Source organism: Lemur catta, chromosome 19, assembly GCF_020740605.2.
Source record: "Lemur catta isolate mLemCat1 chromosome 19, mLemCat1.pri, whole genome shotgun sequence".
Lineage (NCBI taxonomy): Eukaryota > Metazoa > Chordata > Mammalia > Primates > Lemuridae > Lemur > Lemur catta.
Genome location: NC_059146.1, coordinates 31,631,211 through 31,682,919, shown reverse-complemented (window position 1 = coordinate 31,682,919; position 51,709 = coordinate 31,631,211). Strand labels below are relative to the sequence as shown.

General features: G+C 38.3%; 2 protein-coding genes across 7 annotated transcripts; one reads left to right on the top strand and one right to left on the bottom strand.

Moving 5' to 3' along the window:
- Positions 1-7,481: 7,481 nt before the first annotated feature.
- Positions 7,482-23,999, bottom strand: ZNF567 (zinc finger protein 567). Of its 3 annotated transcripts, none has more exons than XM_045532228.1 (5): positions 23,362-23,999; positions 20,754-20,828; positions 14,102-14,228; positions 13,749-13,835; positions 7,482-9,846 (listed from the first exon to the last, which is right to left on the bottom strand). In XM_045532228.1, exons 2-5 carry the CDS (start codon positions 20,760-20,762, stop codon positions 8,126-8,128), a joined length of 1,944 nt encoding a protein of 647 aa, XP_045388184.1. In that variant the 5' UTR covers positions 20,763-20,828; positions 23,362-23,999; the 3' UTR covers positions 7,482-8,125. The 3 variants fall into 3 exon arrangements, with proteins under 3 accessions (XP_045388184.1, XP_045388186.1, XP_045388185.1); XM_045532230.1 differs by lacking the exon at positions 23,362-23,999 and adding an exon at positions 23,109-23,349; XM_045532229.1 differs by lacking the exon at positions 23,362-23,999 and adding an exon at positions 22,352-23,083.
- Positions 24,000-29,494: 5,495 nt separating this feature from the next.
- ZNF461 (zinc finger protein 461) lies at positions 29,495-43,232 on the top strand. Of its 4 annotated transcripts, XM_045532224.1 has the most exons (5): positions 29,495-29,622; positions 30,754-30,843; positions 33,580-33,706; positions 34,618-34,713; positions 41,790-43,232. In XM_045532224.1, the coding sequence occupies exons 2-5, from the start codon at positions 30,835-30,837 to the stop codon at positions 43,178-43,180; spliced, it is 1,623 nt and encodes a 540-aa protein (XP_045388180.1). In that variant the 5' UTR covers positions 29,495-29,622; positions 30,754-30,834; the 3' UTR covers positions 43,181-43,232. The 4 variants fall into 4 exon arrangements, with proteins under 4 accessions (XP_045388180.1, XP_045388181.1, XP_045388182.1 ...); XM_045532225.1 differs by lacking the exon at positions 30,754-30,843; XM_045532226.1 differs by lacking the exons at positions 29,495-29,622; positions 30,754-30,843; positions 33,580-33,706 and adding an exon at positions 38,638-38,709 and having other exon boundaries at positions 34,626-34,713.
- Positions 43,233-51,709: the final 8,477 nt, after the last annotated feature.

Genomic DNA, 51,709 nt, shown 5'->3' with positions numbered 1-51,709 from the left:
CATTTACACTGTCTTAGGTATTTTAGGTAATCTAGAGATGATCCAAAATGTTGGCAGGATGTGCATAGGTTATATGTAAATGGTATGTCATTTTATATAAGGAACTTGAGTATCCGCAGGGGATCCTGGAACTAATCCCCTTGGATACTGAGGGATGATGGTGGTATGAATATCATCCGTTTTATAAAAAGCCTTGCTTTGGAATTTTGCTATTACTGATGGAAAGTTAAACTCAATTTTGTCATACAAGGCAATGATAACTTGGCATTTATTTAACTCTACTTCCCCCTCTCCCTGCCTCCAGACCAATAAAATGAAATAACTTTACTCAGGAACTGTAATTAGCAGAATAGATATGGCAGGGGACCAAATCAGTCAATCTTAAGAACAGCTCAACAGATTTTCATAGAACTGAGAAAAAGGACAGATGGAAATTATGAAAAGAAAAGTACAAAATAGATGCAGAATATCCTCTATAAGTACAATAGACATTTAAAGGGGCAAGAAAAGAACAGATGTACAAGATGGAAGGAATAGTTTAAAAATAATGGAAGGACTTAACCTCAGGGATGATTAAACATACTTTCTGCATTTCTCCTAAATAAAAACCCTGCATGTTTACAGAAAATAAACATAAATCTCTTGAAGGTAGAGAAAAGAAGAAAAACAGAGTAGGGACCATGGGACCCAAGTAGTGCATAACGTGGGGTTTCGTTTTGCCTCATATATCCCAGATGTGGGTCTGGAGAAGCTGGCAACCCTGAAATGCCAATCAGTGCAGGAAACAAACAAACAAACAAAAAACAATAAAAGCATGCTCTCTTTAGCCAAAGAATGAGGAAAGGGGCAGCCTGGTAAGACAGAACATTTAAATGAAAATTGTATTCCAGCCAAACACCACAGAAAATCTGACCCCATTCATACCCTTAGCAAAGGCTAAGCGACTGCACCCAGCCTATTTCTTAAAATATTTTTTCTGGGTTAATATCACTTTCCTCTATTGCTAGAACTCCACTGACACTAGAACTTTAGAGCATTTTGTATGTCCCAGAAGTTGCTGAAGATCTATTCAGTTTTTTCAATCTTTTTCTCACTGTTCTTCAGATTGGATAAGACACTTCTCTGTTACGTCCATTCTGCTATTGAGCCCATCTTACGCATTTGTAAAATCCCAGATCTTGTATTTTTCAATTTTAAAGTTTCCATTTCATGACTAGTCTTTAAAAATTTCCATTTGGATCTTTTTGTAGTTTCTATGTCTCTTTTAAGAAATTCTGTATTTCCATTCATTCAAAAGTGTTCATGTTTACCTCATGTAGCATAGTAATCATAGCTGCCTTAAGTCTTTCTTTGTCTGATAGTGCCAACATCTGAGTCATCTTGACTTTGGCATTTCTTAATTTTATTTTCCTTTGATAATTGATCACATTTTCCTGATTGTATATCAAATAATTTTGGATTGCATCTTGGGCATTTTCTGTCCAGCATTGGAATCAGCCATTTCTCCCAAGAAATCCTGGTTTATTTTAGCAGGAAATGGTCTATCAATACCATAATCTATGTGCTAGTGATGCATATTGCTGCTAGACTGGTCACAATAATACTCCCAATTAAAATTCAGAACTATAGGGTATTTACTTAGTTTTTATGTATTTGACATGTATCCAATTAGAATCCTTGTTCTCAATAACCTCAATTAGGATTTTTCTGATGTTTCATCATTCTAGATACAAGTTTTACATTTTCAGCAGAAATGCCATTTATAAATGACATTGCATCCTTCTCAGTGCATCACAGTAGGAGGCACATGATGTTGGTTTATCTATTCTTAGTGATGATGTCTTTAATTTTTTTTGAGACAGAGTCTTGCTCTGTTGCCGGGTTAGAGTGCAGTGGTGTCATCATAGCTCACTGCAACCTCAAACTCCTGGACTCAAGCAATCCTCCAGCCTCAGCCTCTCCAGTTGCTGGGACTATAGGCATGTGCCCCATGCTGAGCTAATTTTTCTATCTTTAGTAGAAGTAGGGTCTGGCTCTTGGCTCAGGCTGGTCTTGAACTCCTGACCTCAAGTGATCCTCCCACCTTGGCCTCCCAGACTGCTAGGATTACAGGTGTGAGCCACTGTGCCCAGCCTTTAATAATTTTGAAAGTTACTGTCAGGTTTCTCCACAGTAATAATAATAATAAAATTATTATTTTTCTTTTGTAATAATTTATGAGGTTAATCCTTTGAGACTATGTAAATATCCCCTAGTTTTAGCATCTATTGATGATTGTTGTCTCAATTGTTACCACAATGTCTACAAAAGGGGGATTTTCTAACTCCATCATTCTTTTATATTCTGCTATAAGGAAAGCAATCTCTCCAATCTCAATTACCTATTTATCTGTTACTTTATTTCATATGGATTCACAACTCCTTTGTAAAGATTAAATGGATTATAATACATTACTGTAATTTTGATACTCTTTATTTTGATGCTCAGTTTGTCCCAGAGATTTGGGCACTTGGCCAATTCAGATGCACTCCTTTATCTCTTTGATAAATCTCCATCATTTTTTAGCCCATCCTTACTTTCTGGATCAACAAGATGTTTCAGTTCCATCTTCTACTGTTTCTAACTCAGCCCTGAAATTAGCCATTTCTTCAAGGAGGCTTGGTGTTGAAAAGCAAGATCTGGGTGCTGGTGAGCTCACTGCTACTGTGATGTCGTTGCTTCTACGCCTTTACAATCGACAGAGTTTGGAAATACACACTCACATACATTTTACTTTATGTCCATATTAAAATAATGACATTATCTTGATGTGTCCAATTCTAATCCTACCTAACAACTTTCTTCTTTACCATTTCCCATTTCATATCTGTACTTCCCTTCTTTAAATCTGAGAAACCTAGCTCCTGACTTTGTCAACATATTTAATCCTACCACAAAAACAGTAATTTCAAAATTGATGCACCCATACCACTGTAACAAAGATAATATATTCTGATTTTAAAGCTGTTTTATCTTTATGCAATTCACAAAAAGATGTTAAAATATCTCAACATTTAAGATGATGTTCCACTTTACTCATAATAAGAAATGTAAAAAACCATACTGAGAAGCAATTTTACACCTATCAGGTTGACAAAAATTAAAACATTTGACAATACACTGTATTGGTGGGGCCAAGGACAAACAGCCATGGCATACATTGCTGGTGGCAATGCAAAATTATATGACTTTTGTTAGATGTTTGGTAACAAAATTATGTCTTTACCTTTCAACTCAGTAATCCCACTTCTATGTACTCACAATAATATGAAAATACATTCATACATAATTATTTACTACAGTATTATGTGTAATAGCAAAATATTTTAAAGAATCTAAATATCCACATAAAAACTATTATTCATTAACACAGTGGTGCCACTGTTAAAAAAAAGATAATCCTATAAATTGATTTGGATCTAAGAAACAACACAATAGTGAATTCCTTGGGTTTTTTTCCCATGCAAAATGCATCGGACTTGGTGCTTGAAGAAGCAAGAAACCTGGAGACACCAACAAATTCCATAAAAAAAAGTCCTAATAAAAACCTGCTTTCTAGACAACAGACCAGGAAAAGGGTAGCTTAGCAAGACATAAAACTTTTAGATAATAATTACCCTACTCCAACCACAAATCATAGAAAAAACAAAGTGATACCACACATCTATGTTAGCAAAGGCCAAGTAGGGAACCTAGACTTTTCTGACTAGACTGTAACAAGGCTCCCCAACCTTCTTACCAAGATGATTTCACGAAGACTGTGAGGGGAAACAGGACTCTCATCCCAGACGGCAGTTAGGAGGGCCTTTGGAGTCATGTGGAGAATCCAGATTTCTATCCCCCCCCCTCAGAGGGAAAGAGATATTACCCAAACAACCCTGCTGGGTTGGTGTCAGAGTAGATGTAGTTTAGAGTCAGTATCTTCACCATTGCCCTGCTCAACAAGGCCACCCCTACCTCCATGGTGTATATGGAGGGCACTAATAAAGCATCCTATCTCTCTTAGCCAGGGAAGTATAAAAAGGCAGGTACTATGGAGCCAGAACTCCCATGTACACCTAACAGTAAGGAGGACCCCCCTCCCCCAGGTGTCAGTGGAGAGTGAGTGGGAAACCTGGATTTCTACATACATATAGTACACAGCACAGCAAAATGTCACACGCACACCCCCAACCCCAATGTCAGAGTGGTGTTGGAGAAACAAAGTTTGAGTAAGATCTAGAATCTCATAACATAATAGACAAAAGTTCCACGTTCCAACTGAAAATCAATCATGTTAACAACTAGGAAAATCTCTAACTGAACGGGGGGGGGGGGGGGGGGGGAACCAGAGCATGGAGTTGACAAAGATGTTAGAATTACCTGATAAATATATGACGCAGACATCATCAAAGTGCTTGAACAATCTCAAACAGACTTGAAACAAATGAAATACAAATTCTGAACAAATAAAAAGTCCAGAAAAGAATTAGAACATACACAAAATAACTAAATGGAAAGTATAGAATTGAAAAATATAACTGAAATAAACTCAATGGATGGACAAAGAGCAGACAGAAATAGAGGAGATACAAGAAAGAATCAGTGAACTATAATACAAAACAACAGAAATTACCCATCTGAATGAGAGAACATAGACTGAAAAAAATGAAATGAAAAGAATGAGGAACCTGTTAGACTACTTTCATGTCATTGAAATCCTGGAAGGACAGGAAAAAGAAGACAGGGCTGAAAAAGTACTCAAAGAAATAAAAGCTGAAGATTTCCCAAATTTGGCAAAACACAGATTTAAGAAGGTGAGTGAATTTTCAAATAAGGTTAACTTTCTTTCCACCCCCCAAAACACAAAACCACAACACATCATACTCAAACTTCTGAAAACTAAACACAAAATAAAAACCTTGAAAGTAGCAAGAAAGAAACAACACTTTACTTTTAGAGGAACAAAACGGAAACAGATTTCTCAGGAGAAAACATGAAGGCCAGAAAAAAGTGACATACCTTTTAAGTGCTGAATGAAAGAACTCTTAATCCCAAATCCTATTTCCAGCAAAAATATTCTTCAAGAATGAAGGGAACCTAGAGTATTGATCATTAGGGAAATGCAAATCAAAATCACAATGAGATACCACTTTAGGTCCACTAGTATGACTATAATAAAAAATTTTAATGGAAAGTAAGTGATGGCAAGGATGTGGAGAAATACGAACCTTTGCGCATGACCATGGAGAATGTAAAATGGTAAAGTCACTGTGGAAAACAGAATGGAGATTCCTCAAAAAATTAAATGTAGAATTACCATATGATGCAGCCATAGCAAGTTTCCTAAGAAACTACTTCATAATTTCTTCATGCAAAGAACATGTTAAAACTATGATATTAACAAAATAGGGCCAGCTAAAAAACACACACAAACAAAACTATGAGCATAAATATGGAGAAATGTCCAACGATTACTATACAAATACTTTCCTGAGTTGTTTATATAACCTATACTGGGAGTTCCCTTAGATAAGAAAACACCCTTAATCATCTCTGGGTTCATAATTGTACTTTCAAAGTCTGGCTATTAAAAAAACTGCCCATTGGTACACCATGCCATTCTAGTTCTTCATACTCAAGACCTATAAAACATGAATATATGTGCTATATATAAAAATAAAAGGGCATATGGATACAATGTTCTACTGCAAACAAAATATGGCTATTTCATGACATACTCAGTAAATCAGGAGACAGGACAACACATAGAGAGACACCACAGATACTTTTTATTTTCATGGCAGCCACTGAAATGTCTGGGAAAGCAAAAATAAGGAAGAGTAAAAAGTCCAAGACATTATGACTCACATATTACAAAATCTTTAATGGATTAAGGCTACAACAAGCAACAAGTTAGACCAGTGGTGCTCAACCTTTTTGGCACCAGGGACCAGTTTCATGGAAGACAATTTTTCCACAGACTGAGGGTGAGGAGTCTGGGTATTCTGGATTGGGGAAGATGGTGTAAACCTCAGGTGGCGATACGTGGCCCATTTCCTAACAGGCCACAGACCTGTACTGGGTCATAGCCTGGAAGTTGGGGATCACAGAGTTAGACCCATGCTAAACACCTAGGAAAATGAGGTAGGCTTGCATCCTTGGTCATGAGTATAATTTTTTTGCTAGTATCCACTGTTAGTGTATAATAGTATTTATTCACCTAAAAGCAAATCTACTTTCAAATGAAATAATCCCTAGGTTCTCACAGTTCTGAATATAAATGTAACCTCACCTACTTGTTCAGTTACTTTATTCTGTTTATCCTGCCTGTACAGTTAAAAAAATCTTTAAGCATAAATACAAATTATTAAGGGTAAATTTAATGAAGTTCTATCTACACAAGGCATTATGTATTTGATATTATGCCCCTTTCAAATCTAAATTTTTATTTTTTTTCCATCACCTAAGTTTTTTTGCTCTGAAATTATCTGCAAGATCAGGACTGACAAGCATGTTTCTTTACTACTGATTGGAAATGGCTGTCCCTTTCTATAGGCCAGAGGGCCTGTTTAATATTTTTAATGTCAGATACTTGCACCACAAACTATCTACCTGCTTATTCAGATACAGCTTACAGTTCTAATTGTCTGAAAAATTGAATTTAAATTCCCACTGAATTTTGTTACATATAATGATTTCACATATGTACTAAGTGTTGGTTATAAGTAATCTTTCCCAAGAAGGGCCTTCAATAAAACTGTTCAAGTTGCTGCTGAGCTTACTATTTTCACAGATGCTGTGGAAGTTACTGTCTTAGTGGCTCTCCAGTTCTCAAACTTCAAAATCTCTCTAGTAATGTTTTTTATTTGGGATTTTCAGAAACCTTTATATCTGTGAGATAGATTAAGGTATAAAAGGCTTATTTTATATAAATTATTTTTCACAGTTCTCCCTACTGTACTTTCAAATTTTACTCATCTATTTCCCTTATTAACATCCCTTTCTCTTATATAAATTGCAATTCTTTGATGTTGAGTAAGATGTAAGCGATGGCTAAAATACCCCCCAAAATATGACAACTATAGGATTTCCCTCCAATACGAATTCTCTGGTTTTGTGTTTTGTAAGGGTTGAGTGACAGCTAACAATCTTTCCACATTTATTGCATTCATATATCCATGACTAACAGCCTTCTCACAATTATCAAATTATAAGTTCCCTTTTTAGTAGGAATTCCCCAGTTTGAATGACTACTAAAGACCTTTCTACATTGATTAGTTAGATCTGTTTCTGTCCAAAATGAGTCATCTCATGTTGAGAAAGGTCTGAGATGTTTGGCCACTACCTATCAAAGCTGAAAAAACTTACATACACCTTGGACTGAATAATTCCAGTCCTAGGTATAAAACCAAAAGAAATACACACATATACCCCCCAAAGACATAAACAAGAATACTTATAGCAGTATATTTATTATAGCACAAAATTATAAAAAATACAAATATTCATCAATAGGATAAAGAGCAGTATATTCTTAAAATGGAATAGTAGACAAAATGAAAATACACATACTGCCACATGCAATAATGTACAAATCTTAAAAATGTTCACGGAAATAAGACAAAAGAATTCATGATGTATAATAAAAGTTTAAAAACATGCAAAAACTACTTTATGACACTACAGACTAGGAAAGTAGTAATCTTTACGGAAGTAGCAACTAACTGCTTTGTATTACACAGAGTGCAATGAGAAATACAGTTCATAGATATGGTCTCTCTCTTATGGAGATTGATGCTTATAATTGTTTTATATTTTACCTCTGCACATGTTATGTATTTTTTAAAATAAACTATTTGAGTCAGCAGGAGCAGTTGAAAATTTTAAAAGTTAGCTTCGTATCTGATAGAGTTCAATAATAATAATAACATCCATTTTATATGCTAGTAAACATTAGAGAAGTAGTTATGTGTTTTGGTACTTTCATTTAATAACTATTATTACATTTGTGATTAAAATTACATTAACCTGTTTAAGCATGCTTTTCTTTTCAAAACTAAGGTTTACAATAACTTGGAAAGGGTTCACAAAGAAACCACACCATTTATTGTATTTCTATGTTTTCTCCCTTGTGAGTTCTTTGATGGACAATGAGGTTTCTCTTATAACTGAAGGACTTACCACACTCATTACAAACATAGGGCTTCTCTCCTGTGTGAGTTCTCTGATGTACAATGAGATTTGTCTTCTGGCGGAAACACTTCCCACATTCATTACATTTATATGGTTTCTCTCCTGTATGAGTTCTTTGATGATGAATGAGATATGACTTCCTGCTAAAGGCTTTCCCACACTGAGGACATTCATAGGATTTCTGCCCTGTATGTATTTTTTGATGTACAGTGAGGGTTGCTTTCTGGCGAAAGGACTTCCCACATTCATTACAGATATAAGGTTTCTCCCCTGTATGAATTCTCTGATGTAGATTCAGATTTGTTTTCTGACTGAATGATTTCCCACATTCATTACATTCATATGGTTTCTCTCCTGTGTGAGTTCTGTGATGATCAATGAGGTATGACTTCATTCTAAAGGCCTTCCCACAATGAGGACATTCATAAGATTTCTCCCCTGTATGTGTTCTCTGATGTGCTACGAGGGTTGTTTTCTGGCGGAAGGACTTTCCACATTCATTACAAATATATGGTTTCTCCTCATTATGGGTTTTTTCATGAAGAGCAAGGGTTGTCTTCTGGGAGAAGGATTTTCCACATTCATTACAAATATAGGGCTTTTCCCCTGTATGAGTTCTCTGATGTACAGTAAGGTTTGCCTTCTGGTGAAAGGACTTTCCACATTCTTTACAAATATACGGTTTCTCCCCGGTATGAATTCTCTGATGTAAAGAGAGTGTTGTCTTCTGGCGGAACGATTTTCCACAGTCATTACAAACATATGGTTTCTCTCCTGTGTGAGTTCTCTGATGACGAATGAGATGTGACTTCAATCTGAAAGCATTCCTACATTGTAGACATTCATATGATTTTTCCCCTGTATGTGTTCTCTGATGGTCAGTGAGGGCTGTCTTGAGGCGGAAGGACTTACCACATTCATTACAAACAAAGGGTTTCTCTCCTGTGTGGGTTCTCTGATGATCAATGAGATATGACTTCCTTCTAAATGCATTTCCACATTGATGACATTGATAGGGTTTTTCCTCTGTGTGAATTCCCTGATGCAGGATCAATACTGACTTCCTACAAAACGATTTCCCACATTCATTGCAGGTATGTTTTTTTTCAATATTGGTTGCTCTTCTCTTTTTATTATATACAGATGGGGTTTCCCCTCTGTAAGCTCTATTGTGTGTAATTAAGCCTCCTCTTTTAAGGAATGATTTCTCACAGTCATTATATACAAATGACTGTACTGAAGTTTCCATTTTCTGATACTGCATAAGCACTTCATTATGACTAAAAGCCCTGCCACTTTGATTATGGGATTTGACTCCAGGATGAGCTGTCTCTTGGTTAGTACTGAGGAGTGATTTCCCATATCCATTATACTCACTAAGTTTCTTTCTTGCAGGATTTAGATTACTGATGATTAATTCTGAAACATTTTTCAAAATCTTTCCATGGGTATCATATTCAGGAGGTAGACTTTTTGAATTAACAGGGTTTTTGCCTAGAGTAAATGTCTTTTCATATATATTATTCTTCTCATTAACCAGTTTTTTGTGGTTGATACGTACAACTGATCTAAAATACTTATTTTGGTGTTCCCTGAATTTCACCAGAAAGTCTTCAGCTTTCCAGTTTTCTTCTAGAAAAGAATATAATTAATAACAATATGTGACTCTTCACACATCTGGTATGGAAAGGAATTTTACTATAATCTACCACATGAGGCCAAAAGAAACTCAGGAAAAATTACCCTCCGCCTGGATTAAAAAAACATAGAACCTTAACAAAAACGTCTTCAGTGTGGAAAAGGATGAAAAAATAAGCAATAAACACTACTAATACCTCTTGCCCTTTGCACAAGAACTTCACAGAGGAAGTGAAACAAACCAGGAAGTCAAAGAATGATAGTTAGATAAGTAAATTCAGAGACAATGAAGTGAACCTATCAAAGGCAGTAAACTGTAAGTAGAATAGACAAGAAAAATTAGTAGGAATGTTTATTCAGGGAAAATATTAGACAAAAGATTACTTTTGGAGAATACCAATTGCCTATACTTTTATACATGCGCCCCTAGATTACTGCAGTAAAACACTTCCAGTTGTTCCACACACTAATTAAACTCTTCATGTATCAATTAATATTCTAATATTTAGAAAAACAATCCTATAGTCTATGCTCTAATCCTCCATATACCTGGGAATCATTTTCTCATTTGAGGGGAGAATTAGGAAAATACTTCCAACAGAAACTTTAAAACAGATCAGAATATAATTCAATTGCTCTATTTTGACTGCTGATAAATCAATTCTTTTGAAATTGTTCAATAACAAAACTCTAATGACCATCAACTATAACTATTCCTCTTTTCAGTTGCTGACTTACTTTTTCATGTTTAAGGAAAAGACTGGCTTGTCTTTCCCCAATGGAGTAACTTCACTCCAATTTTTCATATGGTAGGCCAGATTCCTCAATTCATTAACATTATCCTTCATTTCTCTTATAAACTTATAGCTATTTCTGACTTTAGTTACCTTGCAACCATCCACATCTAACTGAGCAATGTTAAAGCCAGGCTCAAAACTCTACTTCTGGCCGTGCGCGGTGGCTAACGCCTGTAATCCTAGCCTTCTGGGAGGCCAAGGCAGGTGGATCGCTCGAGGTCAGGAGTTCAAGACCAGCCTGAGCGAGACCCGTCTCTACTAAAAATAGAAATAAAAATTATCTGGACAACTAAAAATATATATAGAAAAAATTAGCCGGGCATGGTGGCGCATGCCTGTAGTCCCAGCTACTGGGGAGGCTGAGGCAGTAGGATTGCTGAAGCCCAGGAGTTTGAGGTTGCTGTGAGCTAGGCTGACGCCACGGCACTCACTCTAGCCCGGGCAACAAAGTGAGACTCTGTCTCAAAAAAAAAAACAAACAAACAAACAAAAAAAACTCTACTTCTTACTTGAGTCCATTATGCCCTCTACTAACACATGCAAGGGATTTCTCCTATAAAAATACCTTTACATCATCTAGATTCACTTTTTATATTCATGCAAGTTTTTAGGGTTGTCCACATAGCTGACAAATCTCACCCACAACAAGTAATTTTAGCTTCGGTCAGGCCTAGTATTTATTGCCCTATAAATACCTTACTTATTCCTAATCACAAGCCTGTGCTAATGTTCTTTTAATCAATTAGCTTGCCTTCCAGTCTTATTTCTACTCATATTTAGAGAATCTTCAAGGAAATCCTACCGTCCATGATCTCAAAAACCCTTCACATATTTCTCCCACTACTTTAAGCTCTGTTTCTTTAAAATTTGAACATAAATATGGTCTAGAAAAAACATCTTAAGAAATTTTTAACAATCTTGCACTGTGACATAAATATTTCATTAAAAAATGCAGATGTTCCATTCTAGAGCCTTATTTAAGGGAAAAATGCAGATATGATAGTAATCCTTTCTCATAGAAAGGAATATTTTATTGATTTATCTTCTTTAAACCCTTATAAGTCTACATTATCACTGTGTATCATAGTTATGTGGTATTGGGCAAAATCCAACCACTTTAAACAGAATCTATAGGGCCACAGGTGTGTACCTGTAGTCCCAGCTACTTGGGAGGCTTATGCAGGGAGATTAGTTGAATCCAGGAATTCAAGCCCTCCCCAGGCAAAAGAGCAAGACCTCATTTCTTAAAAAAAAAAAAAAAAAAAATCTACAGGGCCACAGCCTGAGCTGATAGAGGAAATTACCACTACATGCTTTCCTCCCCCACATAGCTCCATGAACAATTAAAGCAGTAACTACTTAATACCTAACATGTTAAATACACTGATAAAGATTCAAAGGGCATCTTATCTTTAGGGAAAGAATCCTTAAGCATAAACCTTGTACAATCAGGCATCAAATTATATAATTGTTTTTAAGAGTTTTGTGTGTGTTTGTGTTATAGTTAATAGGTAGCACGGAAATTCAGAAAAAACAAAGGTAGATATGATGTGAAAGTAATCAAGGAACAGTTCACGGAGAAATCTTGAGACTTAAAAGATATATAGTACATGGAAGGGAGAACACAACACGATAAAAAGTACCTATGTGATGACAAATCTTACATTTATGGAGACCATTTAGGAGACTAGGTCAAGTGCAAATTAGCAAGAATTTTTTCCAAAACAAAGTTGAAAAGACCAGATGAGGGCTTATGGTGATAGTCCCTGAAAGAAGAGGAATTCTAATTTCATGTAATAATCAATAGAAAATAAGGAACAACTGATGGTATATCTTGTTAGGAAAGTACCAATATACACTGAATTAGGACAAAAATTATAATGAAGACATGAAATAAGTTAGTTGTCATTTTGTATGATGTCAGTGAGAAATGAAAATATGAGAGGATATCAATATATTTCACAGGCTGATAAACATAACACAAGTTGTGAAAAGACCCATAAGAAATGATAACAGAGACAAAAGAATCAAGCTGACTTCACGGCAGGAAGAAAATAATTTAGAAATAGATAATGGGAAAGAATGTAAGAGCTGGGAATATTAGTGATTTTCATTTCTGACACACTGTCACAAAATAGGTGAGGTGACAGACTAGTATTCCTGAAGAACTAGAGCAAAGGTGGGTGAAATGCATTGAGTTTGTTGATATTAGAGCCATCTATATAAAACAAAGTGCTTAAGTTCTGATAATGGGTAGGATTATTGTAATTTAAAGGCAGATCACTTGCAGACAAATTAGAGAAATAAGACCGAGAGTCCAGTGAAACAACATAAATTTATTTAAAAAAGTAAAATCTGTGTGACTATTATGTGTCAGGCATTGTTCAGGCGATATAGCTATAGTGGTGAAGAAAAGAGACCAAATTGTAAATAAGCATTTAATGAATCAGAATTAAAATGAGTTACTGTTGTTTTATCCAAACCAGATATTAATTTCAGGAACAATGATCATATAAAATGAACCACAAAGGTATAATGGTAGAAATTGGTGAGTCTGGAATTACCAGTCTAGGCTGAGGCAAGTGAGTTTTAAAATTAACAGCTAGATTTGTGGTAAGAATGGGAACTTAGACTTAGCACAGAAAACAAATCTGAGGTATTATGAAGGAAGGGTTAAAAAAGAAAATGGTAAGTAATTAAGGACAGGAACATTAACTAAGAATTTTGTCTTTTTTAAAGACAGATTTAAGAATGCCTGAAAGAAAAAAAAATCTATCACAATAGCAAGGACTAACAATGCTAGAAAAAGAGATACAAATAAAAAAAAAAGATCTAGAAGAAAGAAGGTTTATAGTACATTTTGAATAAGTTAAGAGTGACAAATATCTTTGATAACATCAAGCAAACTAGGAAAGAATGTATTTGGAGAGAGTGATATTTAATAGTCTGGTTTTAAGTTTTATAGACATGAAGGTCATTTCAAAGATCAGAAGCCTTTAAAGACACTCCTAAAACATTTCAAAGGTAGACCACCCATCACCTGACCCCTTTAAATTAACTTTGCACTAGATTTCATCTGCCTGGGAGTCAGAAACTCACCTAAACAGGTAAGACCTGCAAATGATGCCCATGGCTCTTCTCCTCGCTCCAACTTGAGGATGACATCAGGTTTGGTCATGTGACACCCTGATAAAGGAAAATAAGACTTAAGTTTGTTAAGCTTTAATACCATTGAAAAACAACTAAGGTGCATGGTTCAGTATTGCAAACTGAGACACTCAATTGTGTAATAAACTTAGCACCTTGAAGTGGCCAAGTGAAGAATATAATCCTTCTTTCTGCCAATCAAAAGAAACTCATCACCTCTTACCCCTGAAATTCAAGACTATCATACTTTAGGCAATTTGAGAGGAAATACATGTATTGAAAGTTTTCAAAGGAGTTTGTCTTACCGACAGAGATGAGGTGGCAATAGTTTTCCAACATCACATCCATATATAGAGTCTTCTGAGCAGGATCCAGGTGCTGCCATTCCTCCTGAGTGAAGTCCACAGTCACATCTTTGAATGACACTGATCCCTGAAATGGATGGAACTATAATCAGGGTAGGTTGACTAGATATCCAAGACTACTTTTGACCCTGCTCCTTTGTGACATTCATATAAAAACTTGTTAAGAAAGATAATCATTTTCCCTGTTTTATGATTTACGTTGTGGGGGAAACAAATATCAAGGTAGAAATATCTGTCACTGAATTTTAAATAACATTCTGGGCGGGGTGTGGTGGCTCACACCTGTAATCCTAGCACACCGGGAGGCCGAGGCAGGAGGATCGCTTGAGGTCAGGAGTTCGAGACCAGCCTGAGCAAGAGTGAGACCCCATCTCTACTAAAAATAGAAATAAATTAGCTGGACAACTAAAAATATATATATGAATAAAATAAAAAAAAATTCCGAAAATATTTACTGTGAGATCACTTCATGCCCAAACACACATTAGTTTACTTAGGTGCCAAAACAAACAAAACACACCCCATAGGCATGTAACATATACTTGCAAGAAAGTATATGTAAACATAAATCTTCAAGAAGGTATTACAGGTAGAACATGGACAAGATACAGCTTATAACAATTTCTCAGTTTTCGCTAAGAGATAAATTGTTTCCCCTTCAAGATGAATATGTTACACAGGAAGAAAATGGCTTTAAAATACATGGTAGAATTTTCAGCATCCAGCAATAACATTTGAAATGGTCAAGAAAACACTCCCTCAGACAATAATTACAAAATCTGGACACCATATACAATAAAAAACTAATGGAAGGCACTGAAAAGTGACAAAGCAGGTAGAAATTGGACAAGAGCTTTTCCTCAGCAATTACAATGTGTAAGAATTGCTAATTTTGTGGCTTTTCTACATCAGAGAACCTGAAACCCCATACTTTTGCAGCATAAAACCACCATTTACTTCCTCAAAGGTGACAAAGGATAGAATTCAGAGCTGGCAGATGAGCTGGAAATTTGGGTAAATTCTGGAAGCAAGAGAACTACAGTAAGGATGAGACTCAAAATCTGAATATAAACTCGTATTTTAATATCCCTGGTTGATAAAATATGCATGTGTTGGAGAGGTCACAGAGAGGGCTTAGTAAAAAGCAGGCAAAAAGAAACCAGAAAAAAGTCTTGAAAAACAAAGTGCACCTAGTGAGATTCTAAGGCTTCTGCTTTTTGACTGATGGCATTCCACAAACTGTTCACAGCTCAAGCAGAAGAAAACTGAAGCCTTACTGGACTGAGATGTCAGAGCCTGGGGCTGACAAAGCAGCAAGAAGTGTAGGAGGTTAAAACTCTAGAAGCAAGAGAACTGCAGGAAGTAAATCTCAAAGTCTAAGTATAAACACTCACCAATTCCCTGAGAGCTAAAGTACATGAACAAGGGACAACTTATCTGCCCTCAGGAGGCGAGGGTAAACAGTAGCAACAAGAAGCTTAAAGAATCAAGGGGCTATATTAGCTGCTTCACAATGACTGGGGAGACAAAGTTACAATGTTACAATGTCACAATGTCTCAGGGGAGACAATGTTACAATCACAAATGTATAGGCAGCTTATAAGAGTCCAAAATCATGGTTGATGTTAATATATATATCAGTAACTGAAAGAACCAAACCCGAGGAAAAATTTGTAAATATCTAGAATATCTAAAGAATACTATCAACATCTAATAAACCCATTTGCCATTTATAGAAAACTACATTCAAAATTTCACAATACACATTCCTTTTAAGAGCAAATGAACTGTTCACAAAGACAGAACAAGTTTCAAGAGATTAAACACAAATCCATATGGAATATATTCTCTGAAAACGATGGAACTAAATTAGATATCAATAAAAATTAAGATATCTAGATGAGCCCCAAATGTTTGAAAATTAAACAATACCCTTTTAAGTAACCTATTTTGGGTCAAAGAATAATAAAAAAGGAAATTTTCATAAAATATTCTAAACCAAATAAAAATAGATCAAAATCCACAAATGCAATTAAAGCAGGTTCTGAGAGAAACTTATAACTTTAAATGCTTCTATTACAAAACAAGAAACCTATAAAATTGATAATTCAAACTTCTATTTCACAAAGCTTAAAAAAAGACCAAATTAAACTCAAAGCAAATAGAAGAAAACAATAAAGGAAAAAGCAAAAATCAACTGAGGAGGCTGGGGTGGGAGGATAGCTTGAACCCAGGCTTTCAAGTTCAGCCTGGGCAACATAGTGAGACCCTGTGTCTAAATTTAAAAAAAAAAAAATGAATAAACAGTAGGGAAAGTCAACAAAACCTGAAGCCAACTCCTTGAAAATTATCACTTAAAGTGAAAATTTCTACTTAGATGGATTCAGAAATAAAGGACAACGTAAAAACTGACCACTATTAGATAGTACATATATTAAGTGGATAACAAGGGAAGATTCTAGAGAAACTAAAGGCAAAAATTAGACAATATAAATGAAATGAACATTTCACTTGAAAAAGATAAATTACCAAAAAAAAAAAAAAGACAGAGAAAGAGAGGGAGAGAGAGAAAATATCAATTACCAAAAGAAAAAAAAAATCTGAAAACCTTAAACTAAAGATACTGATTTGCAATTTAAAAAGTTCCCACAAAGATTTTTTTTCAGGCCCAGAAGACTTCAAGGTAAAATTCTATCAAACATTTAAGAATTAATGAGAATACCATAGAAACTCTTTTTGGAAAACAGAAAACTGAGTGATACTTTCCAACTCATTTAATGAGGCGAATTTTGTACTGTAAACCTAAACCAGAAAAATACATTAAAAGAAAATTATAGACTACTACCCATGATGAATACCAATACCAAAAAATACTAACAAAATTTTAGCAAACTGAATAAGATGATATATATAAGAAGCACAACACATTATGAACAAGTGGAGCTTATCCCTGGCATGTAATAAACATTTGAAAATCAAGAATATAATGAATCATAATATCAGAATATGATCATCTCAATTAGTGTACAAAAAGTATTAGATAAAAATCAGTACGATAAAAACTCTCAACAAATTAGAAATAGAATTTTCCTCAACCTGATGACATGTAACTACAAATGACAGCTAACATCACATTTAATGGTGAAAGACTGTTTTCCCCATAAGATCAGGAGCAAGACAAGGCTATCTACTCTTACCAATTCTATTCAACACTGTATTGAAGGTCCTAGACAGTGCATAAGAATGAACAGGAAATAAAATCCTACAGGCTGGAAAGGAAGAAGGTAAATTGTATTTATAGATGACATGACCGTATCGAAGAAAGTACTAAGGAATCTACAAAATAAGGTACTAGAAATAACTGAATTTGGTTGGGTCACAGAATAAAAAGCCAAAATTCAAAAATCATTTTTATTTTCATGTACTAACAACAAACAATTGAAAGTGAAATTAAGCAATAAAATTAACAAAATATTTGAAAGATCCATACACTCAAAATTATAAAATACTGCTGAGAGAAATTTAAAAGACCCAAATAAGAGGGCAGATATACTATGTCCATAGATTGGAAGATATATTATTATTAACATATCAATTATCACCAACCAATCTATAAAGTCTTCAAAACCTAACCACAATCCAAGCAGGTGTTTTTGTAGAGACTGACATCACAAATTGATTCTATACTTGTATGGCAGTGTAAAATGCTGAGCATATCTAAAACAAGTTCGAAAAAGACAAAGTTGTAAGATTCACATTATTTGATTTCCGGACGTACTATAAGTCTACATTAATCAAGACTATATGATACTGGTGAAAAGAGAGAAATATACAGACCAATTGAACAGACTACAGAAATACACCTACACATATATGATCAATTGTCAACAAAGGCTCCAGGATAATTCAATGGAGAAAGGACATCTTTTCACAAATGACTCTGGAAAAACTGGATATTTATTTAAAAAAAAAAAAAAAAAAAAGGACCTTCAACTCTTACCCTACAGCACACAATAAAATCAAAATGAATGTTATATTTACAGGAAATCTAAAACCACAACACTTATATAGTAAACAAAAAATAAAATACAACCATGGGGTATGTAAAGATTTCTGAGGTAGAACACAAAAAGCATGAATTATAAAATTTTAAAAACTTGATAAATTGAATTTCATAAAATTAAAAACTTCAGCTCTGAAAGATATCATTAAGAAAATAAAAAATCAGGCCAGGTGTGGTGGCCCACGTGGGACGATCATTAGAGGCCAGGAGTTCAAGACCAGCCTGGACAACATAGACAGCCCACATCTCTACAAAAAAATTAAAAAACTAGCTGGGCACGATGTCATGCACCTGAAATCCTAGCTACTTGGAAGACTAAGGTGGAAGGATCACTTATGCCCAGGATTTCGAGGTTCTAGTGAGCTATGGTCATGCTAGCCTGGGCAAAAGAGCGAGAACCTATTGGAGGAAAAAAAAAAAAGCAACCATACCAAGTGTTGGTGAGGATATGGAGCTACTAGAACTCTCATACATTCATGGTGGGAATATAAAATGATACAACAGCTTTGCATAAGAGTTTGGCAGTTTCTAATAAAGTTAAACATATACTTTTTATACAACTCACAAATTCCAAATCTAGGTATTTACCCAAAAGAAATGAAAATGTAAGTCCACAAAAAGATTTCTACACAAATGTTCACAGGATCTTCATTCATAATAGTCAAAAATGGGGAAAAAAAAGCAAATGTTTTTCAAAAGGTGATGGATAACAAATTGTGGTATATTCATAACCTAGAACACTACTACCACTCAGCAATGCAAGCAATGTACTGACATAAAGAACCATGAATGAATTTCGAAAACATTATGTTGAGTTAAATAAACCAACCCCCCCAAAAGTACATAGTCTATAATTCCATTTATATGAAATTCTAGAAGAGGCAAAACTGTTATGTATATTTTACCATAATAAAAAGTTAAACAACAAAGCACAAGAAACACAAAGGTGTAAATAACCACTGGCTGAGCACTTGAAGAACTGGAAAAGAAGTAAAGGTGTTAAATGAGAAGACAAGTGAGCAATATGAAAGTGACACCCAAATAAGGATGGCTTCAGTGGAGATGAACTGTGGTATGAAAATCAGGATTTGCCTCTAAATGGTTCTTCAGTGAAAGAGAGACATTTAACTCACATTAGCTGTGTGAACAGGTAGGTAGGGAATGGGACCATAGCCAGATTGGAAAAAACAAAAAAGAACAGGATGAGCAGGAGATAATGAAGTAAATCTTGGACATGTGCATGAAGGATCTGTGGAACATGTAGGTGGTGATATCTAGTTGGAGGCTGGCTGTATAGTTTTGACTCTCAAGACACAGGTTTAGAATTTAAATTATTTGAGCATCATTAGAGTAATAGTGGTAAAAGACAAATAGGGAACAGGAGACTGAATAGTGAACAGGAGACTGTCAAGAGAAGAGAACCAATATAGAATCTGGAGAAAACCAGTGTTAAAGATACATATTCTGAGTGAAACAGGAAAGAGTAGTGTCTTTTTTTTTTTTTTGAGACAAGAGTCTCAACTCTGTTGCCCGGGCTAGAGTGCCTTGGCATCAGCGTAGCTCACAGCAACCTCAAACTCCTGGGCTCAAGCAATTCTTCTGTCTCAGCCTCCTGAGTAGCTGGGACTACAGGCATGCGCCACCATGCCTGGCTAATTTTTTCTATATATATATTTTAGATGTCAAGCTAATTTCTTTCTATTTTTTTTAGTAGAGACAGGGTCTCGCTCTTGCTCAGGCTGGTCTCGAACTCCTGAGCTCAAAGGATCTGCCCGCGTTGGGTTCTCAGAGTGCTAGGATTACAGGTGTAAGCCACCGTGCCCGGCCAAGAGTAGTGTCTTTGAAACCAAGAGCAGAATATTTAAGAGTTATACTCCTAGTTCAGGATGGTGGTGTATACAGATACATTTACTTCTGCATCCAAATATAAAATTAGAGGAAATGTAAAAATAGGAATGAATCTATAATACTATCAATATGCTGAGAAAGATATTCGTTGAAGGCTGCAGATTTTTAAGAATTGTTAGCAGCCATGAGCAAAATTGAAGGAATAGACAGGAGAAACACAGGACTCTCAGTACAAGCTGCCAATCACATCTCCATACTCAAAGCCTGGAGACAAGACTTCTTGCCACTTACTGATAGCAATCTACCAATTTCACCTCCATCCTGACTCCGGTGTGTGGATGTGATAAAGCCTTACATCTTTTTTATCTGCATAAGACAGGTTTATTTCATAATATATTCTCATTTAATTCAAGGAAATGCATTTTTTGTCCCAGCATACTTTCTGGGAGAAGACTGAGAAAGGAGATGGTGAATGATATAACCACTTAATGTGTGAACACTGGTTAAAACTAGGACTATCTGTGGAAGACAGAGGCTTATCTGACCAATACAGGAAGAGACGGGGACCAGTTTCCTGAAGGGGAAAACAAGCAGGAGGATTTAGGACAAAAAAGGCAAATACTCAAATAGTCTTAGGAAAAAAAGAGACTTTCAGAAAGAAGAGAGGAACCATTACCTCACCTGAGCCATGGTTTTGAGATGTGCAAGAAAGGACCAGTCTTTCCTTTGTGCTCCTCTTTAGAAAAGGTGCAGTTCCTAAGAAGGCAAAACCAAGTTAAAAAAAAAACAAAACAACAAAATATCAGATCACACATGCCTCACATCTCTCTTATGACTTATAACTCAATTAAAACTACCTCCATTTCCCCTGTATTGGCCCTTGTCCACTCTGCACCTCTTGTGTAAACACAGAGGGGAGAACAGGCTAGAGAAATCCTGTTTTATCCCTGAGGCCAAAGACATGGACTCTTGGGACTGCAGGATGGATTTTGCACAAGCTTCTCTCCCCTCAGGCACTACCTTTTCTATCCCAAACAGCCTACTATTATTATTTCCAAGCTACTCTCCATCAAGCCTGTACCACTTATACCATCAACAGCAATATATGAGAATACCCCACACCCTGAGGAAGACTATTGTTACAAACTTTTTTATGCTTGCCTAATAGGTGTAAATTGTGATTCTAGTTTTTAGTTTTCTTATTATGAAACAAGAATTTAAATTTAAATTTAAGCATACTTGTTAAGTATATTTCCTATTTTCTTTTATAAGAACCACCTGTTGATTTTAGAATATATGTTTGAGGTATTTTATTAAACAGAAGTTCTTCAAAAAGTAGGTGAAAAAACGCTAAGTCTTTAAGTTATGTTAAGTATATTTCCTATTTTCTTTTATAAGAACCACCTGTTGATTTTAGAATATATGTTTGAGGTATTTTATTATATCTCAGCTGGAGATCCTGGATCTCTAGGGCCGTGGAAGAAGAATGTCTGTAGTTTGAGGCCTCTGAGAGCAGTGAGGCCTCCATATTCTTAACTATTTTCTACAACTTTGCATTTGTCTATCTTCCTAAGTTTAAAAAATATTTTTAGTTTCTTGACTATGAATGAATGATGGTCTTTTATGATTTATTTCATTTTTCTATTACTATATTTTTATCTTCTGAATTGGCAGTAGACTTTTTTAAAGGAAGAAAATTAATCCTTTATCTGTGGTATGAGTTACAAATAATTTTTTATAGTTTCTCATTTGACTCTATTTTTTCCATGCAAAAATAAAATTTAAAAAATTCTTTGGCCATCTAGTTTAGGACCACAGGTATTCAATAATCTCTATTCCCCTTGATTATTTTGCTCTCTCGGATTGCTGGTCTCCTAAGAATTTTAGAGAGTTCAAAAATTTTTTATTGAAATGTTAAAATAATTGTGTGAAACATTAGGAAGTGTTGACATTTTATCATGTTGTGCCTTCCTATCCTTTTGTTCAAGTCTTAATTTTTAAATGTGGTTTTTAAAAATGCATCATGCAATTAATAAAGTCTCTTCCTTTGTATCTCTTATTTTTGATGACCACTGTAAAAATTTTTCCATAGTTTTCTGACACACACACCTGCTTTTAAAATAAGTTTGAAGTTTGATTTCTACAGTGAACATTTTATTTAGATACATGATTATTCTAAGATGAGACTGATCTTCTGTTTAAATGTTCAACAGATTTTTTTTATTATCTAAAGAATGTCTGAAGAAACTATTAATCCCAGCAAAGGAAAAAAAACTCACCCAAATAGAAATTTTGCGTGAAAGTTATAGAAGAAAGTTTTGTGTGTGTGTTCCCAGTGGTGTTCCTTATTTCAACATATTAGTTATTAGTCAATATGAAGTTTTCCAATATAAGATCCTACCAACTGAAAATTATCTTACTTCCTCTTCTCTATTTTAAAAATCTCTACTAATTTTACTTGTCTAATTGCTACAGAGTCAAATTCTACAGGCCTACAAAATGGCCAATATTCAGAGACTCTAAACAACACACACCTAACTAGTCAGCACCCAGTTTCTCAAGCACTCCACCTCAGTCACGCAATGAGGCGCATTCACAGTCATCATGGATTGTGCACACAAAATACTTCAAAAATTACACATACTCATAGTTGTATCACCCACTACACAGTTATAATCCCATAGGTTCCCACGTCATGCACAATCTCATAGTGCTCATACATACTTCTACAAAAAGTAACAAAATTTCACTCACATTCCCTTCACTATCTCCTCTCCAAAGTCGGATATAGTCTCAAACACAAACCGACTCGCACCTAATTTAAAACTTGTCTAGACACGCAGAGACCTTATCACTTTCAAAAACAATCGGTTCCACAACCTCACACGGTATAACACACGCCCCCCCTCAACACACAAGGACAAGCACAAAAAGCCACACAAACTGAGCGCCTGTTCTGTGCCAGGCCGCGCTCCAGGCTCTGGGATTTCCTCGCGGGGTAAAAACAGACAAAATTCCTGCCCTTGGTGAGCTCACACCGCCTCCGAGTCCGGGTTCCCTTTCCGGCGCTCCCCTGCCTGCGCTCCTGGTTCTTTCCTCTGCCTAGGTTCTTGCTTCTCTCCCCGCCTTCTCTGGGGCCCAGACTTTCACTTTCCTCTCCCAGCCTCCTCGAGGTTCCCTTTTCCCTCCTTGCTTTCCCCAGTCCAGGTTCCTGCCTCCCTCCTCGGCCTTCCCAACGGGTCCCACCATCACCCTCTTCCTCCGCGCCGGGAGGACCCACCAGCCTCACCTTTGGTCACTGGCCAGCACTCTGCGCCTGCGTACTCCCGCGCGGACTGTACCTCCCAGGTGTCTCCGCGGCGCATTTCTCTGGACCACCGGCTACGCGCGCCTTCTCCACATCCGGGCGTTTCCGGCCTTGAACTACATTTCCCATAGGCCATCGGGCTGCTTTAGTAATTTGATCTCCAGTTCCTCTTCCAAGTTCTCTCTCTCATAGTTCCCCTGGCTACGAGTGGTGAGCCGAGTCTTGGTGCGTGGGGCGCACACAGTGAGAAATCCAGAGCTCCCAAGGAGTGAACAGGGCGTGCGGAGCCTGTAGCTCAGGCCTGTAAATGCGCGCGTACTTGCGTGTGAACGTTTGTGGTCATGACGAGGCGGGGGTGTGTACGAGGTGATAAGGGGGTGACAGGTGCGTGATTGTGCTCGTATGTACCAGATGCAAGACCTTTTGGGTGACCGTGGTCGGTTGTGATGTGGGCTGTGCGACACTGTGGGTTTTGAGACCATCCATTATATGACAGTGCTGCTCTAATCTAGTGTGTTGGAAGAGGCTTTTAATTCTGTGATATTTACTGTGTGACAGGTACAGCTTCATCTGCCGTTCTGGATTTAATGTTGGGACTGAGAGGTCTGTTGGAAGGAGATCTCCCTGAAAGTTTATCTGTGCCTGTGAAGACTACGATCAATGCCTATGTTAGCCAGAGTCACCTTGCAATGAAGCATGGCCTAAGTTGTCTTCTTCAGGGCACTTCTTCGCAAGTGCTCAGGCTGGTGTTTAACATAGAGGGAGTATCTATGGAGTGAGTGCCCACCTATGTGCCAGTTTTTAGGTTCTATTGTCTCTTGGGCTCTGTATCCCTGAGTTCCCAGCTACTTCCTTTTTCCCCCCCTTTGTAGCCATATGGACCCCAGCTGCAGAGAAATGAATATCAAAAGAGGAATCAGATATTTGAATGATAGAATATCGTTTGCAAACAGAAAAGCACAGACCTGTTTTTGGAATGAGGCTTTTGGAGTAGAAGTGTCCCTTAGGCAGAGTCTTAGGAAGACATAATTAGGAGAAACTAGGAGTAGGATTCCTTCCTCAGAGGATCTCCCTTGGGAACTCTCTGAAGTCAAGTTCCATGTTTCAGAACCATGTCATTCCAGAGTTATCTCCCCAGGAAACTGCTGTGAATTTAGAGAAAATTTCCAGACCTGGATATCCATTACCCTGGCCTTTCCCTTGGATACTAAGAAGGGTTAGCAGTACTCCCACTTCCTTTTACTTCCATCTCAGTATGTGTGTGCTACATAATGAGAACTTGTGCGGCGGGAAGAATTTCTTCCAATCTAGCCACAGTCTGGAGTCCAAGAAAGGTCTGGTGTCTCATAATTAATTCCTTAACCCTCCCCTATTCCCTTCCCTCTTCTCATGAAGTTCTCTAAGAGCCCTGAGGAAAGTGAAACATTACTGATCATATGTGAAAAGCAAGGTAAAGGTCAGTTTTTTTTCCTTTTTTTGTTCTCCCCCTGAAATGTTAGTCAATGGTTAGGTTACTATTAGACAGGGCCTTGTGATATACTTTGACCAATAGAATGTGGTGGAAGTGACATTGTGAGACTTCTGAGAAAAGGCTTCAGGAGGTCTTGCAGCTTTTGCTCTTGCCCTTTTCCTGCCCTGATACCACCATTTCTCGAAGGCTAAGAGCAGCTTACTTGAAGATAAAAGTTCACTTGGAGAGAGACCTCCAGCTGAAAGTCAGCAAAAACTGCTAGATATTTCAGCAAGACCATTTTGGACCACCCAGCCCCCATCAAGCCAATAGCTGACTGTTGTCACATGAATAAGATCAGCAGGAGAGCCACTCAGAAAGCCAAGCCCAAATTGCCAACCGCCAAAATAATGATCTTATTGTTTTTTGTTTTAACCCATAAAATTTTAATTTTTTTTTAGAGATGGGGTCTTGTTATGTTGCCCAGGCTGGCCTTGAACCCTGGGGTCAAGCAGTCCTCCTGCCTTAGCCTCCCAAGCAGCTGGGACTACAGGCACATGCCACCATGCCCAGCCATAAGCTTTTGGAATGGTTACATAGCAATAGATAAACAGGTGTTTAACTTTCCAGATTTTTAAAAGTCACCATATTGATGTAATTGTTATTATTCAACCTGTTTTGTAAAGCGATTTATCTACTGATAATATATCTTGAAAATATTCCATATTCTTTTTTTTTTTTTTTTTGAGACAGAGTCTCACTCTGTTGCCCAGGCTAGAGTGCCATGGCATCAGCCCAGCTCACAGCAACCTCAAACTCCTGGGCTCAAGTGATCCTCCTGCCTCAGCCTCCCAAGTAGCTGGGACTACAGGCATGCGCCACCATGCCCAGCTAATTTTTTCTATATATATTTTTAGTTGGCCAGAAAATTTATTTCTATTTTTAGTAGAGACGGGGTCTCGCTCTTGCTCAGGCTGGTCTCAAACTCCTGACCTCGAGTGATCCACCCGCCTCGGCCTCCCAGAGTGCTAGGATTACAGGCGTGAGCCACTACGCCTGGCCTCCATATTCTTAACTATTTTCTACAACTCTGCATTTGTCTATCTTAGTATTATAATACATGGATATTTGGTAATTTATTTCACCAGTAACTTTCCTGTGCAACTCCTTCTCCTTGCTCTCTAGCTCCCATGTCTTACCCAACACACATTCCCTTCCAGGATCTTATGGGCACATGGGTTCCGTCATTTCAGGGATATATAGACTCAGGAATGTGGCATTGACTTCTGCTGGATGGAGTACAGACGACGCACCCCACTCAGAGAAATCTGTTTAGGAGTGTGATATAGGACCTCTATATATTTATTTAACTAACCAACTGGGGCTCTCTTTTTACATCTCTTTTCCCATTTCCAATTCAAATTCTGCATTCTGGGAATATCTGACTTTCTTCACTGTGATTCATCAGGGAATTTTTAGGGGGCTTAGCTAATTTTCTGAAGGATTAGAAAATCCTGTGTTATTTCTAAAGTATCACCATGATCCTTCAGAATACTTTCTCAATTTTCCTTTTTTTTTTCCTGCTTGATGATCAAGGGAATGGTCTCAATTTTTGTATAGCCACATCAGACCTAAATTCCATTTTTTCTCCTATGTGCAGGGTTTATTATTAATTACTTAATTAATTTACTTGCAAACCATATGTGATTTCCTTATCAGAGCAATAGTTGTTGGAGAGGTTGCTTAACAGAGATCTGAGCCCAGGTAAGTGAGAGCAACTGACTAGAGGATTCCATTGTGTATAAAATCTTAGGATTCTAGATTTAGGACCTTTAAGATGGTATTTGAATTACCACTCTGAAATGTCTGTGAAGAAAGTTTGGGTCACTTCAGCCAGAATTCAAACTACTTCAATACAATACTCCATGTATCGTATTCCTTTTATCATACCCATATCTCCTTTTATTATTTTTCTGCTCTCAAAGATGAGTTTTTTTCTCACTGTAAAAATTAGTAGATTCTTATTCAGAAGATTGGAGAATGCAGAAAAACCTTAAAGTAAAGCTCTTTGAATATTTCAAATCATTTCACCTGTTTTTCTGCGACTAAGCACATGGATATGGCTGTATAGGATTTTTTTCTTTCAAAACAGTGTCATACTATAATACTGTTTTGAAATCCACCTTCTTCATTTAACAAAATATACTGAACAACTTTCCATGTGTCAAATTTTGAACTATGTTATAATTTTTTAATGGTTACATTGTTTTGTTTGGATACATTAAGTTCATTCCAGCTCCCATTACACACTGTATACATACAGATAGAATGTCAGACATCAGCAATAGAAAGAAAAATATCTAGAGGTATGCCTTTAAATGTTAACATTGATGATTTCCAGGATATGATAGTGATTTTTAATTATATAAATTTAAATTTAAGCATACTTGTTAAGTATATTTCCTATTTTCTTTTATAAGAACCACCTGTTGATTTTAGAATATATGTTTGAGGTATTTTATTAAACAGAAGTTCTTCAAAAAGTAGGTGAAAAAACGCTAAGTCTTTAAGTTAGATTTACAGCTCAGCATTTTCTAAGTACTATGCAATGAATGATTTATCTTATGTTCTCTTCCAATAAATTATTAGTTTTGACCCAAGCATGACTGTGGGTATTCTGGCTAGGGAAGAAGGGATAAGAGGCCCAAACCTTACCTTGGAATTGCTGCTTCATATTAAGTGTCTTCTTTTTCTTCTTCCTTTCTTAGGATAGTGTATTAGGCAGGGTTCTCCAGAGAAACAGAATGGTGGGAGGGTGTGTGTGTGTGTGTGTGTGTGTGTGTACCTACATCTATGTAAATATATATACATATGTATACATATATCTATATCTGTCTATCTATCTATCTATCTATCTAGAGAGAGAGAGAGAATTGGCTTATGCAATTGTTGAGGCTTGATATCCAAAATCTGCAGAGCAGACCAGCAGGCTGAAGACCCAGAGAGCTGCAGTTTGAGCCTAGAGGCAGTCTGCTGACACAATTCCTTCTTGCTCAGGGGAGGTTAGTCTTTGTTCTGTTAAGGACTTCAGCTGATTGGATGAGACCCACCTACATTACAGAGGGTAATCTGCTTTATTCAGAGTACACTGATTTAAGTGGTAATCTCATCCAAAAAACACCTCTACAGAAACATCCAGAATGTTTGACCAAATATCTGGGCATTGTGGCCCAGCCAAGTGGACACATAAAATTAACCATCACAAGTCCACCCTTGTCAACTTGATACCCATAAGCATCTCCTAAAACCATGCTTAATATCTGAATAAACACAGCAACAAGGTCATATTTCTGCTTAACATGATACAACTATCCTGTGTGCAACCAAAAATATATTAACCCCTTCCCCAGAAGAGGATGCAAAGTCTAGATGATGTTTACCCTTCTTGATATATCCTATAACTTAATAATTATGATGTGAAGTTAACAATATTTAAATACTATGATATAAAGTCAGTACACCTTATGCTACATGATAAAGAAATAAGAAAGGGAAGAAAACAAAGCTTTGCTACACACACACAACACAAAATAAGGAAGAAATACCCATGACAATTACAGTCCTTTCTGTAACTGGTCACCTGGTTATAGCTGGCATTTATAACTACATTTTCCACTACTCATTTTAAACTTTTTAAAACTTCCTATTAATGATAAAAGCCATTACCCATTTTATATTTCCTTTGCCCTCAGCAAGCACCTCAGCTGGTTGGGATTCTTTACCTGGTGGGGTAACCCAAATCTTCATGTTTGAAGGATCTGGATGGTAGTTGTGGCAGAAGCATTTCATGTAAGGAAGACAAATCCATATCCAGAGTGTATATTCCAGTAAGAAAAAAATGCTGCCGCTTCCATGATGGAAGCAGTCAAATGTAATCAATCTGCCGCCAGGGAGTGGTGCCATATGGGGGAACGAGTGTTGGTCTCCACCACTGACAAGATTCAACAATAGCTGTAGCCAGGTTGGTCTTGGTAAATAGAAATCTGTGTTGCTGAGCCTGTTACAAAGTCCCTGTGTGTGTGCCGTCGCTCTCCGTAAACATGCGTAATCACACAGTTTCAAACGGCCACATCACACATCACTTCACAATCACTGCACGAGTGGCCAAATTCACCGCATGAACCCACGCGGGCATATGGCCCAGCCACTCCCTCAAACTTTCTCAAAACCGTTTCATACGCAAACCTCCTTACAAATGACACCGTCACAGTCGGTTTCACATACACCCTCTTCCTCTTGGCGGGAGTCACCTTTGGACAAGTGCAGTTCCACAACAAAACACACCTCCCACCGCAACCTCACAGCTGGAGGCCAGATCCCTCCGCACCAGCCAACAACAATTCTCTTAAGTCACCGCACGCGACCACCCCTTTGATGGGATAGGGACAGCCACTGTGCTAGTCCCAAAATCCGTCCTCATAGAAATCAAGAAACGAACTCAGGCAAGTTGTTGCCGTCACGCCAGTCCTGAGTGAAACTGCGCAAGTGCAGGCCGGAGCCTGACGGAAGATTTAACCAGGCGGAACTCACAGCCTTTCCCTCCCCCCTCGGACTACATTTCCCAGAGGACACCGCGGTCCAAAGCTACTTCCGGTGGAGCAGCGGTGGAATGGTTTGGCGGTAGGGGCAGGTGAGGGCGTCCCGGGACCTGTTGAGAAGGCAGGGATGGGCGTATGGCTCGCCTGTAATCCGAATCAGAACTTGGACCAGAGACTTTCCTGAGGATGCTGAAGGTGAGGTATCCTGGATCTCTAGGGCCGTGGAAGAGGAATGTCTGTAGTTTGAGGCCTCTGAGAGCAGTGAGCGCGGGAGGGAGACTAGAGTTTATCTTTGGGCTCAGTGTGTGTGACTGCGACTGGGTACGTGCTTGTGCTTTTGTGACAGTGTGATTATGAGCGTGACCATTTGTGCGAATGGAGTTTGTATGTGACTATGACCATGATTGTGGGTGGCTATTTGTGTAAGAGTCACTTATATGAAAGAAAAGCACATTTACACAAACAGTTATACTCAGGCTCACACGATCAGGCATTAGGGATACTCTCGAAGTAGTCAGCTGTAGATTTACGCACCAACACAAAGCCAAAATCACACTGTCCCACCCCACATTTATCATCGTCACACAGCCTCAGAAAAAGCCATATGTATATATGGTATGCTTACATACTTCAGTGTTTTGATTTTTTTTTCAAAGATTAGGCCAGGATATGCATTGTTTTGTAATTCCTTATTAAAAGATAATTAGGTCTTTTTGTCTGTATTCAAGGACAAACTTAGGAAGATTCCCCAGGACGCTTGCAAGTGAGATTCTTCTTTAATTCTTACAGTACTGCACTTCAAACTAAAGACTCAAGAATTTATTTTGGTCTGAAAATTTTTGTTCTATTTATTCTCTTCCATCTGTGTTGTTTTAGCCTCTATTTTTGAAATTCCTGTTACACATATATTGGATCTTTGGGGGTCTGTTTTCTATTTCCCTTATCTTTTCTTCGCATAATGTCCATTTCCTTTCCTTTTTCCTCTTAATTCAGTGAGAATTTGCTCAGGGCCAGTTAATGAGCAGCTCGATCAGGTCCGTTTCATCATAGTGTTGGAACATTGGGCTGGCCTAACTAAATCCCTTCTCCTGAAGATCCTGAGCCCTGTTTTTCTTGAGTCCATTCTGCTATAGCTGGGTTCCCTCATGGTTTTGAGTAAAGCTGTGATTTGTCCAAATCCCTTCTAATCATTTATATATGTGTGTATGGGGATTGGGAGTAGGAGACATTAAGGAGAAAGAAAAATGTCACTCTAAATGAACATTTTTGGAGCTCAGAGGCAATCACCACCTCTCTTTTCTTTTACCCTCCTTCTCCCTCACCCAGCAACATCTTCTTTGGACTGAGTTTCTCCTACAGAGGAACCAAGAAGAGGATTAATTAATAAGTTCAATTCTAAAATAAGCCATGGCCCATGTAAGTTGGTATTTTCTTGTTCCTAATCGATGTAGTTCCTTTTTTTTTTCTATAGGGCATATGAATATTTACATTCTTTACCTTGACATTATTATCTGCCTGAGAATTATAAAATGACTTTTTAATGAGTGATTAAGTGGTAGTGCCAGAAATACAGGGCCTTTGTTTTTTGCTCCTCTCCTCTCCAGCCAGTGTTCATATACTTGTTGACATCATTCTTCATCTCCTTTATGCTGAATCTCCTACCAGGAATAAGGAGCGAATAGAAATAGTATTTTTTTGAGGAAAATATTAGTGTTTCTCTTGTCAGAACTTTGGTTTGATGAGGTGACTTAACAAATAATTTATTGAGTACTCGCTATGTGGCAGCGATTCTTCTAGGAATAAATCAGTGGGGAAAAAATTACATACACACAAATCTTCACATGTGGAGCTTATCCTGTAGTAAGAGAGTCAGAAAATAATTTATATAGTGTAAGACTTAAGACACACACACAGAGATACATATGGAATGAGTGAGTAAGCAAGAGAGAATTAACAAAATAATTACACGATAAAACTAAGACCAGAGAGCAAGTATGTCTTATCAATAAATGCATATGGCCTTTAACTCATGTATTAAAAGAAAAAGACTTTCAGATTGAATCACAAAAACCCAACTCTCTGATCTATAAATCAGACAACTAAGTGATTCAGAAACACTAATAAAAGGATGGACAAATTCAGTTTTGGGTTTTCTAATTAGATATGGTAGGAATTGGTGTTGGGAGATCTCACCAGAGACTTTTTGCTTTGTGAGGCTTTAGGATTAGATGGAGATATGATTGGTACTTGCATAGAAAAATTGAAGATCTTGCCAGAAAATAGATGATCACCAATTACAAACTCCAGTTTTAGATTGAACAGAGTATCTTAGACTTAGGTCATCTCTGTATGAGTCTGGATTATTCTACATCAGTGTTCTCTAACTTAGAAACTCAGGTACAGGGAGAGGTGGTGGCTGAAAACAGTTAAGATCTCTCAGGTGTAATTGAAAAACAATGGAATATGTACCTTAGGAAAGACTTTCACGATTTTGTCTACTCCAGAGATTCACGTTTAAGAGAATGATTGAATCTCTTATTATATTAATAAGATCAAATGTTATGCCACCAACAGAAAAAAAACTACCCCAAAATTTAATAGATTAAAGCAAAAACAATCGTGGTTTGGCTTACAAATCTGCAATCTGAGCAGGGATTAGTAGGGACAGCTCACCTCTGTTCCATGTGGTATTAGCTGAAATGGCTTGATTGTGTGCTAGATGACCCATTTTCAAGATAGTTCCCTCACATGGCTTGCATGCTATTGCTGGCAGTTGTTTGGGAAGCCTTGGTTTCTTTCCTCATGAGCTATGCCATGGGCTGCTAAGGCTTCCTAGGCACGTGGTGGCTGGATTACAATAATGAGCATCCTAAGAAAGTGAAGCAGAGGTATGAAACATATTGTGATCTAGCCTCGTAAGTCACATAATCACTTTTTGCTGTACTCTATAGGTTGAGTAAGTCACAAATGTCCTCTCAGTTTCAAGAGAAGGGGGCACAGACCCCTGCACCAATTAGAAGCGGGCATGTCAAGGTTACACTGAAGAGGAATATATAGGATTAGAGATACTGCTGTATCTATCTGTGGAAAATATAGTCTGTAGCAATTTTTTTTTTTTGAGTCAGGGTCTTGATCTGTTGCCCAGGCTGGAGTGCAGTAGCCCGATGATAGCTCACTGCAGCCTCAAACTCTTGGGCTCAAGTGAGCCTCCTGCCTCAGCCACCCAAGTAGCTGGGACTACAGATGCACACCACCACATCTGGCTAATTTTTTTTAACTTTTTGTAAAGACAAGGTCTCGCTATGTTGCCCAGCCTAGTCTTGAACTCCTAGCCTCAAGCAGTCCTCCTGCCTTGGCCTCCCAAAGTACTAGGATTATAAGCATGAGCCATCATGCCTTTTTACCAGATATTTCCTAAAGAATTTGCATAAAAACTAAAAATACCTATGTCATAATAGTTATAATGATGAAAAAAAATCTTCAAGTCCTCTTTCTCAAAGTGGAGATTTTTATAATACATTCTGGAAAGACTAAAATGTTTCCTCAATTTAATATAATTGGGAGCCTCCACTGTTTTTTTTTTTTTTTGGAGACAGAGTCTTGCTCTGTTGCCCAGGTGAGAGTGCCGTGATGTCAGCCTAGCTCACAGCAACCTCAAACTCCTGGGCTCTAGCTATCCTCCTGCCTCAGCCTCCCGAGTAGCTGGGATGACAGGCATGCGCCACCATGCCTGGCTAATTTTTTCTATATATTTTTAGTTGTCCAGATAATTTCTTTCTATTTTTTAGTAGAGACAGGGTCTTGCTCTTGCTCAGGCTGGTCTCGAACTCCTGACCTCGAGCAATCCTCCCACCTCGGCCTCCCGGAGGGCTAGGATTATAGGCGTGAGCCACCGCGCCCGGCCTTATTTTTTAATTTCTAGATGATTAACAGGAATTTCCTTCCCTACACAAGAGGATGTGTCTGTAGAAACTGAATTGTTTAGGAACCTGTGGGCACTCTGCTTCAGTTGTAATAAATTTCTTTTTGACCAATGTGACAGGCTTAGCCTATATACCCACCCTTTCTTATAATGACTTCTTTTAGCACCTGTTCCCTTTTTAAAAATGTTTCTTATAATTTCAAAAGTAGTACTGTGATTTGTCATTTTAGGAGTTGGTGATGTTCAGAGATGTGGCTATAGATGTCTCTCAGGAGGAATGGGAGTGCCTGAACCCTGCACAGAAGAATTTGTACAAGGATGTGATGTTGGAGAACTATAGCAACTTGGTTTCACTTGGTAAAGTTATCTAACAATTCAGAACCTAAGAATTTAGGATACCTCTAACAAATCAGAATCTACTTCTTGGAATTTTTTCTTTCTCTCCTATGAATTTTAGGGCTAGCTTTCAAATAACCAGATGAATTTTCTCTTTGTGAAGAAATGAGCACAGCTAGATGGAGGTGCACTTTCATTTTCCCCATTCTTACATGTTCTTCTGGTCCTTTTTTTTTTCTTTTCTTTCCCTCACTCTCCTGCCCTCCCTATCCTTTCTTGTGATGACTGTCATCCTTGATGTTTAAGGGGCAGAAATGGAATTCTGCAACATTAAAGCATAACTTTGTGAAAGAAACCAAGCTTTGTCTTTCCTTTCACTGTCACTGTAATAAACATGTCAGTGTGGTAGCATAGATTAAAACTAAACACATGGCTTCCAGGAGTGAAGATTTTTGCTTTCCCAATTAATGTAGTGATAGGCTGGATCAAGAAAAGTCATTTATTATTCTTAATTCAAATGAGCACTATTCCATTTCCTGTGTAACAAACGTTCTCTTTTAAACAATTTGTATTTGGAAGTTACATTATAAGAACTTTAAACATTTAGCATTAAAAAGTGGGAATAAATATCTCAAAAAGCTTCTTTTTTTCCTCATAGCAAAATAAGAATAGAAAAAGCTTATGTAAATTTAAGTAATATTTTAAAACATTATAAAAATATTTTATATTTTAAATAATATTTGTTTTCTTTGTTTCATATGATCCTGAATTCATCTGAATTTGAGTATTTCATACCTTCTCTGTTCTTTCCTCTGTATCCCTTATCAAGTACCATTTTGACCTATGGTTTGTTTCTATTTTAATCAATTCTGAATCACTGTATTTGGGTACTTTCATTCCCATCCCAACTCACTTTCTTTTCTTATAACCAGGACTTTCTATTTCTAAGCCAGCTGTAATCTCCTCATTGGAGCAAGGGAAGGAGCCCTGGATGGTTGTGAGGGAAGAGACGGGAAGATGGTACCCAGGTGAGTGAGCTATAATCAGGAAGCAGGAAGCTCCTGCAAAGAGTAGGCCAGCTGGTTAGAATGTTGGTTTGGCAAGGTTATTTTAGACAGAATAATTAGAGAAAACCTAATTTCAAAACTTTTTACAAAGCTACAGTAATCAAACAGTATGGTACTGGCATAAAGACATATACACTAATGAACAGAATAAAGGGCCCAGAAACAAACCTTTGCGTATTTAATCAAATGATTTTAGATAAGGGTTCCTAGACTTCAAGGGGGAAAACTGGATATCCACATGCAAAAGAATAAAGTTGGACCCTTATCTTACACCTTACACAAAAAATTAACTCAGAATGGATCAAAGACCTAAATGTAAGAGCTAAAATTATAAAAATTCTTAGAAGAAAATATTGGGAAAAAGCTCCACGACATTGGATTTGGCAATGATTTATTGGGTATGACACCAAAAGCACAGGCAGCAAAAGCAAAAATAGACAAATGGGACTATATCAAACCTAAAAACTTCTGTGTATCAAAGGACACAATCACTGTCTATTAATTTTTTAAAAGATTCATACAGATTGCTTTGCTAGGTGATGAGAATACATTTGTAAGATGTTATGAAGATATTTTCAATCTAGTAGGAGATCAAGAACATATGTCATGCCTGTAATCCTAGCACTTGGGAGGCCGAGGCGGGTGGATTGTTTGAGCTCAGGAGTTCGAGACCAGCCTGAGCAAGAGCGAGACCCCGTCTCTACTAAAAATAGAAAGAAATTATCTGGCCAACTAAAAATATATAGAAAAAATTAGCCAGGCATGGTGGCGCATGCCTGTAGTCCCAGCTACTCGGGAGGCTGAGGCAGTAGGATTGCTTGAGCCCAGGAGTTTGAGGTTGCTGTGAGCTAGGAGGATACCACGGCACTCTAGCCCAGGCTACAGAGTGAGACTCTGTCTCAAAAAACAAAACAAAACAAAACAAAACATATGAATAGGTGTTCTACTAGAATACTTAGGAAAAAGTTAGGGTTAGTTAGAAATTGGGAAAGTTTAAGAAAACGATATCTGATTACATTGAAGAAGTTGAGATGATTGAGAAGGAAGGAAGTCAGCCAGGAAAGTTTGAAGAGCTAGAGGCCTAGAGCAGGTCCATTGTATAGGTTGGAGGTCTTTAATGATGTTTGTGATTCATTATAGTGCTACAGAACTGTGAGAGAATATATTTATGTTGTTTTAAGCTACCCAGTTTTTGGTACCTTGTTAATGGCTGTCCTAGAAAACTGGTAGAGGGAAATCATGGAAAAATGACACATACTCTCCCATGTGTTTTAATGTAAAGATAACAATCCTTTCCCAATTTTTGATGCCTGGCCAGGACATCCTTTTGGCATGGGTGCAGTGATTTTTATTATTTATTTATTTATTTATTTATTTTTTGAGACAGAGTCTCACTCTGTTGCCTGGGCTAGAGTGCCATGGCGTCAGCCTAGATCACAGCAACCTCAAACTCCTCGGCTCAAGCGATCCTCCTACCTCAGCTTCCCGAGTAGCTGGGACTACAGGCATGCGCCACCAAGCCTGGCTAATTTTATATATATATATTTTTAGTTGTCCATATAATTTCTTTCTATTTTTAGTAGAGACGGGGTCTCACTCTTGCTCAGGCTGGTCTCGAACTCCTGACCCCAAGCTATCCTGCTGCCTCACCCTCCCAGAGTGCTAGGATTACAGGCGTGAGCCACTGTGCCCGGCTCCGGTGCAGTGATTTAAAAACAAAAACAAAAACCTTTTTATTTTGAAGTAATTATAGATTCACAGGAGTTTGCAAAGAAATATACCAGGAAATCCTGTGTACCCTTCCTCTAGCCTCCCCCAATGTTGATACCTTACACAACTATAGTACAATATGATACAAAAAAAATGACATAGAACTTATTCAGATTTCACTATTTATGCACGTACTCATTCATGTGTGTATATATGTGTATAGCTCTATGCAGTTTTACCACGTGTAGCCTTGTGCCACCACAGTAGTCAAAATACTCAATAGTACCATCACTGCAAGACTCTCTCCTGTTACCTCTTTATAGCTACACCCAATTCCTTTTTCTTAACCCTTGGCAATCACTATTCTGTTCTCCATCTATATAATTATATAATTTCATGAATGTTACAGAAATGGAATCCTGCAGTACTTTGAGACTGGCTTTTTTTCCTTCTATTTCGTACACATACGTGTGTACATATGTAGGTGTGTTTGTTTCTTATAGTCATGTGAAAGTTTATACAAGAAAATATTAATATGTCTTCATTTGTCTATGATAAATGCTCAAGAATATAATTGCTGGGTGGTATGGAAAGTCCATTTCAGTTTTGAAAGGGACTGCCAAACCATTGTCCACAAAGGTTGTGCTGTTTTACATTTCCACCACCAGTTTCTCTGAATCCTAGTCAGCTTTTGGTGTCATAGCTATTTTTTATTTTAGCCATTCTGATAGGTGGGTGATGATGATATCTCATTGTGGTTTTAATTTGAATTTCCTTATTGGCAAGTGATATTGAACATCTTTTCATGTGTTTGTTTGCCGTCTGTATATTCTTTTCAGTGAAATGTCTGTTCATCTCTTTTGCCCATTTTCTAATTTCATTGGTTTTTACTGGGAAGAGCATAGTAGTGCTGCGTGATTCAGTTCTCAGGCTGGGTCTCCCTTTTGGCATTATGAGTTTTGGGGGTCCTGAGATTTTATTTTTCCTCTACACTCTTAACTATTGTGTGCATTTTTCCAGTCGGTGTTTTTACGGTAATATGATAAAGTGGCTTTTTAGTTTCAATAGTTGTAACAAAACTTTGGCTTTTAAAGACCTTGTTATGTCTATTTAAAACATTTAATTCCTTTTTCTTTAAACTCTGAATGATTGGTCTCAAAATGATGCTACAACTTACCTAGCATCATAATACTATTTGAAAAAGTCCTGTTGGATAAGACATAATAGGATAAATTATAAACATCTATAAAACCAAGGGATAGTAGCTTTTGTCATGTGTTTATTTCTTATTGCCCAGTGTGTTTGGAGTAGATTCCTTCCTTCTATGAATCAGAGGACTCTCTGATATGTCCGTTTATCTTTTTTTCAGCATCTTTAGTTGTAGACTGTACAACTGTGGGTTGAGAAAGAAAGTCTTCTCTTCTTTTTACAAGCCAACATCCAAAAACAGTCAAACTCACAGAAGAAGGGAATAGAAGGTAGTTGTCAGGGACTGGGGTTGGGGGAAATGGGGAGACGTTGGTTAGGGAGTATAAAGTTTCAGTTATGCAAGGTGAGTGAGTTCTGGAGATCTAGTGTACTACATGGTAACTGTAGCTGACAGTACTATATTGTGTACTTGAAATTTGCTAAAAGGGTAGATGTTAAGTGTTCTTGCCACAAAAAAAAGAAAGAAAATGGTACCTATGTGAAGTGATGACTATGCTAATTAGCTTGATTGTGATCATTATTTCACAATATATACTAAATCATCGACTTGTACACTTTAAATATGTATACTTTTAATTGTCAATTTTTCCTCAATAAATTGGGGGAAAAAACAAATAATGAGACATTTAACTATGGATGCTATAATTAATATTTATTAAATATGTAAACACTTTAAAAATTTATTGTGGTGCAAATACTTAACATGAGATCTACCTTTTTAGCAGATTTTTAGATGTATGATACAGTGTTGTTAATTGGGCACAGTGTTGTACAGCAGATCTCTAGAACTCACCTTGCATAACTGAGACTTTATACTCATTGACTTTTTATAAAAAAAGTTTATTTTGTAATAAAATTAATCTCAAAAAAGCCAATATCCATTTTAAGTATAAGAAATACATATTTTCTATTTTATAACAAAATATTCTTCTAAAATAAAGTATTTCTCCTTTTGTTTCCATGTAGGTACATGGAAAACTTCAGGATTTCCAAATAACAATTTCTAGGACAATAATGAGGTTACATAGATAAAAGCAGGTATAAGTAAATATAGTTCTTAAGAATACAGAAGTACTTATAACAAAATGAGCTAATCTCTGAAAGTACACGTTTATTCCCTAAACTCACTTTAGAAACTTTTAGAACACACAAAAATACGTAATCACACATTTCATTAGATTTCAGAATGTGATGTCATCACACTTCTAGTAGTCTCTCAGAAACTCCCCTGCACACTGGTGAGAGAATGAGTGAAAAAGGCAAATAGTGTCTTAGGATTAGTATGAAAATAGCTTTGACCTCATAGACTTCCACCTGCTCAGAGTAGTGCTGCTATGAAGTAATAAAAATGAATAAACTACTGCTATATGTAATATTATCGATGAACCTCACAAACACAGTATTAGATGAAAAGGTGGAGAAAAAAGTATTATTAATAATATATACTATATGATTCCATTTATTTGAAATTCAGAAACAGGCAAAATCAGAAGGCAGGATAGTGCTTACCTTTGATTGGTGGGTAATAACTGGGAAGGGGCTTAAGGAGGGCTTCTGGGTTTCTGGTAATGTTCTGTTTCTTGATTAAGTGGTGGTTTCACAGATGTGTTCACGTAGTAAAAAAGTTTTCTGCAAGGAATTGATGTAGGAAAGTGTGTCTGTGTTTGTGTTTCTATCTCTGTACATTTATGTATGTGTGCGAGTGTAATGGTTGTTTTCAAACCTCTGCAAATTCTGTGAGAGTCCTCCCACAAAAAAATAGAGTCTAACTTTTCTCCTTTGAAAATGGGACTGCCCGTAGTGACTTGCTTCTAACAAATAGAATGTGGCAGAAGTGATACTGTGCAATTTCTGAGGCCAGGTCATAAAAGTACTGCCTCGCATTTGCTCACCTACCCTTCCTCCCTCCTCGCATCTCTCCACATGCTTTTGGAGCCTTGAGCTGTCAGGTGAAAGGGTATCTATTACCCTAAAACAGCTATGCTGGACAGATCATATAGAGAAACCATATAAAGACAGACAGCCCCAGGAGTCACAGTTGTTCTGGTCCCTAGCTTTTCCTGCTCAGGCCAGGCATCAGACATATGAGTGAGGAAGCTACTGAAATGACTTAAGCCTGATCACTGTGTGACTACCACTGGAGAAACTCCAAGTAAGGAATGCCTGCTTGGCTGAGGTCAGTTAGTCCCCAGATCTGAAAGATAACAATAATGAATGATTATTACTGTTTTAAGCCATTCAGTTGGAGTGGTTTGCTATAGATAACCAAGTATGTGGTTTATATATAAAATCACTGTGGTAGATGTAAGAGTGAGTAGACTCATGGAGACCTGTTTGGTAGTTATTATAAATTTAAGGACTTTAAATGATTATGATTCTCAACAGTTTGTTAACTTTGTATTTCTTTTTATTCTCATCTTAACTCCATTTCTTTAATCATTTAATCTATTTATTCAGGAACTGATTGTGAGATGCTTATTATAGTGTCAAGGTTGCTTTTATAATGGTTTTTCTATCGTTGAGTATCTTTGGGGATAAGAAAATAAACATTAAAAGGATGAATAATAAATATGTCATTCCAATAGTACTTAAGGCAAGGACTTAATCAGATAATATTATCTGGAATACAATTTTGAGGAAGTTACTTCTAATCTGAGACTTAGATGAAATGAAGCCAGCCATATAAAAAAATCTAGTCAAAAAGATTCTTAGCAGATGGAATAGCCTGTGAAAAGCTCTAAGATAGGAAAAGCTTTGCCATGTCCTGGCTGTTGAAAGAAGGTTAATATGGTTATAGCATAATGAAGAAAAGGGAAATCTTATTGGTAAGCAGAGGCCTTATATTCTCATGGTAAGGAGTTGGATTTTTAAAATTCCAGTTCTGTTTGAAGTTGTATTAGTATGGGGTAAGGGTTGGGCTGCTTGTGACAGAGAACCAAAATAATGGTGGTTGAAACTATATATAAGTTTAATTTAATTTAATTTTAAATTTATTTTTCTTTTTTTAATATAAAATTTATGACCCAGGGATAGAAGTATAATTTTCTATTACATTAAAGTCCAAGCTGGAAGGATATCTCTGCTCTGCAAAACCATGATGTGACAGACATGACACCAAATCCACATTGCCATCAGCTTTGTTGAGGAAGAGGGAGAATAAGCGATACAGGCTTGGGCCATCTGGCTCTTAAGGGAAGGTCTCAGAAAATACTACATAATACTCTGTATTTCTTTAGGCAGAACCCAATTACACAGCATACCCACCTGCAAAGGAGCTTGGGAAATACATTGTTTACATTGGGTAGCTTTATGCTCAACTAAAAGCAATGGATTTAATTGAAATAAAGAAAGGGGAAAATAGACATTTGGGAACAACTAACAGTCTGCCACATAATGCTTTGGCCTGATAGAGAGTGTTAAACATACAGATTCTGATTAAGTTGATCTCATTCTAAGACCAACTCTCTTAGGTTCTGATTGAGTTGATCTAGATTATTTCTTTTCTTTTTTTTTTTTTTGGAGACAGAGTCTCGCTCTGTTGCCCGGCTAGAGTGAGTGCCGTGGCGTCAGCCTAGCTCACAGCAACCTCAAACTCCTGGGCTTCAGCGATCCTACTGCCTCAGCCCCCCCGAGTAGCTGGGACTACAGGCATGCGCCACCATGCCCGGCTAATTTTTTCTATATATATTTTTAGCTGTCCGGATAATTTCTTTCTATTTTTAGTAGAGACGGGGTCTCACTCTTGCTCAGGCTGGTCTCAAACTCCTGACCTCGAGCGATCCACCCGCCTCGGCCTCCCAGAGTGCTAGGATTACAGGCGTGAGCCACCGCGCCTGGCCTAGAATATTTCTTAAACATCCATAATTGCAACATACTCCCAAGTGGATTCAGAGACATATCAAAATTTCAGCACCATTGAACTGATTTACTTCCCTAATTAACTCTGCACTTTCTCTCAAGAGTTCTTATTTCCTGGTGCTAACTTTACCTTTCTTAAGAGCTCTCCAAGCCTTTTATTTCTTATGTGAATTATTTTCAGTTTTCTCATTGCTACCATAGATATTTTATTTCTCTTGTAACACAAAACCAGAAATTAAAATATATTTCTTATCTTTCAGACTTAACATCAAGAGATGAGCTCAAGAAGTTATCTCCGAAAAGGGATGTTTATGAAACAGAATCATCCCAATGGATTAGCATGGAACAATTGAAAAGCCATAGTCCTGAGAGATCCATTTTCAGAGATATTTGGGAATGCAAATGTCACTTTGAGCAACAACAGGGACAACAGGAGGGTTATTTCAGGAAATTTATGATCAGTCATGAAAATATGCCCATTTTTAGCCAACATACTTTACTCACTCAAGAATTTTATCATAGAGAGAAAATCCCTGAATGTAAAAAATGTAGAAAAAACATTAGTTACCACTTATTCTTTAGTCACCACAAAAGAACTCATTCTAAAGAACCTTCTGAATATATGGAATGCACAGAAATTAACACACCATTCCGTATTAAACAACAGAGAATTCAAAATGCTGACAAATGCAATGAATGTAAGGAATGTTGGAAGGCATTTATTCATTGCTCACAACTGAAACAACATCTACGAATTCATAATGGTGAAAAACGCTATGAATGTAAAGAATGTGGGAAGGCCTTTCATTATGGCTCAGAACTTACTCTCCATCAGAGGATTCACACTGGTGAGAAACCTTATGAATGTAAGGAATGTGGGAAGGCTTTTAGACAGCGATCACAACTTACTCAACATCAGAGACTTCACACTGGTGAAAAACCTTATGAATGTAAGCAATGTGGGAAAGCTTTTATTCGTGGCTTTCAACTTACTGAACATCTGAGACTCCATACTGGTGAGAAACCCTATGAATGTAAAGAATGTGGGAAGACTTTTAGGCATCGCTCTCATCTTACCATACATCAAAGAATTCATACTGGTGAGAAACCCTATGAATGTAGGGAATGTGGAAAGGCCTTTAGCTATCACTCAAGCTTTTCTCACCATCAGAAAATTCATTCTGGCAAGAAACCTTATGAATGTAATGAATGTGGGAAGGCTTTTTGTGATAGCTTACAACTTACTCTCCATCAGAGGGTTCATACTGGTGAGAAACCCTATGAGTGTAAGGAATGTGGAAAGACTTTTAGACAGTGTTCACACCTCAAAAGACATCAGAGAATTCATACTGGTGAGAAACCTCATGAATGTATGATATGTGGTAAGGCCTTTAGACTTCATTCACACCTTACTCAACACCAGAGAATTCATACTGGTGAGAAACCCTACGAATGTAAGGAATGTGGGAAAGCCTTTAGCTATCATTCAAGCTTCTCACATCATCAGAGAATTCATTCTGGAAAGAAACCTTATGAATATGTAAAGGCTTTTAATCATGGCTTACAACTTAATTTACATCAGACACTTAATACTGGTGAGAAGCCAGTAAGGTTTCCTCTCCTCCCTCCCCATCCTGGCCTAGCATCATGAAAGTGTTTTTGGAGATGTACATTTTCTATGTTTTCTTTAGGGGAAAATGTTGATAAATACTGTTTCATTAGTATTGATTTATTTCAGTAATCCCTGAAAATCAAATGTTCTTTTTCAAGTGGGGAAAATGGAAAGTATTTAAAGGGTAAAATTTTATCTTATTTTAATGTTATTTCTGAGTTACTGTGTTAATCACTATTGGGAATAAATTTTCTAAAATTACATAACATGTTTTCACTGAAATCAGTGAAATATAGCAGAAATAAAATGATAACAATCTCTTCCTCTCCCACAAATCTCTGAGATAACCAATATGTGTGTATTGCTCCTTTCTTTGTGCTTAAACAACCTGTGCACAGAAAAGGTTTGTTCCATGTGTATAGAGGAGGTTTTACCCCCATAGTGACCTTACACAGTGACTTGCTTTTTTCAGTTAACAAATAATCATGATAATCATGAACGCCTTTCTGGGTCAGTACATAAATATGTAAATCATTCTTTTTAAAGCTTCACAATATTTCTAGAATGGGATGTATGTCAGTATTTTTAGCCATTCCTTATTATAGACATTCAGGTTGTTTCTACGTTTTCAACTGAAACTATCACGCAGTAAACCTTACATCTTTTGTTTCTATTGGGTAGATTCCCAACAGTAGGATTAAAGAGTATCTGGGGGGTTGTATTTTGCAAATACATTAATATAATATTTTTAAAAATCTTTTGTTTAGGTAATGAAAGTACATATTACAAAATTCAAAAATTACCAAAAAAGTAAAGTCAAAATTAAATCTCTAATATCCAGTCCTGCAGCCACTTACTTTGCTTCCACAGGTACAACCACTGCTATCAGTTTCTTTTGTATTCTTCCAGGAATATTACAGGTAAATTTCTTAAATTCTGTGGACAAAAGTGGATTAATCATAATCCTTGATTTATGACACATTTTCATCCTTGCTCTCCATCTGACCCACTTTTATTTATTTTTAATATATTCCAGGAATTTAAAAACATTGTGCCAACCATCAGTTTATTGCCCCTCAGCTCTAAATCCTCCATTGCCTGCTCTGCAGCACTGGAACTGGGCTCCATAAATGTTCCTCTTTCCCTAGCTGGCATGACGTTAAGCTTTGTCATTAGAATGCTGGGGGGATACTAGAGGAGGAGGGTTATTTTCATCCTAGTTTGGTTTTACTCTTGTCATGCTCCTGTAGTACATGCAGCTTTGTCAGCATCTGGCTCCTGTAGTGTACAACACCCAGCATCACCAGCCTCCAGCAACTTACCCTCACACACACTTGGGTGGCTTCACAGCAAGTTCTATGGTATAGTGGCATCTCCCTGAAGGTGGCTTTCCCTCATCTACCCTGAGGTTTGGTTTCAATTCCTACAGGGGGGATTAAGTGATGGATTAAATTATTGGTTGGCAAATATGCACTCCTCTCCCTTTTAGCAAAGGACTTTGGATTTAGCCAATGGAATGTGACTAGAAGTCATTTGGTAGAACTTTTTTTTTTTTTTCTTTTTAGAGATAGGGCCTCACTTTGTCATCTAGGCTGGAATACAGTGGTGCAATCCTAGCTCACTGCAACCTTGAACTCCTAGGCTCAAGCGAAGAGATTCTCTTGCCACAGCCTCCTGAGTATCTAGGACTACTGGCATGCACCACCACATGTGGCTTTTTTTTTTTTTTTTTTAAATACACAAGGCCTCATTCTGTTACTCAGGCTGGAGTGCAGTGATGCTCTCATAGTTTACTGTAACCTTGAACTCTTAAACTCCTGGGCTCAAACAGTCCTCCCACCATGGCCTCCCAAAGTGGTGGGATGACAGACATGAGCCACTGTGCCCAGCCATTTTTGGTAGACTTGTAAATGTGCTTCCATGTTATGACTCAGCTACTGCTATTTGCCATGAGAACATCCCCCACATAGCCACTTGTTCATTCATGAAGACTTTCCAAAAGTAACGGTACTGCTTCACTTCCACCTTCCAAATACCATGCAAATTTCTCTTTTGGACATCTTTATCTCAGAACTATATATAGAAGGAGATTCTGGGGGAAAAATTTATAGCTTAGCCAAGTTGAACGAATTGAAAACCATCACAAATACTACTGAAAATACTTTTGTCTCTTCCAGGAGCATGGGTCACTGTCAGTTCACCCTTAAACCCAAGCTCAAATATCCACAAGTGATGGTTGGTTTACTTCTGAGTGTGTAGCCTTTTGAGGTTCATGCTAATGTGGGCGTTTTACTTATTTGACTCCCTAACTTGTGCACGCCATGGGAACTGATTTCTGACACCCTCACCCTCTATTTCTCAAAACAAGTTTAGATTTGTTGTCCTAGCAAATACACTGAAAGCAAAGGAGCTTCTGTATGATATACCTGTCTGGGTTTTTATTTTTCCATCAGTGTCATTTGGTGTTTCTTTACTACGTTGTGAGTCCATGGATGATTTTAAATAATTTTTTATGTTTTATCCACAAATTTTTAGTTGATTTCATGGGGAGGATGGTCCAAATTACTTGCTCACAATTACTGGAAATTTTTGGTTGACAACATTTCATTTTTATTGACTTTTCTAAAGTTTTCTTTTTGGTTTGTCACCGCAATTAATTCCCCTAAATGTTCCAAAGCTTGCCTTTTCCTCTGTCATCTTGATCCATAAATATATAGAGGGTTGAGGAGTTACAGAATGAGGCTGGAGACAAATCCCCAGTTCACTATTCTCCTCTTGTGGTAGAAATCAGCAGACGTATAGTTACAACTTTAGCGTGACTTATACTTTCTGAAACAGCAGAAAAACTGGAAGCAGGAAGTCCATGGAAGAGATAATCATGACTAAGATTTGGTAGCAGAGATGGAGAGAAATAAATGGATTTGCAATATAATTATAAAGGGAGACAAGGACGAATGAAAATGACAGCAAGTTTCCTGGCCAATTCAATTGGCTAGAGTTTATGTCCAAATGCAAGCCAGGTACAAGTATATCGGTTATACCCTTTGGAGCTGCTTTCCTCAGGAGAGTACTGTGGGTACAGTGGTAACTGGAATGATTGTCCCGTTGTTCAGTCTTGAGTTAGTCTTTCCAGTGACAGGGAGTTCATTGTTTCTTGAGATTCTCCCTTTAGTTTAAGGCCCTTTTATTAGAAAATTGATGCCCAGGGGTATTTGCTTCACATTAGCAGAGGTATTTTGCAAGATAGGTACTTGGTACTCTGAGTGAACTTACTGAGAATTAAAATAATGGTGCTTGGGGCAGATGACTTAGCTGAAAGATTTGTTTTTTTACACAAGAAAAAATCAGGATGAAAACTAGTCTTCACAGTCCCACTGAGTTTTCTGTCTTTCACCAGAATTTCTTAATAATGGATCCATGTTTCTGTGCCTTTGTTGAGAGGCTTTGGCTCCCCTTTCTCATCATCTCCTAACAGCATTCCTCCCACTCTCAAATTCACCTGCACTTCATTGGGGATTATCTATCCCAACCTTAATTGAGAGGAACTGTGGAAAGGCAAGTAAAAGTAGAAGTTAGCAGAATTCACAATGGAATGAGAAGAAAACCACTGGGTAAGTAACCAAACAAATGCTCAACAGGGAGTGTAAGTTATCTATTGCTGTGTAACAAACCACCACAAATGTAGCACCCAAGAGTAATACAGTTATTATCTTACAGTTTCTGAGGTTCAGGAGTCTGAACACAGGCTTGCTGGGGCCTTGACTTCAAGGTCTCATAAAGCTGTGATCAAGATGTGGGCCAGGGCTTACCTGGACACATGACTGGGTAAGGATCTGCTTCCAAGCTTATGTGATTATTTGCATGATTTAGTTCCTTGCAGGCTGTTGGAATAAAGGCCTCAGTTTCTTTTTGGTTGTTGGCCACAAGCCAATCTCAGTTCATTACCATGTGCACTTCTCCAATATGGAGTCTTGATTCATCAAAGCCAGCAAGAGGGAGAGTCAATAGAGAGAGTCAGCTACCAAGTAGGAAGTTACAAACTTCTGTTACTTAATAATGGAAGTGGCCTATAAGTTTTGACTTATTTTATTCGTTAGAAGCAAGTTACCAAGTCAGCTCATATTCACAGGGAGGAGATTACACAATGGCATGAATGCCAGGAGTCAGAGATCATTGAGGGACATCTTAGGTCTTCCTGCCTCAGTGACCTATGGCCATACACTTTAGCAGCTGTACACTGGGAAAAGAAGAACACCGAGACATCTCAAACACCACCATATAAAGTGTCTGAGTTGACAATGATACCCAGAGACCCAAAGCATCACCATGGCAAGTATGTTAGAACAAGAGTATGTAGGGATCAGGTATTAAATGGATTCTTGGCCAAAGTCTACCTTACAGTGGTCCTACTGGGTCCATACACCATCTGGTTGTCATTTTATGGATACTTGGGAGTTGGAGTAACTCCACATATTGGGTCTTTGGACTGTAGTATAAGGGCTATCATAGTGGAAAAGACCAAGTGGAAGCCTCTGAGGTTACCCCTGTCCCCTCAAACTAGAATGGTAACTCAAAACCTGTTACCACATCCCAAGGAGATGGGAGAGATTAATGCCACCCTAAAGATCTAAAGGATGTAACTTTGGTGTTCAGTATTATATCTCACTACCATATGTCTATTTTATGTACTACTCTGGTGGATGTTACTGGAGAATGGCTGTAGACTACTGCAAGCTCTACCAAGTAATAGCCTCTGGAAGTGTTATGTTTGCTATAGCAGATTAATATGGACTCAGGTATATTGTATACAGCCATTGATTTGAATGACTGTATTCTTTTCTACCAAATCAGGAAAGGAAACCAGAAACAGTTTGTAAGGGAGAGAAAAAATATTGATGATTTCACCAGCTCTGTCAAAATACAGTATGAAGACTTCTGGACCATCTATATACCCTGAAGAACCATCACAATAATCAATTACATTGATGACATAAATCTAGTAAGACAGCAGGGGCAAATGATGTCATGCACACTAGAAGCCTTAAGTTACATGTTTCTCAGAAGGTAAGAGAAAAATCTACAAAGATTCACAGGTCTGTCACATTAGTAAAGTTTTCAGGATCCAGTGGTCAGGGGCAGGCTAAGACATTCCCTTCAAAGTAAAAGACAAATTGTGTATTATGTATCCTCTACCATAAAGAAGAAAGCACAATTCCAGGTAGATCTCATTGTGATCTAAAAGCAATATATTTAACACCTTAGAATACCCAAATACAGAGTGACAAAGAAAATCCCAAGCTTCGAGTGGAACCTAGAACAGAAAAAGTTACGTTCTGGTTGAGGGGAAAATAGCCCTTACATTTGAGTCATATGATCTGGAATACAGTATAATGAAGATATGATGACAGAATATGATGCAGCGTGGAGTTCATGGCAAGGCTCAGTCAGAAAAACAGAATATTGAATCCTGGTGTCCTGTAATAAATATCATCTAAAACAGATAATTACACACTTTTTCAAAATAAAATCTGGGTGTAATACAGGACACTGAAGGGACAGAATATTTGACCACATGAAACCAGTCACCATGCATCCTAAATTGCCCTTAATGAGCTACGTCCCATCAGAACCACAAAGTGATAAAGTAGCATGAGTCCAGCAACAATTCTTGAAAAATGGCAATGGTACATTCAAGTTGGAGCATGACACACAAAGAAGTAACATAAGTATGTCATCCACGACATATCACTGGAGCCGGGGGGGGGGGGGGACTCACTGCAGGATAAGTTGCTGCCTAATGCCTGCCTCCTCGGTATGTGTGAGTCTCCCTCAAAGTTGTGGCCCCTGTGCCTGAGAGGGCTGGGCTGCCAGTGTGCCCCTGGGCTGGTCTGTTCCAAATGGGGCTTCCTTGCAGGGGGCAGAACACTGCAGCCTCAGGAGCCGCCTGTGTGCGCATGTGTCCAAGTGTTTGTGTGTGAGTGATTCTGTGAGAGGGAGGTGTGTATTTGTGTGCGTGTGTCTATCAGTGTATTGTTTGTGTGTGGTGCATGGTGGGAGGAATGTGTCTTGTGCACTGTGGGTGGTGGTTGGGGGCTAATTTCAACTTAGTTTTCCCACTCCTGAACCTATTCCCCTGTTTCCCTATGGGTTATGTGGCCTAGAGAAATCAGTTTTCCATGTAATTCCCGCATGGGTTTGTGAAGGCCTGGGTGAGTTGGGGGGCTGACTGGGACCAGCAGGCATAGGAGTAACCTCCCCACAGAAGGGGCCGCTTTTCCCAAAATAAGACCACATCACAATTGAGGAGAGAAACCTCAGAAGGAACCCATTCTCAGCGTGCAGGACAGGTGCAGAGAGATGTCAAGGGAGGTGATGCTATCTCTCTCCCCCTTTTCCTGTAGTGGTTGTAAGGCTGGTGGCGGGCACCCCTCCCCTCCCTAATGGAAAAGGAAGAAGCCCACGACCTGCCAAGGACAACGCCTGCAAGGCCCAGCTAAGTTAAAGGATGACCACACCTGGATGGTTACCTTGATAAGAGTCTCAGTTCCTGGAGTCCACACATGCCACCGGCCCCTCCTATTTCTCAATACCTGCCCTAAAACTGCAAGGGACAATTCCTTTCTTTCCCCACCATAAATCTTCCTGCCAAACAAACTCCTACCCCCATCCCTAAAAACATATATAAACCCACTTAGACTTCTGGGTGATGCGACTTTTCGGGTCTCTCTCTCTTTCTCTCCCGGGACCCGAAAATCTCACCTGGGTCCCTCTCTTGGGACTCGTTACCCTCACCCAGGAGCGCCCCAATAAAGCCTCTTTACTTATCCCTTTCAATTCTGCTTGTCTTTCTTTCTCTGGCGCCGGCCAATCCAAAAAACCTTACACTGGTCACATCTACACTCCCTATGGCCTAAGGATTAATAAGCAGAGCATACGGAAGACCAGTATGTTTCAATGAAACTGTGGCCTTGGGGCTACCTCACCCGTTTTGTTCTCCTTCCCTCATCTGCGTTCACGTGGCAGTGGGGAGTGAATTCTCCTCTGTGGGCTCCCACCTCTCCTACATCCACCGTCAATTGTTACCCTGAAACTTTTTCATGGGCATAGACTTTTCTTCTTTTGCGTACATCTTATGAACAGAATACTTCTAACAGTTCATCCAGGACAACATTCCTGGGTCTAACTATAAAGAAGATTCCCTTCTCTATACATTTTTTTGACTGGGTAAGCATGCCAGACTATCAGGCAGATCTTGTTTTCTATAGATTGCGCCCACAGGGGAACCGTGGGATAAAATGCTCCTTCAGATGGCTGGGCGATTCACATTGGATGAGATGTAGCCCTAGGTGGCGGGCCTTTGCCTTTGAATAAATGTGGTGTTTCCTTTCATCTCCACTTTACTCTTGCTGGATGGGTGCTGGGAGATACACACTTACATACCATGTTCCTGGGGGCAAGGGTGTGGGCCCGGGTAGTACCACAGAACCCTTTCAGGGAGAAGGAACTAAGGATTGGGTGGGTAGAGATACAGGAGCCCCTGATCTTCCCAGGGACTCCGGCACAGGGGCTGTGTGATCCCAGGTATCCTTGGCTTCTGCTTGACTTGCTCCAGGCCTTCAGTGCTCCCTGGGAGCAGACCTGTGGTCACTGTCAGTGTGGGAATAACCCAGATCTGCTTCTGAAAGGCCTGGTCCGCTGCACCTGCCCTTCTGGGATCCCATTTCCTCCAGTGGCCTAGCTGCGGTCACCTTTGCAGTCCCTCGGACTTGCCTAGGTTGGTGTTTCCCCCTTTGCTGAGCAGCAGCGGGGACAAGCCAGAGCCCTGGCATTTGAGAACAGGGCCCAGGTCCCAGAGAGGCAGGCAGCGGACACAAGGATCGGTGAGTTGTCAGCTCACCCCTGCCCCTGGGAACTCTGGTACGTGAGGTGACCCAACACCAGGCCCCCTCGCCACAGTTCACCCCCACCACCATGTGAGCTCGTACCTGCCCACACCGTCTAACGCGCCGTGTCCCAAGGGGCCAGAAGCAGGTACCTCCACTCACCGGAAAGCTGGGCCTTCCACGGGAACCGACGCAGAGTTCGGCTCCAAGGGGTCCTGAGAACAGGACGGTTAGGGTCTGGCCCTCGGTCCCCGCCAGAGCCTTCTTCCCTCTCCTAGACACCGCACACGAAGCACAGGCTCCATCACAATGGCCCTAGCCCACGCGCGCGAGGCTACCTGGCTGCCAAAGCCTCGCTTCCGAAACTTCCCGCCGACCTCGCAACCGCGCATGCGCGTGTCAAGCGCCTGGCGCCCGGCGTCGCAATGACCGCCGCGGTTGCCTAGGGACCGCGTCCCTGAGGCCCTGGGGAGAGGCAGACCTCTGTGGGCGTGCCTCGGTGCTGGGCCATGGCCTGCCCTCTCCAGCAGTTCGAGACCATGGGACACGGAAGCCCAGGAGCGCCGTAGGTCCGACCGGCCCAAGAAACTTACTTCGTCGGGAGCCGCCCAAACTCAGCGCGGGAATCCATCGCCGCCTCACGCCTGCCTGGCCGCCGTGGGTGTGAGTCTCCCCCAACGTTGTG

Coding starts and splice junctions, on each gene's coding strand:
- ZNF567 (XM_045532228.1), bottom strand. Junction 13,836..14,101: donor TTGCCACCTCATCTCTGTCG/GTAAGACAAACT, acceptor TTCCTTTATCAG/GGTGTCACATGACCAAACCT. Junction 9,847..13,748: donor TGCAGGTCTTACCTGTTTAG/GTGAGTTTCTGA, acceptor ATTCTTTTCTAG/AAGAAAACTGGAAAGCTGAA.
- ZNF461 (XM_045532225.1), top strand. Junction 33,707..34,617: donor TAGCAACTTGGTTTCACTTG/GTAAAGTTATCT, acceptor TCTTATAACCAG/GACTTTCTATTTCTAAGCCA. Junction 34,714..41,789: donor GACGGGAAGATGGTACCCAG/GTGAGTGAGCTA, acceptor CTTATCTTTCAG/ACTTAACATCAAGAGATGAG.